This window comes from Anarrhichthys ocellatus, unplaced genomic scaffold (assembly GCF_004355925.1).
Source record: "Anarrhichthys ocellatus isolate YVR2014 unplaced genomic scaffold, GSC_Weel_1.0 scaffold20, whole genome shotgun sequence".
Lineage (NCBI taxonomy): Eukaryota > Metazoa > Chordata > Actinopteri > Perciformes > Anarhichadidae > Anarrhichthys > Anarrhichthys ocellatus.
The window spans coordinates 1,395,627-1,466,155 of record NW_022280050.1 but is presented as its reverse complement, the minus strand read 5'-3'; the positions used below and the strand labels follow the sequence as shown (position 1 = coordinate 1,466,155).

Sequence of the window (70,529 nt, the reverse complement as noted above, 5' to 3'; positions counted from 1 at the left end):
ACCAATACAAGTTTAAAGTACATTCTATGGAATAGGATATGGATGCTACACGGTATTATGAGTCGAGTGCGAGAGGATGATGGTGAAATTGTTGTTCCCAATCGTTAAGCACTGCAGATGTAGAACACTCCCAAGATGATTCTCGGTCCTTGTTCAATAATTCAGCTCATAACGAATACACGCCCATTTGTTTAGGATCATTGTTTGCTTTATATATGTTGCAGACAATTGAGCCAGCGAACCTCCTGAATTTACAGTGTTCGTTAATAGGGTTATAGGAGGGGAGCAAGCGGGGAGAAAAAGAGAGAGAGAGAGAGCGGGAAGGAGAGCGCTAATAGGAAAAACACTGAATACAGGGGGAGTTTCATCGCTTGTGTCTCCACTTGATTAGTTTAACAGCTCCTTTGATCTTTTGCCGTGATTGAAGTGTTTAAGTGGAACATGAGGGGCAATGGCACAGCCAGAGAGCAGGCGCCTAGTAATGTGCCACCAAATGCCTATGAGGCACAACACCTTAATGTCAGGGGGAAATTAAAACACTTTTCCATTACAGAGGCCCTTGAATCTTAATTCATTTGTCCACACACAATAGAAAGTAGGTGACAAGGTCAGTAAATACTCATTGAATCAGACGTAAATGTTGACCTTTGAGAGCAGGTAGAAATGAGAATAATTTCAAAATACAGTGTTTGAGAGGGAGTTCACATATTTCAGTTTTGGAAGAGAATGAAGCCTTTGCAGTGAGGGGCAGTTTCCTTTGACTAAAGCTACAATCTGCAACTTTGTACTTTCACATCTACAAATGGCAGTGAGGGGTAACTTTCAAGATATTTTAACTTTAGATTTTAGAAATCCTGGTGACGTCAGTAAACTGCCGAATAGGGATTTTTTTTTTATTAATTTGACTAGTTTTTAGATACTTAAAGAGCTCAAATTATCCAGTTGCCTATTTTGATACAGTATCTTGTACAGCATACATTTTTCCTGCTTTTGTACTGTGACCAATTGACCCCCTTACTTACTGTTACTACACTGAAGGAGACAACCCAGTCGTTTTTTTGTTGGCTGCCTTGATCACAAAACATTTGATTAAACAAACTATTTGGCTCCCCGTCACATGCAGGCTCATCAGAATACATTGACCCCATCTGAGTATCTCCACCCATGGCTTGAGAACTACCTTTGCAAAGGTGCACCATATTTTTCTTGCAAGCCAATCAGGGCAGACTTTTTCTGAAAGGCAGGCTTAAAGAGACAGGCACCAAAACTGTGTATCAGACATAGGGTGAATACATTTACATTCAGACAAACGAACAGAAATATTTTATTTTTAACATTAAAGCATGAAAACATTTTAGTAGAAGCCCAAAATACAAGTACAAACCTGAAAATGAGCATATGTCTCCTTTAAACGCTGATGAAGTATCCAAGACCAGATCAGAAATACTACACAGCTGATGTGCTAGTCATGAACAGGACTTACCCCCAAAAAATAATGTAGTAAGCTAATGAAATTATCCTTGCTGGGTTAGATTGCATTGTATTCAATTTTTGCTTTTGGAAATGCAAAGTTAAAAGACATCCCAATATCACAACTACCTCATTCAAACCACTTGCACATGGCATTAGAGAAATCCAAAGCTTGACTGAGCTGCTCTCCCTATGGCTGCGAAGCTTCAAAATTGCTGTTTGGGGGAGGGGTTTAGCAAAAAACACCTAAGACCTGTGACCTAAGATTTCTTTAGTAAGTTGGGAGTCACTAGGTAAGGAGATACTGAATAGGTGAACATGAAAATTGAATTTGTAAAAACAATTTTAAGTAGTGTCAGTCTGAGGTCACTTTTAAGCTATTGTCAACATATTGATGCCTTAAAGGCACTTTATAAAAGAACAAAAACTATACATACTCACACTAAAACACACCCACATATGCCTACATACACACAGTTATATCCATGCATATATAATATACTAAAATAGAAACAAACACGCTATTGTCTCCACATGTGCACTGTCAAATCCAGTTCTGCCATTACATTTGTCTGCCAGTCAACCATCAGCCATCAACTCTTGTAAATCCTGACTCTGGAGCCATAAGCTTGAGGTATCTTTGAGACACACTTTACAACACAAACAATTTGGTACCTGTAATGTTATGTCAATACCTCTGGACACAAGACAGATGTTGTTATTAGTTTGTCATTTCAACATTTCGCAGCAGTTGGAGAACCTCGGAGATCCTGTTGCCCTGCACCAGAATGTCAACTAATCACCGGACAGTCGGAAAAGAGCAGCAAATTTGTTACCACTGACAGAGAGCAGTGATGGATTCAAGAGCTGTTGAACATCCACAAAACAGCGGCCTGCAGTGTTAAAGGTCTAGTGACACTGTGTTACTGCACATATGACAATAACAATTATAGAAATTAATCATGAATGAGTTCAAACATTGTGAATAAGAAAACATTTTTGATTATAAATACAGTATTATACACAGCATTGCAAGACTGTTTTGGCATTTTGAATTGTAATTATCCAGTTCTACAACACACTTGTATTTTCACTTGTAATGTAATGGTCCTTAATATTAAATCCAGTAATTGTAAAATCCTTCAAAAGTTGACAATTTACAGACACCTTGACATGAAGTCAGTCTTCAATGTTCAAATTAAATTACAAATGAAGAAATAGGTCAAATAAATAAATAAATAAACGAACAAATTTGACATTTGTCTTACAAGAGCGAGTATGAATACACAAATAAATACAAAATCACTAAAGTCTGAAATAGTGTGATGGTCGTACCTCAGAGCTGCGATACAAATAAGATGTTGACTCACACGACACAATGTTTAATCAAGTCCAAATGAATTTAAAAAATAGCCACAGGTTTGTAATAAATATGTAATAGTATGTTTTATGGTGGGTATGTCTTTAAAAAGATTTGAAAAACATGTAGAATGTTTGATTTCTACTTTGCTCTCAGATGGTCCACCTTCATGTGTCCTGATGTATCATGTCACCTTTAGACAGAGTGCAATACAATGTGAAATCCTGTTGTCCCCTTGACCCTATATACAGTATGAAGCAGGGGGTGTCAGACTTTTGTGAATATCTACAATAGCCTATGCTGTGCTGCAGCTTGTTGAGCTTGTTGTCTGCATTAGCACAAGCCTAAATCAGGAGAGATTATCCACGGATTCTTGTTAGAACTCCAATCACTCCAATTACATTTACTCCAAAGTGACTTTTCCCAGTCATCCAGCCAGGGATTTCTTTAGCCATCAATTAGAAACGTCGGTTCTAATCTGAGTCGGCTTCCCAGACACTGGTCATTTCCCATTAGAGTCATTTTCCCCAGGATCCCGTGGAGCGATAGACATCTCCGCGGCTCAATAGAGGAGACGTGGAGGAGACCATAATTAAAGAGGTGGCATTTACTCTCAGTCAGGCCCTCTCAGAGATCTGAATCTGCAATTACCTTCCAGAAAATAGCATTGTCAGGACAGGACCCACGTTAATAATGGCCCCCCATCTCTGGGGCAGGGTACAGAATGCAATCATTTCCACTGAAGCCGCACTTTGATTGTTTATCGCTTTACCCAGGGTTATCAGCCACTCTACTGTAGCGAATGGACACAGAAGGAAATAATCCTGTGGGCCACTAGCTGGGCCATTCAAGTATTTTGCTGAGTGGTGAATCATAAAGGGTAACGTTAACACCATACTCATAAAGGTTGTAATATCATGGATAGGATTCACCAACCAGCCGCTATGTCTCACTATCTATTTACCAGAATCGCTCTCTCTTTCTCTCTCTCCCCCCGTATCTCTCACACACACTTTCTATCTCGCTCACATATACTGCAAGTGCACAGACTCCCCTAAGACTCTACCAACCCGTGCCTGACTTTCCAGATACTTTATCAAGTGCATAAGGACCATTTGCACAGAAGGCAATTAAAAGCTTTAGTGGTTCCTGCAGGCAGAGGGGTAGTTTGGGGGCCCCAGTCGACACATGAGCCAGCACCTTATTGGAGAGGGCTGGCTTTGTGCAGCAAAATGGCTTCGGTAATTTATACCAAATAGACTGCAGGTATGGTATGAGAGCCAAGAGGAACGCATCTGCATTAATCAATATGAAATTATCCTGGACATAATTTGTGGAGGGCAGCCATGCACCTGCCGAGTAATGTGATTGGGGGAAGACTGCAGATAAATAAGTGACTGCACACTGTTGAAAATCTGGAAGCTAGAAAAAGAAAAGAGATCCAGAACCAGATCCAATTGTCTGTCAAATCGCAAGGAAATGAGATGACAGGGGACTGAACGGAAAATCCTTTTGAAAATAATGATTTATGAAACACACTGGGTGCTTCGGACAAAAAGTTGCAAAGCTTTATATGAGCTCTGCAAACAACCCTATACGTGTATTTCAGTAAATGTGACTTTCATCGTGCATCCCAAAACAAATGCCAATATAAGGCAACTGATTATCAAGGGTTGTAGGGAAATAAATCAATTTGTATGGTAAATTCTGGTGGCAGAGATAAGCATGTCCTTAAAATGACCATATGCAAAGGTAGCGATAGTGAAGATGTCCAGCGGATTATCGTGTTTGCATATCTTCTCATCAATCCACTTGCAGCGCTCATGTGTAAAGGCCAAGATCACCGTGTCGTGTTTTTGAGTTTATGTAGATTCCGGGGTTTTTTTCGGCTAATTTATGTCAGTCTGCAAGTCTCTTTGTCCTAAACATACTTTCCACTTTCTCCTAATATGCTCCACCACCGCAGGTTCCCAATGTTGTAAGTGTCAGTAAATAGAGGAGAAGCCGAGGGCATTCTGGAGATTGTCTGGCCCTTCTTTGGCAGCTGGTGACCTTCCTGGTCTATATGCTCCATGGCTCTCTCCAGTCTCTTTTTTCAGGTTCCAGACAGCCCGGCTCTCTTTATCACTCCCCAAGATCAGCAATTGCTCACCGACAGTCTCTCAGTAATGCATCCATGCTGGGTATCTCTTAGAGCACGCCTGTGTGCTTTGCAAATGCAATATACAAGGAGTGAATACAAGAGAGTAGGAGTGGAGGGAGTTTGGAGCATTTCAAGCACCAACCCTGAAGAGGACTATTTCTGTAAAATGTTACTAAAAGCAACATTTTGTTTTAGAATGGCATTTCACCTTCATTGGATAGTTATTAGTAGAGAGTGACAGGACAATGCAATGTAAGAGAGATGGCTGAAATCAAGGACATCAGGGTTACATGCATCCTATTGAAGGCTGGTCCACCATGATATCCCTGATTTTTTTATGTAATGATACACCTGTCAGCCTAATTAACAAAGTCAGGCAAGAGAGAAATATGTCCTGGTATATAACTTTTACATTACTCCTGTTTTTAAAAATGAAATACTGGTGTTAAAATTTCAGGAGTAACCAATAACAAAACAGACTAAAACCATGAGAGCACAAAACAAGATAAACATTTAAATACGAACAACAAGTTGTGTTTAATTTTACTGTCTAATTCTTCGATGAGTCAAAAGAGGTTTGCCAATTATGCAGAGCAAAATTGTGAAAAACGTTCCTGTGGTGCGTGTTTCAGAAGCATAATAAAACAGGCTTAATTGGTTGGATTTGTCTCTCGGCAGACAAGGAACTGTACCCCCAGGCACAGATAAAAAGACTTCTAAACTCTCTTTTGTGGAGTGGGTAGATGAAAGGGCAGAGAAGACAGGAGCTTGTCAGGAAGAAGCTGGTTCCAGCAGCCAGTTAGTGTGCAAGTGTAGCAGACCAGAAGAACGACAGGTTATCATCAGCTCCCTTCTTGAGGAATGAGACGCCTCGTCATCGAGTCGTGATGTTTTATTCCTCCCTCAACTCACGTACCAAATCATCCTCACTTCAGACATGACAGACGGCATAGTTGTTTACAAATACGAGATGCTGACTGTATAGCGGTGCACACTCAGTTGTAACATCCTCATTTTGCCCCGGTTACTGTAGATGCAAATATTTTAAAAAGCAGTCAAAGACACTTTTTCAAATGATTTGACATCAACTTTGTGATCTTTTTCATATCTAGCTTTTCTTCCAAATAATTGTAATATAATGTAATGCTAAATATCATTGTTACATCTAACATATTTAATAAGCACATACACAATGGATAGCTCTTCAAGTCAGTACCTGAAGGACCAGGATACGAGCATTAAAAATTGCTCCTTACTTATATTGAAATATAACATGTAGTTAATGTTGTGAATTGAAACAAAACAACTCGGTTAGGTTTAGGAAAGGATCATGCTTTGGGTTAAAATAAGTATCTTTGTTGCTTACTCTACATTTGTATGTGAAAGCTGCTAAATTCAATATTCAAAGCATTAATATAGCAGCAAACAACCCATTTCTACCAAAAGATATAGTGGAAAAATGTCTTCTTGAACAGAGGATGAAGTTGCTCTCCCTCTGTGTTTGTTGTTATCCAAGCTTCTCCTTGCTTTATTACTTCATACATGTAATTTGACATTTTTAATCCACATAGATTTAGCTTTTTTCATTAGATTGTATTAAGTAAATTGTTAGGATGTACAGTCTTAATTGAGTTTAGAACATTTTGATTTCAAACTTTAACATATAGTTATATTTACATCTCTACTCTTATTAACATTTACCATATATATTAATTATCTTTTACGAGAAAAACAAATTTCACTGGAAAAGTAGCGCAAAAGTTAATTCAATGGTCGAACTGCTTCTCAGTGTTTTGGAGTTAAAGTGTGAAACAGAGCTGTTAATTTACACTAATTCAATCACCAGTCACCAGATGTAATTGTATTCTGCTGTTGGAGCTACACTGACACACAAACAAGCATGCAACTGGTTCAATACAAGATCAACTTGTCAAATGCACAAAGAATCATGGACAATTCATCACATTCTATTTGTTCTCTTTAATCTAGTGAAATATGCAAAATGTGGTTGAAATGTGTTCGTCTCAAAACGAATAACTATAATACATTTTTTCAAGAATGTCATAGTTTATTTGATAATCACAGCAGAATAAAAATGGCACTTTTTGGTTAAATCAGTGTCTCATTTCCATACAAAGCACTACTATTAATAACATGGAGCCGTGTGCAATTTCTCCCACTGCTAAGTGGTAAATGAGCTATGAAGGATAGAAACAATTGATAATGGACATCTTGGCAACAAAGCATCAGCTTCACGCCACATAATCAGCCCTGTCAAAATCTTGAAAAGACTCAAAGATTGTTGGGAAGGAATGTACGAAAACGTAAAAAGGAAAAAAAAGTAATTGTATCGCATTACTCCTCCTGCACACCCCTCACAGTTCATTTCCTGCCAACTCTGGTGTTAAGCTCCGGTGTTATAACCCTCGAGATATTTGTCACAAACCTTGTAAGTTTTGTATTGTCACATTTTTAAACAGGTGTAGAATAGTTAATTGGGCACACAGACAGACAGTCTTATCATAAATCCATTTTACAGAAGAGACCTTTCACTTGTTTTATTTAACCCAGTATAATATATAGCAGCATAGGAAATCATACTACCTGTATTACAGTCCGCTGAACAGCTCAGCTAGCAGAATCTAAACAACTCCCCGAATGAGGCAAAATCTCTTTTCGCCGTAAGAGGAAAAAAAGAGTTTCGAAGCTTTTTCAGTGATTACATTTTAGGAGTCCCGGTCCAGTGCCCAGGATCAATGGAGCTGCACATTTCAAGTATGGGCAGTGAGAGTGGTGTTGTGGGTTTCAGTTTTTCAATGATCTGAATAAAACACAGATCTTTGTCGATGACATGCAACAAGAATTCATTAATTTCTTATATTTACTGAATACAAGTGACCTTCTGTCAGACTCCGGAATTTTGCATTTATTTAAAAACGTAACATTTTGTGTCCTGAGGGCTGGATTATCAACGTACTTTATAAAGGTTGATGTCTAACTATTGTATCAGTGTGACATTGTTACTATCGTTAAAAGAGCTGTACGTATGATTGGTGTGTGTGTGTGTGGGGGGGGGTTATTACACTGGATCATGCTCATTATGTGTGAAGTTATTCAGAAATATCTCTATGGATTATGAGCACTTCTGCTCTTGACTGGCAGCCCAAGTGTGAAATTGACAGTACTGCAAGACATAGAAGTACTGCTTGACTTCAACGGCCACGGCTGCTGTACTTTGTTGTGCATCGAAAATACCCCAATTTCACGAAGATGATAGTAAAGACTGGGCTTCCCTGAGGCAACGTGCCGTTTGCCAAATGTTCTTTTTTCTCCCTGTAACACAAGCAATATGTAGAAGGAAAACTGATTATAGTTAGAATGAACAGCGATAAACAGCACAGCAGAACAGACAAACACCGACTGGAATTCACAGTGCATGAACACCACGGATATGAATGTTTAGCACTAAAGAGCTACAACCATGACAGAACTGGCATCTCCCAAATGACCAATGCTAAACCTTTCAGCAACGTCTAGCTCTTTGTGAAACCGAACGGCAAAGATGAATATGTCACATACATTTCAGATTGTGTCAACACAAAGTTCTGATGCACACTAAAATGTGGTAAAGGACACACTGGATGTCACAGAGATGAAAAAAAAGATTCTCTCTGTGAAAGGAAAGACTGATTTCCACTTTGCATATTTTTCATGAAATATCTCGTACACTCTCCGCACACTAGTGTGATTGGTTTGGCAAGGGGATTCAAGGTGATACAGTAGACAATGTTAATGACAGCCTACAGAACTATTGGCATCTCATGTTGGGATTAGATTAATCATGTTTCAGGGCCATATTCAAATGAAAAATCCACTGCTACATGTCAACTTGACTTGCAGTGCATGCTGTAATTCAGGGCTTATTTTGTTGTGTGATGAAACATACACAATAATACGATTCATTCTTATCTCAAAAGTCACCAGTCGATCAATCACAGAGGGATACATTTCTCTACTGACAGTAGGAAATATAGCAGAATGCAGATCATTCAAGTTGTGTTTTGCGTAAGATGTTAAATAGATTCATTTACAGACAGGTATCTCTTTAGAGGTGGGTGGAAGCAGTCTTGGTTTGGATGTTGATGTAGACAAGGCAAGTAACAATATACAACAAAAACTGTCAACACTTCGTCACAAAATACTCATTCACTGCTTTAAAACAAAACATGTCATTTGTATGGGCTTTTCATTGGAAACTATAGTGAATAATGAACTTTCTTCTATGATCAACTAAAAGCTATTTTCCACTTTCCATCTACTCAACATTTGGGTATTACCATATATGTTATTGCTTAGATTTAATCAAATTAGATGAAATTGGAATATTTGGGGCTTTTGTAGCATCTCCTTTGTTCAGTATTATGACTTTATTTCCAAGACACTGGGAAAAAAAGGGTGTGACTAACGTCAGACTCCATTTTTCTCTCAACATCTGTTCTGATAAGGTCACCGGGGCTCGTCTTGTCACTGCAGCCTTTTTCTTCCTGCTCATGAGTTCTGTCTGTATCAGTCTTCATCACTGAATATATTGAATACTTGTCAGGAATAATATCAGTAGTATTTTGAGGGCCTCCTAATTAGGATACTATTGTGGGTTGGAGGAAGGAGAATGTTGTCATTGTTTAAGTATATATTCATGCTGAGGGCTATGCTTGATGAACATATGAAACAGGACAAAGACACAAAACAGGCATCCGGTGCTATTCATTCTGAAGGCAAACACGCAACAAGAATACAATTGTGACAATCAAACCGATATGAAATGAAAACAAAAAAGCTGCGTATTAAGGTGCTCATGCTGTGCGCGATGCTAGCGCTTTTTATAGAATTGGAGATAAACGCAATTAAATGATTATTCCGGAGTTTTTCCATTTTTGAATTGTTGGATGATATTGTCTGTAGACACATTTCAGCACAGCCTGTTTCCCTGCCCTTAAATTAAACAGATTTAAATTCCTGATAAGCTTACCTGTGTATCTTCAACTGTGATCTTATCATCCATCCCTTCATGATGGATCAGAGTGTCATCACTATGATATCAAAGACATTTGATGTGGGATTCAGTATCGAAATGTGACATTTTGCTGCTGTGTTTACAAAATATTTGACCAAACCCAAACTGACTTACATAGGTGTTTTGGTGTTTGTCGTCACTAAACAACGCACAAATTCACAGACTGTATTGTACTTGAACCATAATTGGTGCAGAGGACCCATTTATCGCTCATTCTGCAGAACAGTGTCCATCCATCTGAAAGGGAATTAGTTATCACAGGCCTACAGGGAGCCATTATTGTTTCAGAGAGTGGCTTACCCCAAGCTGCTTTGTGTTTGCTAGACGAGAAACATCAGAAGCAGGAGAGACTGTGTGAAGGAAGGCTGAGTATGAGCTGCAGTTTGGGGTTTCATCTATCGTAAGAGCTACGTTATAACAAGTCTCCTTTCTATATTCATCTTTTATCTGTGTAGCCTATGAAGATGGGCTATTATAGACATGTAATAGGCAGACACACACACAAACACATTGTTTGCATTTCTTCCCATGTGACATGTGAATGACTAAATTCATTCAGACTCAAACCATGTCTATCTCAACTAAAACATTCTCATTTTGAAGCTCAAAACTAAAATACTAATAATATATTTTTGTAAGCTCAATCTTATCATCATCATTTATTTACATATATATATATATATATATATATATATATATATACACAGTATATATATAATACACTTTTTAAATTAATGTACTCCGTTGATTTCCTATTATTATTATTATTGTTGATTTTATTGTCTGGATCAGGCATCCATGATAACTTGAGATGAAGCAGGATGTTATCCAAATTCCGCGCATGCGCAATAAATATATTTTCTAGCCTGTTAAGCTACCAGGCAGCTAGACAGATGTAAGCTAGCACAGATATAAATTAGACAAAGAAACCTTGTGAAGAGACTGAGTGAAAAAGAGTTTAAAGTAACGGAGGGTGAAAGGAGCGACTGTGACACAAAGCTATATGCGTTATTCGATATATATGGAAGTATGAAATTGAAAGGTACGCCACCACTATGTCTTTTTAAACTTTTTGTGAGCAGTCAGTGCAGAGATTAGCTTTGGCTAGCTGCTAGTTAGCCGCTGTTGTTTTCCCACCAGCAGATTGTACCAAAACGTGAGGGTTTGAGTTAGCTTGGTTAGTTAGCATCCTGTCACAGGAATCAGTGGAGGCCCTTTGTTTTACACCGGGTGATGCGGGGTGTAAACAGCACATTACCAATTCAACTTAAGGTGTCCTCAGCTAGTTTGTGTTGCAACAATGAGTAACGTAAGTCAGCCTGGTAATGTGTGGACAGATTTAATGGTAACATGGTTTGTGCTAAGATAGCTGATCGGTGCTAGCTGCATTTGCGGTACAACGTTAAGGCTAAAGTGAAGTTAACATTAATCTAGCTAGTGGGGACATTCATGTTAGCTTTGGTTAGCCAAATACGTATTGCTCATAGAACTGACAGATTCGCAGAATGTAATTGTTTTCCTTTTCAAATCAACGCTACTATTCTTGGGTACCGTTAGCTAAACTAGCTAACGTTGTAAAGGACGAGTGAAGTGATATCGTTAAGCGATAATAATGATTGTTTTGGAAATGTGTGTTGACAATGTAGCTGATGTGTCGCTAACATTGAGCTGTTGCTTTCTACTGATATATCGATGGTTTGTAGTCACATCCGCGCGCATCTCAAATAGCGTATAGGCTAAAGTAAGCTGTGACGTTAAGTAAATATATGATCGTATAACTTTCAACTAAGTTGATGCGAACTAGCTAGATGCTTCTTCGGATAGCATCATATCTGTTGTTCTTTAAGGCGAGGCTGCACGACTCCAGCTAATCTGTTAGCCAAACAAAGTTGCAGGTGATTCTTGAGTTGGCTAATTTAACAGACAGGCCGACAGTCATTTCCTAGAGCATACAATATAGCATAACACATACCATCTAGCATCCCTAAAGCTTACACTACCAACGTCTGTTATCAATCAACTATCTAAACATTAACTGTTGCCTTCATTTTTAAAACAACGTTGCATTGGCTATTTTGAAAGCTCCAATTTTCTAGGAATATCACTTTATTGTCAGTTGGATAATTAATGTCCCTAGATAGATATGACAGGTCTGGTATATTGTTAGATGTTTCAGTATTGTTAGTGGATACAAGGTTGAGCAAGTACATGTGCTATGTCTAATATATGTTTGTTTATTTGTCTTCCTAGAGTGGAACATGAAGATGGGGCCATGAAGGATCCTGTGATAACTTAGAACAACTGCATCTCTGTACATTTCAACCATTCAAGAGGTGATTGGGAGGTTTCATTTCCTTGCTGAGGCTGCATGATTTAGTTGTCATAGTTAGGATTATAGCTAAAGGTGGTTCGGTTGCTGCAGTGTACTGCAAAAGAAGTTTAGCGTCAGGTCTGTTCATTCATTCCAACGACGATACTTCATGGGATTTATATGCAAAGACACTAAATGTCCTTGTTGTAGTCCCTGCTTACATGTTTATAATTGCACATTATCTAACAATTTAAATAGTTATAGTCTCTAACAGAATCGTAACTTAATACAAAGACGAGGGAAAGTTATGTTTTATGTAAACAAAGGGGAAAAAAAGCTGTAAAGTGGCAAAGTAAGTACACCCACACACACACACACAAAAACAAACGGTAATTACATGCGAGTTGATTGTTGCTCTGAGAACCAGGGATTCTGCAGTGTATATTGTAAATCACATGGCGGGACACTCGTACAGACAGTGAGTGAACTCTGGGGAAGAGAGCAGTAGTTTCATCACTTCTCTGCCTTCATATCCTCTCGGCATAGAGACACTTTTTTTGTGATTCTTGCATCATGCAAGTCATTTGTCTTTGTACAGTCTGTTAAAACTCTGTGTGAAGTATAAATCAGAAGTAAAGATACAATCGTCTGACATTTGTAGGTTTGTGCCTCTATCCTCGTTAGCCAGTTTGCCAAAAAATAATTCCCGACCAAGTTTATACCTTTTTTTTTTTTTTAAGGATCCATTGAAATACGTGACTCTGAGATGGCTCGATCAGAGGGTTTACAGGCCTTGATATGAACTTCACTTTGTGAGAAAGGTGAAATGAAATGTGCTCACAAAAGGGGGATGTGTCCCCTTAGTGTCAAGGGATGAGGGGACATGAAATACTTGCAATTGCGATTCTGCTATTATAGCACACATGTCTGAACACAGCAGATTTTGTGTTTACTTTGGCATGCTGCTGGATTAAGAGTTGGGCGGCTTAAGTTAAATGAAATTGGCACGTTTACACATGAAAAATGGCTGTTATGACTAAATCAACATTTTTAATTTCCCTGAATACACACAGGCTTATTAGCTGTAGCCTAGCCTGTAACTGACTACTCAGCCTATGCAGAGGTTGCTGAGCATCACTGTCTAGTAACTACCAAATTTACCTCAACGTGTTAACGTTGTGACATGAGAAGTTGTTTTTCTACAGTGTGTTTCCAGTTAAACTGCCACGAAAGCAATCCATGTGTGTCCTTCTTCCTCTGCTCATTATCTAAATCAAGCAGTACAAAATCTTTGCAAAATGATGTAACGTAATGTATCCTCGGGTGTCATTGTGAAAGGAGCTGTGTTTGACATTCTAAACATTAATATTGCAGCAAACAGCGATTTGTTATGTAAAGATATTTTGGAGTAATGTCTACCTGAAGAGAATGAAGCCTCTGCGTGTGTTGTTGTCCGAGCTCTTCTCTTTGCTTTGTTGACATAGCCGGGCCAGCCAAGCGTGCTTTTAGTGCATGTTTGTGCATGTGAGCGTGCTCCACTAGTTGGCTCACCGCGGCTGTACTGCACTACTGCGCTCATACGCCGGTTACAGCTGATAACTGTGGTGGAAGCGTAGCGCCCACCCCGAGGTTCCCCCTCAGGTAAACCCAGTTGGCTCTGTCGGCACTATCGTCGTAGTTTGCACTGTTAGCATCGTTAGCTATGAGCCTAAGTTAAAGTAAGCAAGCACTCTTTCAATGTTTTCATGGGCACCTGACTATTATTTTAAGACAAACCTGTCCTTTTTAACGCATTTAACTTTTTGTTCTCAAGGACATGAAAGTTGACTTAGTTTCTTGTTGTTTTTTCGACAACCCTGATTGCCAAAACACACCCTTGTATGCAATATGTCATCACTGTCGTTTGGTTGGTTGAGAATAGCTTTGCTTCAGACGTGAGGATGTTGGGCATATACATGGCCGCATAGTCTAGGACTGTGAAATGACTGACGCTGTCTTGTTTGTCCAATCAACATTGAAGTAAGCACTGTTTTTTACATAATCACAGAGCATATAATTTCCTATGTAGCATGGATACATTTGCAATACTAATCGCGGTACATCCTAGAACCTGCAGTAGAAGGGATTTGCATTGTTTCCTCCTGTCCCAGAGTTAAACATGTCTCCAAACGTTGCTCTCATGGAAGTACAAGATTTCAGGATACAGTGAGAATGCGGACTATATTTTTTCTTCACATTTGGTAATAATTAGCAGATTCAAATCATCTGAAGGATTATTTTTTCCAGTAGGTTTTTCTGCGAGGCTTATTCTGATGAATTGTGAATGTATTCCCTCTGTGTAATTTATGCTGCTAATTTATGCAGAATGAATGTAACCTTTTCGTTTCCTTGAATGATTAGTGCTTAAAGGACGAAAGTGAGTGGTACTCCGAAGCCAGTGATGTCACGGGTTCCCACCCCTCCTCCTCCTGGGGAGATGTCAAGTGGACCTGTGGCAGAGAGCTGGTGTTACACACAGGTATGTGCAGAACTAAACTCATCCAATCATGCGCTGTACATCAAAGGTGATGGAGTTGATCCTGTTTTACATGGCTTATTCAATAGTTTCAAATCATATCACGCTACTGATATTTCATTCCCAGCTTCGTATTTTTAGTTGTTAATAGGCATTTTCTGCAGCAGGCAATTTGACCTGCCAAGGCACAGGTGTTAATAATACATTTAACAATGGCTCAGTTCCAGCATGAACAATACTAGCACCCTAAAACAAAAGCAGCCAAATGGAATTCTGCCTTCATTAATTTGATTATTTACACGTGCGTAGATGCTACTGAGACATGTCAAAAAGTCTTATGCTGAATCTATTTAATTCAAATTACTGTAACCTAAAAAAAAGACCCTTTGAAAGTCATTTATTCATCTATTTTTTATTTTTACTGTACTTCAAAAGGCTGAAGTTTCTGCATATTTGTTTCTTCCAAGGTCAAAGTGGTGAAGTTTTCCTACATGTGGACCATAAACAACTTTAGTTTTTGCAGAGAAGAAATGGGGGAGGTGCTGAAGAGCTCCACCTTCTCCTCTGGCCCTAATGACAAGATGAAATGGTGAGTACATTCATGCTTCCATTAATCTATCCGTCCCATTTTAATCTCTTCCAGTGTCATGTCCTTGTATTCATACGGATGCGATTGAAACGTCTGCAAGTTTTACTTTTACTTTGGGAACTTTTGCACACAAGTGATAATTACAGTCTCTCACAGCAAGCGAGAATCACCCCCGAAGGCTCGTCATCGTCGTCTTGTGTTCTCACAAAAGTGACAAAAGCCGTTAAGTCTGTCTCCGTTCTAGTTTGCTGATGTGCCGTGTTCTCTTTTTTTTTTTTTTTTTTTTTTTTTTTTTTTTTCTTCTTGCCAGGTGTCTGCGAGTCAATCCTAAGGGACTTGATGATGAAAGCAAAGATTATCTGTCATTGTATTTACTTCTTGTTAGTTGTCCAAAAAGTGAAGTCAGAGCAAAGTTCAAGTTTTCTTTGTTGAACGCTAAAAGAGAAGAGACAAAAGCGATGGGTGAGTACGGCCAATCAGAACCTCACCACATCCGTTGAACTGAACATTTAGTATTCCTTTCATCCCTAACCTTTTTTTGGCACAATCAACTCTGCATTATTATTTTTTTTTACTCGTCACAGAAAGCCAAAGAGCATATAGATTTGTCCAAGGCAAAGACTGGGGCTTCAAAAAATTCATAAGGAGAGATTTCCTCCTTGATGAAGCCAATGGACTCTTACCAGATGACAAGCTCACCCTGTTCTGTGAGGTAATTCTACTTTTGCTTTCTATTCATTCTTTAATTAATAAAGGGTGCCGTCTTTCTCTTCACGTGTGCTGTAAATTGACCAACATGGCAAAATGATATCACAGAGCCACACGTGCACACTGTTGCTGAGGTTCTGTCGTGTTTGATGCGGCAAACAAATTACTGAATCGTTGCATTGATTTTTCGATGAAAGCATCAAAAATCACCGTTGGATTTAAATATCATACCCCGAGTGTAACCTTATTTGAATCTAGGCCGGAGTCTCTTAATTCTTGTTGTGATCAGTTCACCCCTGAGTGTAAGCCGTCGTGCCATTTAAACTACAAACGTATACCGTTGGCATTTGCTTCAAATGACATTAAGCTCTGAGGAAGTGAAATGCCTCCTCCACCTTGCTTGCTTTTCAAAATAATTGAATTCAGTTTGTCAGGAAGAATAAATGCCTCCTGAAATGTTCTTTCAATGGACAAGTGAAATGAAGTGTCAATGGATTTTGATGTAAATGCATTTGGCCCAAATACTGCCAGGACCCGGCAGCGTGCCAGACAGCACTTGCAGAGATTCAACAATTTCAGGGAAATTGCCACTTTGATAAACAAATTGCTTCCAAATTAAAGACAAAATGCCTTTCCTCAGCAATTAGGTGATTCAGCAAAGTTAATTAATTTTGGTTTTCAAGTGTTCAGAGTCCCTCCCATTGTAGGTTCCTCAATCTTGAAAATGTGCTTGAAAAGGAGCAAATTAAAAACAAAATTAGGCGGTTCTCCCGGTGCAGTAACACCATTCGCCGCTGGATTTGACCAGATGTTTAGCTTTGTTGAGACCGTCCTCTCACTGATGTTTCTCACGTACAGGTAAGCGTTGTCCAGGACTCAGTTAACATTTCGGGCCAGTCCAACATGAACATGCTGAAGGTGCCAGAGTGTCAGCTGTCTGATGACCTGGGGAACCTGTGGGAGTGTTCACGCTTCACAGACTGCAGTCTCTATGTGGGAGGGCAGGAGTTCAAAGCCCACAAATCCATCCTTGCAGGTAAGACCGTCCCCAGCTACCAAAACACTTTAGCAAGTATTAAACCAGGAGAGAAGCATTTTTAAAATGGCCCTAGCAAGACATGCCCATGCCCCTTTCTTAAGTACCTCAAAAGGCTACGGCGGGCCTGTATCCCAACTTGATTTGTAGCGGCCCAGTTCTGCAGTGGGCTCTAATCCCCCACTACCTCTGCTTGGCCCTGCTTGACCCAGATGACTGTAGAATCCAGGAGATTGAGACGCTGGCTCTCCTCTCCAGCTTCTCTCCATTAGACACGGTGGAGAAACGCTGACAAAGTGGAGCTCTATGGATTTAGCTTCTAAGACTGTCATAGTTCAATACTGAGGTTTTGTGCTTAATCCATTAAATATATATATCTAGCGCTCATTCTCAAAGCTTCCATTTGTCACACAATGTTGATTTGGTGTGCTAACGTGCTTAATAAGATGTCGACTGCTCGATATATTTATTTGATTGTGTTCTATGTATTTCTTCGACAGCGAGGTCACCAGTCTTTAATGCTATGTTTGAACATGAAATGGAGGAGAGTAAAAAGGTAAGAACAACTAATTACAACTGCTTGTTTGTTATGAGTCATGTTACGCTGCACCTCCTACATGTACATCAATTATTGCTTCTTTTCTGGAATATTTGTTAGTAGCCAAGTTGAAATGAGTCGCACAGAAACCTCTTTGTCTTCTCTTGCAGAACCGTGTTGACATCAGTGACGTAGACCCAGATGTCTTTAAGGAAATGATGGGCTTCATTTATACGGGAAAAGCCCCAAACCTGGAGAAGATGGCAGACAATTTGCTGGCAGCTGCAGATAAAGTAAGTAGTAATTGAAAACTTCTGCTAATATTTGTACAAACATCTGCCTTCCACTTGGTTTTGATGGCAGAGGAAAAGCTTCCTTTTTATTTTTTGCTTTGTTTGGCCAATCGTTTTCTTTCAACTGTACGCGTTGCTTCGGTCTGTCGGGTAAATGCAAATATTGTTACCTGATAAATCCCGTGTTGAGCTGAGCTCCAGCCAACACATCACTGGGACATGGTCATGTACCAGTGTTCCTCCAATGGTGTGTTTGGAGCCTCCAATGAGCTGAGAGGCCAGCATTGTGTGTCGGTCAATGAGGCTAAAAGGGTAATGTGGTCTGTTGTGTAATCACGCCGCTGTTAGGCTGCATCTTATCCGACATAATTCCATTATTGATAACCTATAAAAAAAATCTAGTCCGCTTCAGCCCCCCTCCCATCCCCACCCAGCATTAGAGCACTCTTGTACAGGGTGTGAGAAATGTAGAATCCAATACGCTCTTCAACACACACACCTCTGTATGTTTGTGGAGCTTGTAATTCAAAATCTGGGGAGACTGTCAAGTAATTGCTGATTCAAGTTAACAGAGATGATTGAGGACGTAATAAGTGACGTGGTTTCTACTCGATGCAGGCCATTGGTAACAAACGTGTTCCTGAAATAGGAAGACGTTCTTGGCGGTATGGAAACATACTTAATGACGAGAGAAAACTCTTCACTCGATGCAGTATTTTGAGTATTACAACATTAGATGGCACAGTACAACATAACACATGATCTCCAAGAGGCAGACTTGATTCGCTGTTCAGTCCCTGTTTGGATTGTCGTCCATGTTGCCAGTTGATGTGCACATTTTGCATTTCTGATAAGTGCAGCTTTAAATATATGCAAAGCAGTATTTCTTGGGACTGTACTATGAAGCACCCTATGATCTCCCAAATCCTTTCTAGACACGATCATTTTCCTTCATCGGTTCACAGCTGAGTTCCCCTGTTTTAGGGCAAGTTATCTGTATCATGAATATCGCACTCAACTTAAATTTGATGGACTGGTGTTTACTGAATATAGTGAACCAGAATATTGAGCAACAACCTTACTTCCCCCTCCAAAATCATCCCCATCATTGCTTCACTGATGCATCACATAGACCGTGTGGTGAAATACGGTAGTTCCTGGGTTTTTAAGATCGCAGTACAAATTAAAGGAACCTGCTTTTTCTCTCTTTCTAGTAGAGTTGAACCGATCGCAGCTGTAGCTTTAATGTGTATTCAGAAGAGTTGAGACAAAACCTCAGACCATGGGGAACCACTTTGCATCCAGGCCGTAAACACAGCTTTTTGTCCCCCATCCCCCCCATCCCAGTACGCTCTGGAGCGTTTAAAGGTCATGTGTGAAGAGGCCTTGTGCAACAGCCTTTCCGTGGAGAATGTGGCCGACACCCTCATCCTAGCAGACTTGCACAGCGCCGAGCAGCTCAAAGCACAAGCCATAGATTTTATCAACAGGCAAGTATCGCAAAAAAAAACAAACAACAAACCTCGAGTGATAAATTCCTGCTGCCATTTCTGTTTACCCGCCCTGAATGCTTACCTTTTTATCTCCTTGCCATAGGTGCAGTGTCCTGAGACAGCTGGGCTGTAAAGATGGAAAGAACTGGAATAGCAAGTATGTAATTAGCTGATATATGTGACACGAGATTAATAACACCCTCTTATCTCTTCCCCCAAACCAGATGCATTAGAATTCATTGTTTTAGCCCAGGCAGACGGAGTGCTATTTGCCTCTTCAGTTTGAAGCTCCATATCTTTGTATCCAAGTTATTAATAGACTCATACCTGGATAAACCCTGGAAATATTTGCAGAATTTAAAAAAAAAAAGAAAAAAAGGGAGGTGGTCGCTATGGGATTATTTTTTTCATCCAGATGATATAGTGTGTTGTCATGGGACACGTTGAAATGTTGAACTTATTTCCATGTTTGTTGACGTGTTTTGCACAGAAAGCACTAATGGCCCCTTCCCCCCCCCCCCAAGTTTACCGTGCAACTCGCAAATCAAGTGCCCCCTTATTTGATTCGTCATTACGATCTCATTTATGTTTATTGATTTTTAATGTGCACATTTTCATGTCTTAGCGTTAACTTCATTTCGCCTGTGCTTACAGTCATGCTACAGACATAATGGAGACTGCAGGCTGGAAGTCAATGATCCAATCCCATCCTCACTTGGTAGCCGAGGCCTTTCGTGCCCTGGCGTCAGCACAGTGCCCACCCTTTGGTCTTCCCAGGAAGCGTCTAAAACAGTCCTGACTGCCTGACTGTGCCCCGGGACTTTACTGGAGGTGTGAAGCGTGGGTTTACAAAGGACGGACTAGTGAGGATACCACTCTTTTATTTCCACCAAAACTGAACACACTTGAATAAACGAAGAGTGGAGCTTTCTGGCCAGGGATTTTGGGGGAGGCTGGCACGCGGACATCAATGGATTGGGGGAAAGAAAAAATTGGTAAAATTGGTGTCGCTTGCTTGCTTTGCTGCCCCAACTGAATTCCGTTTCAGCCCGGGTAGCAAGACAAGCTGTCTGCTACTGTTTTTTTTTTTTTTTGTTTTTTTTTCTCCTGTAATTTTAAAAATGGCCTTAATATATCTGCCATTGCTCTGGAGCTGCTCCAGAGTACTTTGTCTATTTTACTCTGTGCCTGCCTTGTCACAAAGACCAGGCCACCTCCAGGTTGCACTAGTTCCCATGAATAGTCATTTTGATATGGAGTTCTATAGGAACGTAACAAAGGTTTAACTAAATGGGAAATATTATATATTTGTAATGTTTAGCCCGTTTTGTGACTAGACATTAAAAAGCATGAACACTTTCAGTGCAAGGTCAGTTCTTTACACTTTTTAAAATGTGTATGCCCCATATTGATGGCACCATTTCTATGTAAATGACAGTTGAACCATCTTCAGAAGACCAGTGTACAAGAAAGTCTGTTCTATTGCATATTTGTGGGGAAAAAATTGTAATCTGCCATTATGAAGACCCAGCGTCAGTCCTTCCAATTCACGTAAGACAGAAAAGTGTCTCTACTTTGGCCCTGCTATATTAAAACATTGGAAGTATTTACTCCCGTCTCCCATTTGAATGACATATTCCAGATCATACGTCTGTGAACTGTTCTAGATTAAATTTTTGAGAATTTCTGTCTTTAGTACTGCCAACTTGCAAATATTATATATTCTCAATATATTGTGGTAACTAAAAGTGGAGAGACTAATGCATGGTCATGTTATTGTCAACGAAAGTGTCCAAGTACCAATTTTGTTTTTTAACAGTTTTATTTTCTGCAATTATCTGACACATTTGTGCAGAATGAAATGAATTTGAGTATGTGCAAAAAGAATATCCTCTGACATGCTTTGGACATTCGTAGGATGCTGAGCATCACTTCTACTGGCAATGTTATTCTGTGTTTGAATGGGGGGGGGGGTTGGGGGTTGTCATGTTTATTCAGTCCGTCTCGTATGTAGTGTGGTGTGACCGACACTTCAGAGGATTTTGTAAATTAAAAGAGTAGCATCGTTTTTACATGATATTGCTCATCATTCAGAGTCATGTTGAGATGTTGAAACTTCTTTTTGTTTGGAAGCAGAAAAGACGAAGTTGTGGTCTGCAAGAATGCCTGCATTAACCCATTAAACCATTTTCCAGCAGTCTGAAGAAGCCCAGGTTTTTTTTTTTTTTTGTTTTAAATCAATGTGACAAGAGATGTCAGTCGAAGGAAGGGTGATTATAATCCATACGGTTTCCTTTTAATGGTCATGTTTATGGATGAGTGTCAGGCTGAGGTGATTTAGTTTTTTTTTTTTTTTTTTTTTTTTTCTCTGTCCACTGGTTTTCTTTTAATGATGAGATTAGAAAACAGCACCGTGATAATCAAAAGAAAATGTTCTTAAACCGGAGCATAGTAACATGTTTAATGTCGAACCTTTTTACGCCACATGAACGACGTTTTTTTTTTTTCTTCTTCTATGTGTGAATGCTCGGCACAAGCTCTAATTAACGTGAACACGAGGCTGCTCTTTCCTGCTGGAACAGAGACTTCTTCATCAGCAGCTTGCTGATCCTCGTCCGCCCCTCTCAGCACAGAATCCTAGGAGGAGACCTGATACCATCGATGCTTTAGGACGCCTCTCCAACCTTTTATCTTCCTCTTTTCGCTTTCCTCCACTGGCTGTTACACTTGAAAGACAACGCCTGCCCGCAGTGGCATCGGCACAATTGAAAATTTGTTCCGTCGTAGGAAATGAGATTGTTAAACAGGCAGTGGACAATGAAACGGGGCCAGGCTTTAGACAGATTAATATGAATACGGGCTTGATAAAATTGGTCAATTTCTATGTGTCATGTGAGTCCAAATAATGTGAATCTGCAGCAGACCGGTCTGATATAGTGGACACAACCATTGCCACCATAAATAAGTGACAAAAGAAACACTATTAATCTCAATGCATCCCAGGAGGTATTTTGTGATGAACTCTTCAGCTCATTAACATCTTCAAATGCAACATGTCTTGTTTCTGTGTTCCAGGAAATGTGCGTTTTTTGCCATTCCAATAAATGTTGTCTGATGACTGTCAGTCCAGAGATGCAGGAAACCTTACAGGTACCGCTGATGAAGTACACTGTAACCCTGCTGCTCTAAAGTATATATGTGACAAAGTAGTATTGGTTTGAACAGTACTGAGACTTACAATGGACTTATTCAATGGATATTTTCCTCTTAGTAAATTGTATGAGAATATACATCTTTTTTTTTTTTTTAATTATTGGTTTGAACTGTCAACATGCAGCTAAAAAATGTAAAGTAATTTATTATTTGAGTGTGCGATAATATCACCACTGATGAAATATACGTGAACATTCCTGAGTTTTCCAAGGATCAGGATGTGTGCAGCAGGAAAACCCGGTGTGACTTGATGCCTGAGGAGTGGGTGCCTTTCACCCTGATCAGATAAGAGTAATGGAAGCGATGAAAAGACCCCTGTCACTGATGGCCACAACAAAATGGATGTGCTCCCTGAAGTGTACCTCTGGTATCATCCACGCCTGTGGACACAGATTTATTGCCCATTAAAAAGCTACACTGAAATGTACCTCTTAAAATGGTGTGTTTATCCCGTTGAGAAGTCCTTGTAGGAATGAAAGGAGACAACCGTGAGCGCCGACAGACTGGAGCTGACTCAGTGCGACAACATGCTGTGAGCCAAGTTCAAATAAGGTTTAATGCCATAGAAACCTAAATTGATCTTTACAATTTCATTTTAACAAAATGAACCCCCTATGAAATCAATTATTCCCAAATGAACATTTGTACTTACACTATGCACACAGCAATGCTCTTCTTTTTTTTCCCTTCTATTTTACAGGGGGAAACCGTTGAAACAAGATTAATAAGCAAGCAGGAAATCAAAATAGGCACAATCTGCAAGGATTACAAAAATGGAAATCAAAGCAATCTATAACTACAAGCAATAAATATGACATATAACTACATGATATTGCTTAACAAACACCAAAAGTAAGGAACAAGTATACTTATTGATACATTTCTCTGGAAAAATCAGAATAAATTGACATTGTTTACTCTGAAGTCATAAGTAAACATGTTTAGTTTTAGAGTTACACATTAATACACAGCATTTGCACAAAGGGAGTAGAACTAAAACATCAACATAGATCAACTGTGATTCAGTAATGTCCTTATCGTACATACACCTCTCGTGTAGAATGTGACAGGATCATTTACAGCTGACGGGGAAAGACATGAAATACAGCAAATAAAGTAATATGGACAGAAATAATTGCCATGTGATTAGTCAGTGGCACATGCCCTAGTCTAAGAACCCTGGATATACGCAATCAACACAATTTATGAAATTTCATGTGATGATGGTTGAAGTCAAAGCACATTTCACCATTTACAAGACTGGATGTTACCCACTTTTACACAAAAGTCAGTCAATTTAAGCCTGCTGTGCAATTGGGAAATGTATGACATTTTCAAATGTAGCTCCCACTTCTCATTAAAACTCCAGACGGATTTTGTATTTCCACCTTTTTTTTTTTTTTTTTTTTTTTTTTTTTTTTTTTTTTCGCTTTTGGTTTCTCCACTCTTGGTCTTGGGTAAATGAAATTTCCCAGGCTAATTAAAGCCTATTAAAGACAGGTAATGTCAGGGCTGGTGGCAGGACCATGACAAAGTGCTGATAATTGTCTGCCAGACTCACTAAATCCACCTGTCCTGCAATTATCGCTCCCCCCCCACCCACCCCCCCCTCCTCTCCTGACACATTAATCCACTGCGGGACCCTCTCGGCAGGCTGATGCCTCAAAGTGCATCCTGCAAACACAGATGTTGGATTTCAGACTAGTTTAGCATCCACATGCCTTATGATTGCAGCAGAAAACCAATAAGAAGTACACAAGGCAGCAGCCAGGTTATACATGGCTGGATACCTACAGTATATACGTATGTGTGATGATTTACGACTATGCCCTCTGCTTGCTTGTGGGAATAGTTGTGTTGGATCAATTAATTTTGTCATGGGTATTGGGCACATAATCAATCAATTCACTATTCCAGTCCCTATAAAGATAAGGAGATGAAATATAGGTTTTAAATCCATATTAATTATTCAGAGCTACTTGAGGGAATACCCATTGATCAAGCTAACCTGTAACAATAGACACTGTGTCTGTGTCTGTGTTCTGTTAACGGGTACAAATGGATGTTAGTTCTATTTTAAAGGCAATGAAATGAATTTTCTCACTAATCAGTCAAAATGTAGCAATGTTTCAAATGTGAAATATCTAATTCAACATTCTATTGAATAACAATTCAAATGTCTCTGTATTGTAATTATTAAAATGATTTAAAGTCTTGTCATATTTCAACTGTTTAATTAAATGAGGTGAGGAAATTGTTTGACAATGTTGGCATCAATGTAGCACTGGCACAGAAGCCAGCTCTGTACTCCCAACTGGGAGGCTCCTTGCCTATGGTCTAGCCTTGAACAAAACATCTGGACAACATGCTAATTATACCAGTGGTTTACGGAGAACATGTGCCGCTGTTTTAGGGAGGAGTCACACAGGGTTGGTAGCTAGCTCCGAATCCCAAGTCAACCCCTAAAACCAAGTCCCTGGACACCTAACTATCTCAAGTGTACTATATATACATTTTACTTTATTTTTTTTTTTAACAATGCATCAAATCCCTCCAGAGTGTGTCCCATTATAAACAGCACTTCCTGCAACGTGTCTCAGGTACTTAGGTATTGCGGGACAAGGAGCTTAGAGGTCGACATTTACATTATTTGAAGATTAGACAGTAGGTAGACGCATACTAAAAGCTAGATCATCCTGTGGAGGAGTAGGGTGTGTCACTATGATAGTTGTAGTCAGGGCATACCTTCTGCACCAGTTTATAGTCTACACTGTAAAAGGCTATATAGATGCATATGACTTTGAAGGGTTTCGAGCACAGCCAGGACACATGGCTCTGCGTCTGCTCCTGATAGCACACCTTGGTCGGCTCAAAGCTGCACATGGCAGTCTTCTTGTTGCGGTCCGTCTTCTCGTACTCGATGCGACAGTTGAACGATTTGGTGTCTTTGGTCTCCAGCGTGGACTGCTGGGCGATCTCAAACTCCACCACCTTGGAGGGCGGCACCAGGCTGACCGACACGTTCCCCATGCCCGTGGAGTTGTGGCGGAAGTAAACGCTAAAAGTGCCGTTCCCGTGGTCCACGATCTTCCCCGTGATCAGCAGGTTGAGTTTAACGGTCTTGATGTTGGAGTGGAAGTCCCCCCAGCCGAACATCTTTTTGAACTTGCCAGTCTTGACGATGGGCCTGCGTTTAGTTCTGGCCTGTGCACCCTGAGCATCTGTCTGGTTAGATAACCAGTCCCAAAAGTCCTCCATGTTCTGTAAATATGTAATTTCCCTCATGTTGCTCTTGAACCCGGGGGACCCCCTGGCAAATAAACGCAGGGGGTTGAGGATCCGTGGACTGGCCCCCTCGGGAGAAATCTTCTGTTCGTTATCACTGTCGCCCCACTCGATGAGCTCTGTGGCTCCTCCGTTTTCTTTCCTGCATGTGACCTTCAGAAAAGCACAGCAAAGGTAGACAGAAAAACAGCATTAAGTGACATAATACCTTTTTGAAAAAGTGATACATTTTACAGGCCAGACATATAACAGAAAATCCAAGTGAATTCAACACTGATTGACAACTGATCTGTGTTGATTGAGCTGTAAAAATGAAACAGCAGCAGTTCAGCACTAAGGATAAAGAAAACAGCACTTCAGCACTGAAAAGGGAAAGCCAAAAAAATCCCACAATGTGCATGGAGCCACCTGTTTGTCACACATGTTAAGATTTACTTTAGGAAGTGCTGAACTACAGCAAAGGTACCCTTGGGAAACATTTTGTTTGGTAAACTAAAGCTTAACAACAGCTTCAAACAGATGCAGGCACTTCAATAAGACAGGAGTGCTCACTCCTTGAAAAAAATGGCTTTTTGTTGAAAAGAAAATACGATTTCTTGGCACAATAATATATATTGCCGTACCTTAAACCAAAGCAAAAAAGCATAAATTCACTGTTGTAATTCACTCATTGTCAAATGTGGTTACATGGGCAGTGTCAATCCTTTAGACTCCTGCCTACCAAACACTAGATGCAGGGACAAATGGCATTACATGTGATTACTCACTTAACTCAGTAATGGCAAAAACAGAATTCAACTGCTTATCAAAATACATCTGAACATAGATATGACCAATGTTTATAACTGCTTCCAACACAAATACAATTCATTTTGTTCTACTAATACATATACAGAATATTATCAACAACGCAATCTTTACAAAGGAAAAACGCTTATTTACTTTCTTGCAGAGAGTTAGATGATCAAGAATGATAATCATGTCTACGGGGTAAATTTGAAGCTTGAGGTCTTCACAATGTACGGCACAGTAAACAACGTTTAAACAACAGATTATACACAATGAGCCTCACTTGTCAGTTTTGTAATTATCTGACATTAATCAAATACACAACTTCAACCAACAATTTTCTTTTTAAGCTAGTGGACCAACTCCAACACTTATCAAACCAAACGACCTGTTGTCTTAGATGTAAGTAAACAATCCCTTGTTTATACAATGTTAAGGATGCTTTGTGTGTGTGTGTGTGTGTGTGTGTGTGTGTGTGTGTGTGTGTGTGTATGTGTGTGTGTGTGTGTGGTGGCCGAAGATGCTGGCAGGCCTGTGTTGTGTACAGAGTGGGCATTCCTTCTCAACAACCAAGATGAAAGAGAAAGGAGTGAGGTTGGTCAAATGAGTCTGAATTTAGACAGAGATGTGTTAAATAAACAACATTGTTTCTCAAGTATTACCCACAACTATTGCAGTTCCAGTAGATAAGCACACTAAAATGGCATTAATAGTAACTGTAATGCATGAATCAAGAATCCACACTAGTAGCATCAAAAATCTCATCAAATCAAAGAAATGCACACCAGTATAAGGGAATCATTTTGGATGAAGCGATAAACTTCCGTTTGGCTCATATTTACATAAAGCTTCTAATATTTTAGGAGGACTTGTCGGATTACATGACAATGCAAATCCCCTGGACTGTGAGCGGGTTTCGCATCGGCGGTGCTATTCTTAGATGCCCCATGCATATGAACTAGAGCTTGTAATGGTTCCCAACAACAACACAGGCTATGGTAAAGTACGTGCTGAGTGCTAATCCAGATGCAGCAATGAACTGTGATCCCTTCCTTGTGCCCAAAAGCCTTTTAGCTTCAGGAGCAGTTCCTGGTCCACTTCAGATAAAGCTTAAATAATTCACGGCAATAAGCTAAGCTAGTTTTATTAGTAATTAGTAGTGCCGGCTTTCCCCAGGCCCCGTTGTAGGGATCACTGAGAGAAGCAGATGTTGAAAGCACTGAGCAGCGGCTGTTTGAATTCTCACTGTGCTGCTGCACACTACTTCCAGACTAATTATAATTTTGCTTTAAGCCTAACTGAGGCACATGTGTACAATGCCAACAAACTAGGTCTGTCTGCTACAATTTGTTTTTGTCACACTCACATTCCTATAAAGCTTTCTGTTCGACATGTAAAAAGGGCTCCATGCATCTAATGTTGTGCAACTGTGGACCTTATAATTAGAGCTTTTCTGTACTGGACTGCTTATGTCCCAGACCGGAGTAACACCTTAATGTACTAGCAATCAGGGCGTAATGGCTCGACCATCTGGATATGTAATGTGAAATCAATGTATCTCCCACGGAGAGTGAGCCTGACCCATCTATCAGCCCTCACAATGCTTAATTAAGACACTTGCTCCCCGTAAACATGGATGAATGAGGCAACACTGTAAGAATGTCCCTCAGTGTAGCTCATCACCTCCGCAGTCATTTAATCAACCAATTCCAGTGGCAATATTCCCTCACTGATACTGCCACTTAGTAAGACCTCATGTGAGCTCAGCTCTTGATTTGATTTGACTCTTACAGCATCACAATAACAGACATAAAATCTGTGGGACTGCGGGCTCCCAACATTTCTTCACTGCTGTGAACAAGCAGGTTGTAACACTCGTCTCCCCACCAACCCGAGCTGTTATATCCATTACATATTGGGTGTCATGCTGTGCAGCTTAAAGAGGTGAAACCAAATTTTGTCTTTCAGTGTAAATCTCAGGTGAGCTTTGTATGGGATGATTATAATGGAAATGAGAGAGGAGTTTAAGCATGATGAGCAACTGGGGAAATTGCTGTGACAACAAGGGGATCAGCAGAGGGATATCTAATACTTATATGCCCCGAGAGAGATGAAGCACTGGGAACTTAAAAGCTCGCACTGACACATAGGCTTTGGTTTCTGTCTCCCTGCACACACGCAGCAACGGCACACACACACACACTAGCACACCTCGTTCATTTACGCAGAAGTGGAGTCTCTTAAAAACAGACTAAAGGAATTTAGAGTTTTTGTACACCAAGACGCTGTGGGAAAAAGCAAAAAAGAGGCAAGGTCTGATGAAGGACAATCTACAAAAGCTTAATTAAGATTTCTTAATCGGTGCTGCTGCTGTGCTAGAGGCGTTACGGGGCGACTTGAAACAAGACATTATTATGATAATAACTGCAGACTTATGGAGCTGAAAACACCAGACCTCATTTCAACAGCACTCGGCAAAGTGACTGGTGGCAAACGCTGCGGATATCTGTCTGTGTGGTTTAGCTTCTTCCTCTTCCTGTACGTTCTGAGCAGAAACCCAGAGAGGTGCACAAACTTTACACCCCCAACCTGAGATATTACATCTATATACTACGGCAGTCAAAGGTATATGTGGCTCATAAAAGAGTAGGGACACAGCAGTAAACATAAAGGTGGGTGACCTATAAATGATGTCAGTCATTTTAGTAGATATCCACCTTGTATAACAAAAAAATCAGGAGATCTTGGACACACAATCCAAGATGTATTGGTATCAGCATTTATGTCTGATAAGTAACAATTGTAGTTGGGTGGTATGGGCTCTGATTCTCCTTTAAGATTAGATTGTCTGCTTCTTTTCGTGAACATGTTGTATTTCCACTTATGTATCGGTGTAAAACTGACTGACTTTAATTTGCTGCTAATTGTTCATGTTTTTATTGCTATTTTTGTGCACAAATGTCCCTAGTATAGTTCAACGATCATTTGTAAAGGCTCCGTTGTTAAGCCACATGTACTGTATATTTCATTCAATGTTGTGTCAATCAATACTATCCAGAGGTATGAGTGGAACTTATAAACTGACAGTGGTCTGGGCAGCAGCGAGCTACACATTGAGTCAAGATGAATCAGCCTCGACGTTCATCTGTAATGAGCATTATGGTGCTGGCTGCCTGCTTGTCCCGTGGGTAGACATATCTTTTAGAGGCCTGACATAAAGGTAATTGCCACAGTGACCAGAACTAGCCTCTGGAAACTTAGTGACATCTGGCTTCTGGATCATCTGAAGAGACGCTATTAAAATGCATTTGCAGTAAGCAGCCGGCGTCATTGTGCTCGGCTGTGAAGGGTTCTGGGCCGCGGGCAAGGCTGCAGCCTTGTTTTGATGCCGATGATGGTATCTCTCTATACCTGGCATAGTTGAAAATGTGGCCCCCGTTCGGGAACTGGGATCTGCTTTCTTGATGAGAGCCTCTGTGTCATCTTCATTACCAAGTTCCTTGTATCAGTCAGCTAAAATAATCTTTTCCATAGTTGATCTTTTTCCAGCTCATAAGGTTGGGATATGCGTCTGGGGGAAATTGGTTTCAGGCATCTTCCTCACAATAAACAAAATGGGCAATTAACCTGCTCATCAGTGCAAGCAGAGCTGTTCCAATGATTCACTCCACCGTTCTTCATGGATTTATCCATGCAAATTGACCTCACTTTGGTGGTGCAATTCATTTCTTTGCTAATTTTCTGTGTCTGAAGCTTCATTAACTCGATGCGCTTCTACGTAGTAAAAATCTGGACGTCCCCACAGAAATTACACCGGCTTCACCGGTGCCTTCTGTAATACTTTCCCAGCAGTGTTGCAACCAACACAACACTTGCCATACTAGATCTGCCCCGCCGCTGCTTCTATAAGACCCCGGATTGACTGCAGCCTCTTGCTTTCTAGCATCCAACATGACAAGCGGCACCACTCACATTAAAACCATTCTCAACCTGCAATCCCCTGCCCCTGCATCCTTCCCCAGCCATCTTCCTACTGATGTTGCAGGGCATATCATTTGTAATGATTCACACCCAGAGCTGGTTCCAGGAGAGAAGGCCCTGGAGGCGCTTAGGCAGTCCAGAGCCCAAAGTCTACACGCTGCTGAAGAATAGATTGGTGCTCTGATCGCTGGAACAGCCTCACGCTCCAGAGCCATCACTTTTAATCAGAGGGCTGTCCAGGGAAACACATGACAGGTGCTTCTGCACTGTGGTGGATCGCAACAGCAAATCCACACCGGGGGCACCTTACCAATCACAGCAGGCTATGGTTAGTGTGTGTGTGTGTGTGTGTGTGTGTGTGTGTGTGTGTGTGTGTGTGTGTGTGTGTGTGTGTGTGCATGTAGCATATCTAGTACCTTCCAGTATAATCCTTTCGGCCATTACCACCTGACCTTTGTGAGAATGAGACAGACCACAGCTTAACACTTAACACTCCTGCTTAAGATGTTATAGATCCAATACTGAATCTGTGGCTGAATGCATCAGATAATTTGTGGTGAATATTAAGAGCAACCAGTATTTAATATATGTATTACATTTGGAGCCTAATAAGGGTGAGATGTATTTCTTTTTTCAATACATTTTTAGATAGAATACATAATATATAACATACCATGTATTTATGTGTTAATGCAAAGGTGATGGACCTTCAAAGGCCTTAAAACTCATCCTGTCAACACCTAATATTTTGTACAAGTGTTGGTGAGAGGAGAGGGAACGGCAAGCCCAAAGGAAAGTGATGCTGATGTTCTCATTACTGTAATAACAGCAGTATCATCATTGCTGTATCGCCATAGTACATCAATTCCATCTCTTACTGTTGACAGAAAAGCCCGAAGAGCGTGCATCACATTGTTATAAAACTAATATGTAACGAATGTGCAAGCGCTATCAAGACACTCAGGTAGAGAGGTGAGGAGGAGTCCATTATCAGAGCGTGAAATGATCTAACTTTGATATGTAACCACACACTGAATAATTGTGCAACTGTGGTTTCACATTAAATGTGTAATGAGAATGTCACCAAAATGATCTAATGGCAAGAGCAAAGAAACAGAAATTACCAGCAACCAACAAACGTTTTTCTACTGCTGGCCCAGCAGACAGACAAACAATAAAACTAAACACAAAGGGCAAGACACAAGGAGAAATTTAAACAGAAACAGAAAATGCTTAGTGAGCAAATTCAGCTCAATCTACTCCAATACATTTTAAATATTCAGACCACTTGAGTTCTTAATGGAGATTCACTGTCCATACAAGTCCTGTTGTATTCTGACACAATTAAAGATCAACAAATGGAGCTCATAAAGTTATAATGCCTGTGTACCTCATATATTAAACTCAAATTAACTATGTTTTGGAGCCTGTTGTGGCAACATATTATCTGACTGCTCATGTCACTCGGAGCTGCTCACGTCCCATGATTAGCATAAATTACAGCACGTAACATAACCCTCCTGTGGCTATCATAAATCCTACGTTGTGAGTTATTAGTCATGTTTATAATGTCAGTGTTTTTCTATATTCTTGCTCAGTCTCACAATCCTCTCCTTCTAGCAGCTGACACTGACTGAAAGCATACCTCACCTAATCTTCTTTGGACACTGACGGACTTTGATTTGTTGTAGTGTTAGCACAAGTCCTCCTAGTGAATCATTTCGTGTCATCAGAGCGCATTTTGTTACAGGAAGCACAACACTAAACTGCACAAATCAGACACAATTACCTCTCCTGCAGTGTGGAAGCTGCCAAGACAGACTTGTAGAAATGTGTTTCGGTGTGCTAATAAATGGAACAAATTGCAGGAAATTATACCACATTTAGCTCCGACCTCGCTGTCATATGTTGGAGTGTCAGCATCTCCTGTTATGGCTTTAATACAGGCTTTAATACCAATTGCTACAAGCCCTTGGACGAGTTTTGTCATATTTGTGTTCAAAATAAAATGCTGCAGCCTTTTTTTTCTTTTGTTCATGTAAAATTATTTTTGAAGGCTGATACCAATGCCAGAGTTTCTGTATTGAGGCTGTCGATAGCTTTGCTAAACTGTGAATCTTATAAATGAAGTTCTACATTTAACCATTCATATGCTTATAGTGTTTTCCCCATTGTATGCTTATCAGGATTGAAAGGGTCTCTAACACAGTATTAATTAAGCCTATGGGAAGCTAAAACTGTTAACTCAAACTGAAACTCTATTTTTGAGACACAGCCAGCACGGCATGCTCTCACTCCCAACTCGTCAAATGAAGACGGTTGGTCGGGGCCCCCCTCGGCACCTGATACTGATTCACCGGGCTTTCAACTAACTCCAATGCAAACCCACTTGTGTCATTCTTAGTGCATCAGAGCAACTAATGTAGTCTAAAGAGCAAGATAGTCCACACCGGCTGGGCAGGACACAGGACTTACGTCTAGGAGACCGCTGTTCATATCTTGTGCAAAACAGAAATTAAATGTTGACATTTTGACGCGTGAGTCGTTAGTGTCGTTAGTCACGTGAGTCAGGTGAGTCGCTATCACGTGACTCTGTAATGATGTGAGTCGTTAGTCAGTCAAGTTAAACGCTCTTTTCCTAAACCTAACTAAGTGGTTTTCAAGCCTCAACTTAACTTCCTGTGACGTTTGTTTTGAAAAGACACTACCAGCAAAATGTAATGAAGTAAATAGTAAAGTAAAGTAAAGTAAACTCTCTCCCCAAACACATCCGAGACTGCACTGACCTTTCCATATTCAAATCTCAAATCAAAACCCACCTGTTCAAAACTGCTTTTATGTGTGACTATTATTGTGTATTTTATGTTTTTAGTGTATTGCTTTTATATATGATGATTTTAATGTAAAGTGTCTTTGAGTATTTTGAAAAGCGCTATATAAATAAAATGTATTATTATTATTATTATTATTATTATTATTATTATTATTATTAAAGCAAAGCATCTCAAGTAAAAGTAACAAAATGGACCCTGTGGGTATTATAGTATTATATTGTATGAGTTAATTTTACTGAAGCAGTAACATATAGGCAGGATTTTATTTGTTTGAATATTTATTGTTGTACCTGGGCAAGGGTTGGAAGTTTAATTTGTAGCTGTGCATACCAGATAAACTGACTTGTATTCAAGGCTTTAATATTTAGGAGTTATTGCTGACTAATAAATGCAGTGGGGTAAAAAGAAGATTTCCCCATAAAACTGGAAATACAGAGGCAAAGAGTAAATGTAGATTCCACGGCTGTTTGCAGCTAAAGCAAGAAACCTAAGCTAAAATAGAACTTTATTAATCTCTAAAGAAATTCTTAATATTTCCAGAAATCTTTTTTTTTTTTAAGATCAAGCTATTTGATTTTGTGAATATTTACTGTGTATCCAATGCTTTCCTTTAATTGAAGTCAATAAAAAGCTAAATGCATTTCTGGTCACAATTTACAATGACATGCCTCCTTTTTTTAATAAACTGCAGAAGACCATCGTTGTTAGATTTTTAGCGAGTGAATGTTGGTGAGAATGGCTTGGTGAGGAGGGGCTCTGGGACGAGAGCCTTCAGGTAATCTGGATACTTGTGTTATCTTTGCACCTGCCACATGTGACAGCAGCAAAGCCCTGAACACTTCACTCTTGGGCAGGCGTTACCTTTCAACGCATCATCACTTTCATAATCCCCTTACATGGTCAAAGCGCCAACTCCTGTTCTGGCTCCTGACACCTGCAGCCCACCTCCGTGTATCTGATAGCAGGGATTCAGGAGGATAATACCACAGAGTACGTTGGACTCAGTGTAATTATCATTCTCTTGACCAATTTTGAACACCTTCTACTTTGTACAACAATGCTAGCGTGCTTGTAAAACTCCTCAGCTAATACTCGATGAGGCATGGAGCGCTACTCCGACATGAACACTTCAGCGTTTTCCAGTTTTAGTCTTTTCACTCTCATCTCGGGAGGACGTAATCTAAATGTTTCTCTCGCTGAGCTTTTTTGTATTCATGTGACAACTTCAATTCTCCTCTCTTCAAATCCCTGACGCAAAATGATACAAATGTTTTATTCAGAAATGTTTTCGCTTGATTGGCTCAAACGTACGTCCACTCAATTTGACAGAGCAAATGTTTCTGTTCTCAAAGCAGATTGCGCCTCGGCTGATTTCACAGAAACGGCTCCCTTTGAAGAAGAAACAAGAGTGGGGAAGACGCCACTTCCTTTCTCTCAGAGTAGCTCTGAAGACAGGTACTTCACAAGAAACATACAAAGACAGAGGAGAGCTGACAGTGCTTTGTTAGGGCTGGAAATGACAAGCTGAAAAGAAAGGCCTCAAAGCCTGGAGGCAGAGGAGGAAATGTAAAAGTGAGAATAATCAAAAAGGAGATTTATTGTACTTATTCTAAAGCTGTCACACCTTTCCTTTTACAGGAAAGCAACACAGTTTTAATTAAATAGGTCAATCATTTTCCCGAGCTCTGACATGCAGTATGATTGCCTTCTCCAAAGTACCAAACAAGGTGGTAATTAAGAACTTTACATGTCAAAGTGTACGGGAAGTGGCAGAAACTTTGCTTCTGTGCCTATAGAGTCGTGGTTTGATGTGATGACGCAGCTGATCCTGAGTCTGGTATTTCAAACATAAATGCAGAACTCACGGCTGTAAAGCAACAATACAACTCTTAAATATTGGATATGTTAAAATAAAAAGTGACATCCCGATTCCTCAGATATCATCCATCATCCACACACGATTCAGACAAAACACCTGCTGTATCTGAACCGATCTCCACCTTTTGTCTTGTTGCAGCACAGCAGTGGGAAAGTGATGCAGACAGTAAAAGAGTTGCTAAACAGCGAGGTTGCGCTTCATAGAGTGCTGGATGTTTCCGACCCTGCAGAGCGGTAATGACAATGCTATAAGGTAGCGGAGCCTCCAGATCTAACACCGCCTCGGGCTGCACATCACCCATAAAAATTCATAGCTGTGGACCAAGATCGGAAAACTCAAAACCATATTAAACATAATGTTTCCTGCACGGCCGACACAGTGGGTGCGACTTAAGAGAGCTGCTCAGAACTTCACTTCATCCAAAACGTTCACATCATAAGAAAAGACTAGGGACGAGTAATCAAGCTGCTCATAGTTGTTTGAGCTAAATCTTTAATGGTCCATCCAAGAGCCAGATTATGGTTATTGTCAATCCAAAGGGCAATTGCTTCACACCTATCAATCATTTGGAACTTCTTTCTTTCCATTTCAGGACCTTTATCATAGATTTTTTTGCCAGTGCACACACAATTATGATTGATGATTGGAAAAGGAATAGGTTGCAAGGCTCAACGCAGTCAATACAACCTGTAGTGCCTGCAAGATACATTTGAGGGATTTAACTCACAGCAATGTCAACCTTTCCTTCAGAGGCATGAGACAACATACAGGCTGAGGACTGCAAATGCCACAGACAATATTGTTTATGAGGGATTATCTAGTCAAGCCTTCTGGCTAGGAAGATTGTGACCCCAATATGAGCACAGATACACATCAGCACCATGTAAGGCCTAAAGCGGTTCCTGGAAGGCACCGCATGCATACAAGGTCCTTTCACTCTGTCAATCCATGTTTAATCACTTCCACAGAAATTTCTACTGGCCTGCCTGCCATTTTCTCTCATATTTTTCTCCCTCCCCACCTAATTTTTTCTGGTGGGTTTTTGAAGACTTAAGTTCCACTCTTTTTTCTCTCTCACTTTCTTACAAGGCAAATCCTGGGAGAGGTTGATGTGAGGACCAGGCAGAGCAGGGATGTGAAGAATATAAACACAATTTTTTTTATTGTCCAGAGGGAAGGGTGGGGGTGGGTGGTGGTGGTGGGGAGGGTGCAGGGTGTTGGGCGGCGGGGTCTGTAAAAGAGACGAGGACCTTATCACAGCCCAGCAGCTCTGTAATTCGCCGCCATGATAAAGTGGCAGCACGGAAAACCTTACAAGGCTGGCACAATCCAAAGACGGATTAGGTTTTTCTGACATAAGCTTCCTGAAAAACTAATCAATCAGCCCATGCAGTATTATCAGAAGCGTGAGATTAAAGAGCTGCTCCTAATCCCCCCCCCCCCCCCACTGTACATTTTATTACTCTTCCCAGTGTTAGTTGCCTTTAAATATACAATAAATAAATAATAAAACCAAACCTAATTGAGCACAAGGAAGGGGAAAAGGGTTAAACAGCCCTCAGAGGGGGAATTTATGTAGAATTTGTGTTGTGTTACAAAGACGGGGATAAAACTGTTGTCCTTGCCAGAGCCCCTTCTGACTTTGAATAGAGCCTCACTGTTTCGCTCCAGCACTGCAGAGAAAAAACACAAGCGGGATAAAAGTCCTCTCGCAGATTTTTACAACAATATTAGCGGCTAAAACTGACCCAAATCGACTTCACATTCTGACGTTCTTGTTCTAATGATTTTACACTTTCATGGATGGATGAACAGATAAATAACCAAGAGATTAATAAATGAATAAGTAACTGTTGAAATTAATGCTCAATCCTTTGGGAAATGACTTGTAATCCCTTAAATCAGTGCACATCAAAGTTGCAGGGATGAACTCCAAGCATGTGGCGGATCCAGAGGACAAGACATGTTCAGCTTACGAGTAACCAGCTAAGCTTTGTCTCTTTAATGCGTCACACTCTTCTATCAGGATGCTATGCTCCAGCCCTGCTCAGCCCGACCCCGGGCGCCGTTTACTGGAACAGAGGAGGTAGATATACATTTAACACCACCGCTGATCCTCTTGGCACGGGCCCCGTAGATGCTTTGTCATGACATAACATTACCAAAGAGCTCTCACCCCGGCAATAAGACATAAAGGCATAATAGACTTTGTCAACGTCTTCTCGCACTTAATCCCGAGCAGCGTTGGAAACCCCACTTTCCCTGCATGCAATCTGTAGGGCAGGACAGAGGGAGATGGCAGAGAGCAGGGCTCTCAAGTATGTTTTTATCTCCATCTACATTGTTCTGCTGTCATTGCACACAGGATAACTGCACCAGATGTCACGGGGAAGAATGGATTCTCCCAGGATGGCTTTGACCCTCTTATTTGTCCCTAGGGTACGGCACAGATGCTAGAGCCGGGGTTACATTTTCACCGTTTGATTCATGTTCTGGGTGTCTTCATGTACGAGTGTGTACGAGAGATGCAAACGAAAAGAAAGAAGAATGTTTGTGTGTCGGTTTCTTGTTTTGGATGATGCGGCCACAAGTATGTGAGACTAAAGGCTGCTTCAGACACTGAACCTCTACTTAAAACAGTGAAAATGTATCTCTCGGTATAACAGGGTGCCCTGGTGGCTCAATTGTTTGAGATGCATCCTGTGGTGCCATGGGTTGGTCCTTACAGTCCTCAGAGTAAACTATCCTACAAAGCAGACATACTAAGAAAAAAAGTTGTTTGCAGATCAAGAAGTTTGGTGCTTATTGTATGCCTTTAGTGAGCATCAGCCTGGTATTTAAACATGTTCTATCCTTTGGAAGGTTCGGGGAATATTGATAAGCGCCAGTATGTCCCCAGTCAGACAGTGGTGGGTCTGCTGGGAGGGAAGCCACTGAGGCATATGAAGAGAGCCTCTCCAGGGATGCGGCCAGTCTCTCTCTCTCTGGAGACAGAGCTCCCAGTAGGCACAAGGCTGATTACAACAGCAGCCAGAGCAGACAGCACTTTGCAGCTGCATCTGCACAGTTAAAGGCTATCTTTAAAGAAGCCCTCTTTGAGGATAGCACAGATGTGAAGAACTTCTTCAATCACATGGCATTTTCTGTCCAGGTCTGATCACGGCAAGGGTCCGTAAAGCAAGGATGACCACGATAAAACCCGCACTTTATTCAACTGCCATCAGCAGCCGTTGGAAAAAAAGAGAGGGAAAAGACCTTTATATTTCCCTAAAGCTTTTGATCTTCCTTTGGAGAGCTTATTCCTGCAATAATAAGAGACTTAGGCTACATAAAGATTCCAATCTCTGGTAAATACTATTCATTTCACATGCATTCACAAGGTCTTGTGATTTCATCACATTGTTTAAGTCATAAAGGAGGAACAGTGCAGGCTTTTAAAACCTGTGGGGTGTGCAATTTACACCTATTGTTCTCAGTTGTCTTTTTTTTTAACATTTGTATAATACGGCAAAGACACCTCACGGGTGTCGAGGGTTCAGCACAGAGGTCAAACCTTGTTCAAGCCTGCAAGCAAAATAAATGAAAATGATTGCTAACCACAAATATCCATGTGATGTAGCTGAATAAATGAATAGGCAATTGTTTTTTCGTTATTTTGTCAAGCCATAAGTGACAGAGACAGGACACCAAGGCCATAATATAACATGTAAAAACTCACCCGAATGGTAAAAAAAAACAAAAAAAAAACTATAAACTCTGCAAACAGGCACATCAATAAATGTTACTTAATATTCAGTGAATGTTTTTTTTAACTACATGAACTCCACTCCTCAATTAATACTGCATATAATCTAATACTGAATTGGTCATTATGATATAATGAGCAGTATGCTCACATTAACTCAGAATGTAATGTAAATGGTATTATTGTACAGAGACATGCACAAAATTTTTTTTTCTATATCTAAGTGTTTCCTCATAAAATTCACAATTACATATATGAACAATAAGTTAATTCAGATGATGTTATGGAAATTAATTGCATTTTGTAATATATATTATGGCTATTGATAAGTGTTCTGCAAAATTGAATCCAATCACCTTGACTAGCTATGTTTCTGAAATATGTTTTTAGCCTATGCTGCAGAAATTATATATCACCATATTTGTAAAGGTGATGAGATATCCTTTAACTTAATAAATGTTTTTTTAAATAGAATCATTCAAATAGGATATTTTTATATTTTATTAAATATGGCCAAATAACACAAAACAAGTTCATCCCCTGTAAGACTTCATGTGTTCATGTCGACCAACACATTTACTACTGCCGATGACTGTGTCAAATAAAATCTGATGTCAGGAATTTATGGAACTGCCATTGGCATTATGTGGTGATAGATACATCTTACGTTGCTTGAGCTACATGATGCAGATCTACAATAACTGACAAATCAACAAAATACATAAATATAAACAATATATGATATGAATATACAACTTTGAGTTAAACCAATAAATGTCTTGTAGGTGGCCTACAATAATAATACTATAATAACATAATTAAAAAAAGCAGATAGCACATTAAAGCCACTTACTGTCTCTAAGTTTCTTTTTAAAACCTTCGTGGTCACAGATATATTTCTACATATTCCATTCTCATTCAATCATCTCACACCTCACCTGGTGCAGGAGGAAAATAAACAGGAATGTTGGCAGAGCTCTCATCTTCGATGACTTCTCGACTTATTCAAAATGAGCGGTGCTTAAATCCTCTCTGGAAGATTTGGAGAGGGACAGACGCACATGCTGTTGAAGCATTGCTGTGATCACCTGCGAGAAAAGTGGAAACATTTACGATGTGAAATCACTTCAAGCCCCCTTTGTTAAATGTGGGAGGACTTCAAAGATTGTCCATTAGAATCGTATATTCAGAAGAAGATGTAAACTTTTCCTTACCGTTTTTATGGAATACCTCACTTAGTTGAAATCACCCTTGTTCAATCCACTCTCGGGAAAGAGTCCTAAAATCCTCACAAACGTGTCCTCTTCAGGATGTTGAGTGAATTCTCTCAGAGCAGCTGGGACACTTGTAGTTCTCTACAAACAAGGTGGAACGGCTACATGCATTGGCTCAGCTGAAACAACACTGCTCTAAATTGCATCAAGCCAACCCGAAATAATCTGAACACTATATTCCCCCTATACTTCCCGACCAATGGTATTCATGAAATGACGATGTGCGCATTCAAGTAGCAAAGTGAACCGGGATCCGAGTGACAGGACTGCAGTAAATCGACAGCAGTCCGCTCGCTGTGCGCTCTCTTCAGCTCTACTTGAATTCAGTGCGCAAAATCCTGCACTCCGCGTCTGGAGACTCCAAGGTCGGCGCGCATCCGTGCAGAGAGTCAGACCAAAGATCTACCGTTAGAAGTCTCACTCTCTCCATCCAGGAGACAAGTAAGAGGCTTGATGTTACTGAAATCAGGTTTTGTTCAGCGACACGTTCACGTTTTTAACCCTTTAAACGCTTAGACGTGTAATCTCGCTTCACTGGTAGTTTTTCACGGTGTTTTATTTGTTAGTGATGAGTGGACAGTCACATTGGAGTACAGAACGTAGCCATGGCTGCGGTGTACTTCTGGAGATGTTCTTGACTGTCTTCAGAATCCATACAAAACTTTTTTTTTTTCATTTATTATTAGTTTCAATGTACACAATAAGAATTTCCAACTTGCAAACACAATCATATCGACAGGGCTGTTTGAATGATGCAAGGAAAAAACATAATGGTGAGTGATCTTAATTCACTTGAGAACTGGCTGATGCAGCATTCCTGATCACACAGTGCAGGCAGCAAAAGGTCAAACGTTATGCTGATGGCGGTACAAAGGCAATACCATTTTTCTACTGCGGACAAGACTGGCATTTAGGGATCCATGTCACTTTGGCACCACCACGTGGCTACAGGCAAACACCTCACTTTACAAAGACGACTTTGCAGCAGCAGTTTGCAGTGTGCAGATAAAATGGTAAATCAGTTCATACTTAAACCTTCAGGTTACGTTCTGCAGTTTAAATGATCAGATTTATATATTCTGCTCTGAGCGTTTGCAAGACTAATCATCGTACCCTTTCTCAACATGTACGCTTTAATGGCTTTGTGGCAAAAAAAACGCCAGGGGTTGTAGATGTGTGTTAGAGGCAATGAGTCAATATCGGCCAAATATAAAGGTGAGACAATAAAACACAAGAAGATCAAAATGTTGCTGATTGCAGCACTGGGGCAGTATCAGTTCAGTCTAAAGGTCCTTACTGGGTTTTTTTTTCTGATCCCCACAATAGAGGGGATTTATTGCAGTGCCACCCTTTCTGTGGGAAAAGTTGTAGGGTACAATTAAAACATCACCAACCAATTTAAAATCTTTAGTTTGAATTGCAGGTTTCAGAATAAAGTTGTCCTGATACGCAATACATACAGAGTATTGTTGTTTTTACCATGTAGAGTAGGGGTATGTTTGCATACACCATAAAGGAGTTTGAGATGAAATATTCTTTGTAATGAGACAAAAACATGCATTTTGTAAAAGCAGGAGGAGAAAGAAAGCGAGGGAGTGCACAGTGCTTATTTGTTTGTTTTCTTCTACAAAGTAAATACCGCACCATCTGCAAACTACAAATACTACTACAATCTACTCAGTTGGCATGAATATGATATTTGGAAATCACTAGGTGAGTTAGGTGCACACAGTCTCATAAATGACATAATGGAATAATCACAACTGTCCTGAACTTTGACCACTGATACCAGACTCCCATTAATTTTCATGAACTGGATCACACCGCAGTAAAGATTGATATGATGCAGTGACTGGATATGCTTGAAACCAATTGTCCTCTGGGGACATAGGTAAAGATGAAAGTTGAAGTTTGGTTGTCTACACTTTGGCTGTTTTGGTTGTTGAAACCTTTACACAAATGTGTCAGAGTTAGGACTGGTCAACTAAGCTTTAAGTGATGAGAACATACAGTAGAGCTGGCTAGTTAGTAGCTAGCTATAGCTGGTGCAGAGTTTGGTGATTTAATGTTTCGTGGAATTAAATGACACAGGAAGATTTCCCCTGGATTGATGATGATTGAAACGGTAAACCAACAGAAAACATCCAGTTAGAGGCACTTTGATGGCTTTGGCACCACCATCTGGTTGAATAGTACAATCACTTAATAGTTTGCAGTAGCTTCAAAACTAAATCAGCGCGAGAGTTTCTCATGAAAGGCTCTTTCTTTTCTTTTTGTATGTCTTCAAAGCACTTTGGAAGTCAGATGTTTCTGTTGTTTGAACCTATTTATTAAAATTGTACTGTAAATGAAAATACATAAAATGCTCAACATATGAACGCAACCCATACAAATTGTGCAAGTAAAAAAGACAAAATCCCGAAAAGCAGTTTGTATTGATCTGAAATTAATTATGTTTTTTATTTAGTTGTGCTGCCAGATATAATTGACAGGCAGCAGCTTGGCTGCTAACTAATTAACAACGTCTTTTTTATTTTCCAAAGTGACACATTTCATCAGGTTGTCAGCATGTTCTCATACTTATATTTTACAACTGATTCTTAGGTTTTATGAGCATGTTAGAATTTGATTTGTATGAAGCTTTGATCCACTTTTATCACATCCTGTCTGAGCTATACATGATAGTAAGTCGTTTGAAGCTGAAAATGTTAATTACATGAGAACTGTCATGTCAGTGATGACATGACAAGTTGAAAAAGTGCATCTTTTAAAATACACACAGCCCATCTCAACACAATGGGTAGCAGGACAAAGGCCTTCTGATTAAATCAGGGCGACCAATCTGATATATCTATACTACCAGTGATAGAGGACTGCAGCCTCTGCTGTTGAGCTACTATGCTATCACTTTCACTACATGTAAGTCATAGGCTTTAAAGAGTGATGCCCAATGGTGGTATGATGGTATAATGATGCTCTGCCATGACACCAATACAACATGACAATGGAAATGAACCTGGACATATAAAAAGCCTTTTTCCAAGACTAGCAAACTGACCCCACACACAGTACTAAAGCATCAAGAACACTCCGCGGCACATCAGCTGCAGTGTCAGCAGAATAAAGTGCAGAATGGCTCAATCTTGGTCAAAATGATGAGGTCAAATTGCATATTGCTGTATTACAACATGTGTTATAAAGTTCCTGTCTGCGGTTGTCAGCATTGCAACATGACACTAGCATCTTTCATGTTGTATAGCAAACTACATATCAACCCAAATGCAGCCCTTTTTTTATGTCACAACTGTTACTCCTGGGGTGGGGGGGGAGACACAAAAAACTGGAGTCTAGCTATATTGGCCGCATGTGCCATTTGTGAAAATACTCTCTACAAAACATTTTGCCGTAATTGTATCTAATCAAAGTTTTGCATCCCAGACAAAATGAGGCATACATTCCACTTGTAAAACCAACATATTTCTTGTGGGTATGCGTGTATGCAAGACACGTGCACCGGGCTCCCAAGTAACGACAATGGAGTGCCGACTTTCAACCAGGTGACCAAAGTTTGAGACCAGTGTTCACGTCTCAGTGTGTTGTCGAGTTATTTTGAAGCTATGTTAGTGATGTTTGGGACGTGTTTTCAGTACTTGTGTTATGTTGTTTATGTATTTTACTTAGTTAACGTACTTATCTTAAGCCCAACCATGATTTTTGTTTCTAAACCTTACTAATTGGTTGTGGCGCTTAAACCTAAGCAAGTGTTTTTCTTGAAATTGACAACGTTAACCACGTGTTTACTGTGACCGTCCCAGTGCGTTAAAAAGTTACGCCAAGAGGTCAAAGTCAGTAGGTGACAGGTTGGGAGCATCAGAATGTGATGATTTGCAACTTATAATTATCAGACGACAGTCACTTAGCCAAAATTGTAAACTTAAATTCATGTTTATATGGAGCCAGCTGCAGGGAATTTACAGGTTCTGAATATAATCAAGGCCAGTCCCCTATCAGCTCTCATGTTGATCTTTAATTAAACCAGAGATGAAAACCGAAATGTCACAGATTCCATGTCTGTATAGAAGAAAGGTAGGTGCCAATACCTGAGAGACGGACGAGAATAAAGGTTCTACAGCTACCACAGACTCATTCACTTCACTCACACAATTTTGATTATGGAAGAGCTTAATTTTTCCTGCATTCAGAACGTCCATCTCCGTTGTGGTCTTGCTTTTTAATAAAAAACTGAGCACTGGGTCCAACAGCAGCCAGGGTGAGGCTTATGATTAATGAGCGTGCAAGTTCATGTAAGTTTTACAAGCCTCTGGAACCCTTTTGAAGTACTCATTTAGCAATATGATTAAAACTATCTCGCTTCTACCAGTTTGTACAGTCCAAGCACATCAGGCAAAAGTGTTGTAGTGATATACTTTCTCTGAACAGCCAGACTTGAAGGCGGGTGAAATAGTCATAGACTGTGCATTAAATGCATATTTTGTATTAGACTCTAAAACATTCATGTTTCACTTAAGCTTAAGGCTTAAGAGAGAAGTTACCACCTTGCCTATTTTTCACCTCCGCATTCCAATACGCTGCTTGAAGTGGACTTGCTTGTTGGATTGTTGGTTTCGGAGAGTCACAGAAATTGTTGGACACAACCCCACCGATTCTGTCTTCAAAAAGTTTTGTTGGGGAGGACTTTTAGACACTTGTCTTACAATTTCTTTCAGTTAAAGCAAACTCAAACTTTCAATTAAATCTACACCAAACAAGTTAAATCTTAACAGCTAAACAATAAGAAGGTTACATTTCTTATACCCTACTTCTGTTGGCAAACATCAAAATTGTCAGAAGCGGGATAGACACAGGCTGGCTACTCTGTCTATTTCTCTACTGCCACCGTCCATGTAGCTTATATCATTATTTTCCAAAAGGTGCATCAAGTGTTAGACTAGCTTTTCCAGATTTAACCATCCTGGAGAGCATTTTCAAAAAGCTACATTGTTAAGTATGAGTGTCAAAACAATGAAAATCAGAACTGGCTTTCACCCAAGAATTACATTGTCGCTTATGTGTCATCACCCCCCCTCCAAAGAGGAGGGTTTTGGTTTCCTATTACAACTGGCTTCGCACGCCATCTGTCTTTTAACTTTGGTTGAAGATATACATGTGCGTGTGAAGGGAGTATGTGAAAAAAAGAGTTGAATAGAGTTCATGGCACGCACGTCTATGTTTTCCAGGGAAAGGACAGAAGGAGCAGCCAAAGTAAACAGAGGACTTTGCACCTCTCAACAGGCAGTAAGACCTGCAAACTTGCACAGCCACCATGACTTGCAAGTCTTAATGAACGTTAAAGTCCACTGCTGGTGAAATTACAGAATAAAAAGAGAAATTGCAGTTAAGGTAAATAGAATGAAGGTAATCAATTTTACTACTGATATCCCAAAAGACGCTCAACTTATTTCTGTGAACATATTTCATTTTTGGGATAAATTGTTTCTAGAATGCTTAGACTGCACTACTTCACATGCTATAACAGCAAAACTCAATCACAACTTACAATATAAAAGTTAAAAGTTGCACTATGTCACTTGTAAATATGTTGAATGATGAACACACAAAGACATGACAGGAAGAACAGGAGGTGAAAAGAAAATAAGCAAAGTCCCACAAGAGAATGATTATCCGGAGTCAAACTCTGACCAGGCAAATACCACTGGGAATATCACTTCCTCTGTCTTCCTGTGGTTATATAAAAGTCCGCCTGCAAATGCAACTTCCTGTGGAACTTGAACACACACAGACACACACACATAAAGCTATACCTCTTAACAACAGCTGCCACTAGCTCTTACAACAAGCAGGCTTGCACAACAGAAAGGAGGCAATGAGCAGCGGGGAGTGGTTTCCTGCACTGGGGCTGGTGGCCTGGCTGTGCTGCCTCAGTCTGGGTCCCGTTCAAGGGGGGAAGGTGCTGGTTATGCCTGTGGATGGGAGTCACTGGCTTAGCATGAAGATACTGGTGAAGGAGCTTAGCCAAAGGGGCCATGAGGCTGTTGTGCTGGTGCCTGAAACCAGCCTGTTGATCCAAGGCTCAGAGAGCTACAAGACTGAGATCTACCAAGTGTCCTACACCAAAGCTGAACTGGCTGCAATATTGGACCAGCTGCAGGAGGGAGTTTTCCTCAAGCCACCAGAAATCACAGATATGTTTATCGACATAGAGCGTTTGATTAACTTTACATCGATGCAGGTGAAAGGCTGCGAGAGTTTGCTGAACAACCAGCCTCTAATGAGTCAACTGAAGGGAGGGGGCTTCGATCTTGTGCTTACAGACCCCTTCCTTCCCTGCGGCTCCATCCTGGCTCACATCTTTTCCATTCCAGCGGTTTATTTCCTGAGTGGACTTCCATGTGAGCTGGATACAAAGGCTAACCAGTGCCCCTCTCCTCCTTCCTACGTTCCTGTGCCTTTCACTGGTAATACAGACATCATGACCTTCCCACAGAGAGTCAAAAACATGATGATGTCCATTTTGGAGTCCTACTTGTGCAAAATAATGTATTACGACTTTGATGAACTGGTCAGCAGGTACCTCGGAGACAACCTGACCTACAAGGACATTATTAGTAATGGCGCGATCTGGCTTCTTAGATATGACTTTACTTTTCAATGGCCCAAACCTGTCTTGCCAAACATGGTTTTTATTGGAGGGATCAATTGTGGACAGAAAGCTCCTCTGCCAGCGGTGAGTATTCAAATAATGTATGACAGATCACATCTGGATTCACTTAAGGCAAATTGTATATGTGATCTGTGTTGAGTCGGGCAAAAGCAAAACCCTTAGACGGTTATGTAATGAAAATGACAGTGAAAACCAGAAAAAAAAACAAAAAACATAAGTTCGTACTACCAGGTGCTGAAAATATAATAAAGATTTGGGCTGTTTATTATAATTGCCCAAAAATTGGCTCACTACATTGTGAAAGAACGGGTTTGTCTGCTCTTATGGAAGATTCAGTGTGTGGAATGTGAGCAAGGGAAAGCTGATTTATAGATTATGGCTAAGAAAAGAAGTGAGGGGCCCTGTTATGTTAACAGGAATCAAATACTCAAGCAAAAACAAAGGGTCGGTTGAAATAAGCACAGTCAAGATTATGCTTCTAATATTATTTAATTGGTGCTGCATACAATGTTGAATGAGTTAATTCCTTTCAATATACTTTAAAGTAATACATCACAGCAGCTTTTGGTCACTAGATCTCACTTAACATGTTTAAAAATATATTTTTTGTGTCTTTTCTAACCCCCCCTGCAGGACTTGGAGGAGTTTGTGAATGGTTCAGGAGACGACGGCTTTATCGTCTTTACCCTGGGCTCTATGGTGTCCAACATGCCCAAGCCGAAGGCTAAACAGTTCATTGATGCCTTTCGGCAAATTCCTCAAAGGGTAACAACAACCATTACAGATGAAATCGCTTTACTGAGATTCAATCCAATGACCTGCATTAGTCAATGAATGAAAAGTGCTGCAGTGGTTGGCACCATCAAAACATGTATTATTTCTGTTTCAGGTTGTTTGGAGATACACCGGAGTCTTATCAGAAGATGTACCCAAGAACGTGAGACTTATGAAGTGGTTACCTCAGAATGATCTCCTAGGTGTGTTTACTTTTAACACAGACAGTGTTATGTATTAAAACAGGCCATCGTGTATGTAAACTAATCAATGTACGTTAAACATTACCTGCATTTTGGACTGGACCTAAAATTGTTTCTGTGCTCCTCAGCCCATCCCAAAGCCAAAGTCTTCATCACTCACGGAGGTACCCATGGTATCTATGAGAGTATCTGCAATGCTGTACCCATGTTGATGTTTCCACTGTTCGGGGACCAGGGGGACAACGTAAATCAGATGGTGTCCCGAGGTGTTGCAGAGAAACTCACAATGTATGATATGACCACTGAAACCCTATTGGCTGCACTTAATAGAATCATCCATGACAAAAGGTAAGACAAGTACATGTCAATTAAAGACAATAGTCACTCATTTTGTATATGTAAATCATGAAACTCACTATGAAAGAAAAATAATTCAGTGTAACTCAACAAAACACATCCGTGAGCTCTAAGAAATGTGTTAAGTGCATTTACTTCCTCATAAAAGCCAAAAGTAAATGCAGCATTGTTTTTCATCAACGTTTACTAGCTTTAAGTTTTCTTCTTCTTTGACGTTGCTAGCGCATTTCTGCGTACCTTGGCGCATTAACACAACCCATATTACAGTGTACAGTGTGAAACCATTGGCAGGACTTTGTATCACATCACATGTGCACGTGTGTCCTTCTGTGCATGCACCAGATAAACCAAACAGGGACCTGCTCACAGAAATAACAACTCCATACGGCCACTAGAGGTCTAAAACGCCACAGAAAAAAAAATTACTCAGATGAAATTTTGAAAACCCAATAACAGACGAAAATAGACAAATTTGACACTATATACTTTACACTGTGGTATGTAAAAGAATATGTTTTATTTTCATACTTTGTCTGTCAAGTCCCTGCACAGCCACGGTCCACCCACACAGGTGTTATCACATACTTGGCCTTAGACTTCTTATCTGGACTGTGTAGGCATGTACAGGGAGTGCTTCTCCCTCACTCCTCTGTTTGTTATATGCACTCTTAACCTGTGAAGTGTTCTTGTTAATGAAAAAACGTTATGTGTGTAGTACGCATTGTCTGTACTCTGTAGATTTAACAAATGTGCTCCTTCCTCATGACACATTTGCAAAGCCTATTTTTCAAAAATGTTATTACGAAGTTACATTTTTACACCCATGTTTGCTTTCTATGTTTGTTGATGCCTTGCATGAAACCATGCTTGTACATCCACACTCATGCTACAAACAAAACAAAGACAACAAATGTGCACCATGTGACCTGCAGGCATGTGTGCATACAGTATCTTTGTGCGCATGCACAAGATAATCAAAATGGGAGCCCACCCAAAAAAGTTGCTCCATAATGCTTCTAGTAGTTAAAAGGGTTACCAATTTGCTTCTTCTGTTGTTGTTAGAAGGTGTCCTATCTTTAGACTGACATAAAGGTTTTGCATCTTATTTTAAGTTTCAGTAGTGTTTTAGGAAATAGTTGTACTTTCGTCTGTGAGGATATATACGGTAGACCGTTTGATGAACAGACCTGGAGATCATCCCATTAACTCAAAATATTACTTTTCCCCAGTTACAAAGAGAAGATAGAGACCCTGTCTCAGATACACCTGGACCGTCCTGTTGAGCCTTTGGACCTGGCTGTCTTCTGGACCGAGTTCGTCATAAGACACAAAGGAGCTGCACATTTAAGGATAGCTGCACATGACTTACACTGGATTCAGTACCACAGCCTGGATGTCTTCGGCTTGTTTTTCATAATTCTGGTCACTGTTCTGTGGGTGACAGTCAAATGCTGCATGCTCTGCACCCGCATGTGTTTCAGAAAGGGGACGCCAAAGAGAAAGCGAGACTAACATTTGTTCTATAAGTTCTGTAATGAAATAAAAAGAGGTTGAAAAAGCATGGTGCAGGGTGTGTGTGTGTGTGTGTGTGTGTGTGTGTGTGTGTGTGTGTGTGGGCGGTGTAATTGTTTTGATGATTTTATCTGTAATACTTTTTTATAACAGGCTACACAAAAAAAATCTATTTTGGAAAAACTACACTTTAGACTATTGTGATTTTGGGAAATTTGAATAAAGTTGAGTTAAATAGACACTACTTTACTTTGGAGTTTCTCCACCAGTTGGACTGTCCAGCACTGTGGTTGTGGGGTAAATGGTTTTACAGGCTGCAGGAGTTAACTTTGGTTATTGAGTGGGTGGAATAATTTACTGACATATCGCTAACAACAGCAGCTAATAGCTTAATTCGTACATTGCTTTGCTGAATTAGCCTGCTAGCAAGCTAACAACGCGCAGAATATGGGGCTTGACAATTATTCACATAAAGAGGTTTGTTAAAACTACACTGGCTGGCCAAGTGTGCTTACGTATGTGACGTATGTGCATCATACGTCATCTAAAAGCCAATTATCTTACCGTATAAAAATTGTTTATTTCATTAACATGAATGTAAATGTCTTATCTCCACACTCACTCCACCTTTTTGACGCAGGTGTGGATGTATTGTAGCTTCTGCCTAGAGAAGCAAAAAGTAACTTTCAAAGTGAGCAGAATCTGCAGTCTGTGAGCCAGGGAGAAATTATGTGTCATCTTGTATTCTAACCGAGTTTTATTTCATTTACCTGTTCTCCATCAGAGAGTGGTGTTTGTTGTCCGAAACAAGAAGAATCTCCCCATTAAACCTACTTTCAGAATGCATTCAGAGGCAAAAATAAGTGTTTCCCGGAGATTGTCATCACACATCATGAAACAAAACTGTTTAAAGTCAGCTTTGATATTCATGGCTCTATTGGAGCAAAATATGTAAGATAAAGATACCATACATAAATTGTGAAATTTGGCCTGAGGGTGTCATTTTAGGTGAATCTCCTTTTGCTGGAAAATATAATAAAATCTGTGACTTCTACTTGTTACACGGTACAGGTACACCAGACACTTCACTATTGCCACTTTCAATTTTAACATCTTAATTCTTTATTATTTTTGCTAAAATATCTAAGCACTAAAAATAGGCAACCCAAATGGTTGCTGAAGGTCTGTGCATGAAGTACAATTAATTTGGCATTGTTCATGATGCATAATGAACAATGTCAGTTTAGGGGTATTGCCTAATATTATTTTACTTGTGTTAATGCAAATATATTCTGCTACGTGAACAGAGAATCTTGCCTGAAAATAAATCAATTTATCATGAGAGCTAAATTGAATGAACAATCAAATTTATTAATAATGAACATACTATATAAATGTTATTAGGTCATATTTCTGAAACTTTCCCTCAACTGATCGTGAAGATATTCACCAATGGGCTCAAACACTGAGATTATCTGTATGTAATTATTCATTTTATTATCAATTTATTTATTTCATTAAATAAAGGCTTCTCAAACTATTTGGGTGAATGTTTCAGGCTATATTGTTGAGACTTGTGATGAGTCTGACTGATTTTTGACTTTATTGCTGGCTCTGTTGTCATGACAAGCAATCCCATGTAAAATCCTTCAAGTGTATTTACTGTTTGCACTTTTAACTACTCTACATAAAATAAAATACATGAATAAATGAAAATATTTTTGCAGGATAATCCGCTGGCCTCTATAAAATAAACGATACTGACATATTAAGTGTCATTTACGTGACATAAAAAGCTGAGTTTGTAGCTGTTGAAATGAAGAACGACTACCTGATGTCCTCCATGGTTCAATTGCTGGTCTGACATCAGATTAATACTGGAAACATCAAAGCCTGTTTCAGCTCCACCTATTCAAACGACATGCGAGAGTACCTTGTATGTGCACTTCTGTGGGGTAAACAAAAAGGTGAGGATTGCCATCGGCCCTGTTCAACTACTAGACAACCATCTGTTCCAGTATCACGTTAGCATTGGTCCATTCAGGCCAGAATTTAGATAACCTTAAAAAAAAGTGCACAATCCAGAAATAGTTGCTCATCTCTTCATTGTAGGGTTAGGGCACAATGTCCTCAGCTGCAATCTGTGTCATGCTGCTGTGCCGTGCCACATGTATTGTTAATGTCACCTCCATCTTTAAGGTATTGCGTATTGCTCTGCTTGACTGCATGTAAGGGTGAGGGTGAAACAAACCACCCTGATGGTGCAAACACATCAGAAATACTCGCATTAAATGACTGTTCCTGAAAAGACAATGAAGCAGCACCACAATGGAAACTTTGAATGACCTAAAATGTTTTCTACATGCTGCTGACTATAATTCAAAAAACGTTTTTTTAAAAGTCAGGTGAGATGCTGGTAGACAAAAGTTGTTCTCCAGAAGACTTAGCGATAAGCAATAACAATGGCAAATCTCTTCAACTTCACAATAAAAGTGTATTCACTGACCTGCCATCGTACCTGATAGTATCGCTTTACACAGAATACTGGGAGTTGTGATGGTTGTGATAGGAAGGGAATGCCATTCCTCATAAGCAATAACATGTTACAGTGCCAGAAGGAAGGTACGTGTGCTATATGAGCACTGGGCCTCTGATTTTCTCTCATGTGTATTTTCTGCAGACAAAATGCCTACAGCTCCATCCAGTGGTCAGTAGACAATAAATCATACCAACCAACATTTTGGTTTCATGTGTTTAATAATCCTCAAGTCATGATAACTTATCAAAAAGGCACGTGTGAAGGGTTAATCAGACATTTATCAACATCCCCAGAACAAGAGTGTGACCAAGTATACCACAACATTCTCTGGTATTTTCTGCAGTAAAAACAAAAATAAATTGAGGACTAATATTAGCTGCTTAAATGGACTTCTAATGTACCCCCAGATATCACATGCAGGTTCAGAAATCCACAAAGTATCTGAGGACAACGTAGTCCTGCGAAAACACCTCCAGCAGACAAGTGCTTGGCTTATCAGGATCAGTAAAGTGCTCCAAAACATTATTATTATTGTTTATAGCCTCTCTTAACACGGAATTTAAAATCAGTGAGCTTTACTCACACATTTTGACATGTATGTCTGTTTTTAAAACATGATTAAAATTAATTTTGGCCGAGAAAATACATAAGCGATAGAAATATAGATCATTATGTCTGTGTGAAGTTCAGTGTGTGAGGTGTGACTACCTTTGTGCACATTGTGGTTTACTGTAGCCTTAATACACAGTTTCCACTCGGCCATTTAGCATCTACCTTAACTCTCTTCCTTTAGAGGAAATGTAGCCTATGATGAAATAAGAAGGGAGCACATTTGTGATAGCGCACAGTAAATATGGACCTTTCAGATTTTTGGGGCAGGAAATATAGACGGTACCAGCACACAGGACCTAAACTCCTGGTCATAACTTTGTTTATTAAAACTTTCTATGTCTTTTTTTTTGTTATTCATTATTCTTTTGTCAAGGCACAAGGACACATACAGAGTTGAATTCAGTAAAGCGCTTCACATTTAAATTGTTGATGAATTAACAACAATGTATGAGCGACAAGTTGGCAGTTTTATCTAGTTTTATTAAGTGGTCTCATGCTGCAGTCAAAAGAAAAAAAGGTGTGATCTCATTTCTTCTGTGCAACAGTGACACCTGCCCACGTTTCCGTAGTGGGAGTTAGAACATTGACTACAAATGATGGCAAGGGGAGCACTTCAGCCACACTGTTCATCTTCTACTTCTGCACAACAACCATGATGCACATGTACTGCATTATCATTGTCTTGCAGCTGCTCTCCCTCACGGGTAAGATGAGACTAAATTTCTTTATTGCCGGTGGAGACATGACTATATAATAACAGCCGTTTTTAGGGATCATAGATGATCTTTAAGAAGCCTTTCTATTGTTTGTAAAGTTAAAACAAAGTCTTTAATTTAGCTTCTTTCTTTGTGTAATAATAAAAAACAATGATTTGTTTGTTTGTGTTTTGTAATCTGTGTATTAATTTACCTTCTCTCTCCATGTAAGGGGCCTCTGAGAGTGGCATAGTGGGTGGGAAGGTCGCAAAGCCTCATTCCAGGCCCTACATGGCATCACTCCAGTTTGAGGGCCAACATTCATGCGGTGGAATGCTCATTCGGGAGGACTTTGTTTTAACGGCAGCACACTGCAAACAGTGAGTTTCATATGAAAAAAATGTCACAATCAATTAACAAGTTCATGGGTACTAATTATTAGCATTTAAAGTGTTTTATTCCCATCGCTGCATACTTGTTATTTACAAAGATATGTTGGTTATTACTTTTAATGGTTTTTATTTGAAAAAGTTTAATGTTGTATGAATGCATCATTGTTAAGTATAACTAAATATTTTGACATTAATTGTGCACTTGTTTGTCAGACCTCGCATAATGACGGTGGTACTTGGAGCACATGACATAAGCAAGAAAGAGAAAAGTCAGCAATGGATCAAAGTGGCCGAGTACCATAAACATCCGAAATTCACTGGACAATACGATAATGATATCATGTTGCTTAAGGTAAACTAAAACTGTAAAAGATCATATCAAAACTTGTGTGTGTAAAAGAAAGCCTCTACAATGTATTTTGTGCACTGTAGTTGACCTCATCATCTCAGTTTCATTTTTTTGCCACGTCTTGTACGGCGTTTATGCTGCACATGGGGGTTTCACACATTTGCACTGAAGGATGTGGGTGGTGAACTGCTCAACATGCTTCATGACATGAACACACATCAGAATGTCTGACAGATGGATAAATGGTTTTCATGAAATGTTCTCTTTCACAGCTAAAAAACAATGCCAGTCTGACGAGGTATGTGAAGGCCATCGGACTGCCTAAGAAAGACGGGAAAATCCCAGCCAACATCAACTGCGCCGTTGCCGGCTGGGGCAGAACCGGTGCCAATGAGCCGTCCTCAAATGTACTGAGGGAGGCCAAGGAGAAAATACAATTCAGCTCTGAGTGCAAAAGTATATGGCAACAATTCTTCAATTCTGAGCAAATGATCTGCACCAAATTGGACAAAAAGATGGGAGGGGTTTGCCAGGTAATCTAACAGTATTTAAAGCAGGGCAGCAAATAAGTAACCGACCATTATACACATCAAAATACATCAATAATGCTGAAAACATGGAGAAAAATGTTTTATTTTATTAATCAAAAAGAAGTGCAATCGTTTTTTTCAATCAACTCTGTCTGTTGTCTTTTTCTTAGGGGGATTCCGGGGGACCACTTATCTGCAACAGTAAGCCTCAGGGTATAACGGCTTTTACCCTGAAAGATGATTGCAATAATCCCAAATATCCCCACGTCTTCACTAAAGTCAATTTCTTTCTCCCGTGGATTAAGAAAGTGATGAAGTGATTGGGGAATGTTGCATGAGCCACGGCTCTGAGGCCACGGTTATTGTCCTTTCCTCACTTGCTTATTGAACAACATGGCAAACATTTAGTGAATCAATGGTCTTGGTTTTGAAAAAGAATTCATGAAGCAAATGTTTTGCATGTGAAAAAAATGACAAATGACAAATGAATTGGAATTAAAAACTTGGTGATTTAACACAAATTTTCACTGTTCATATATATAGCATGTGCCTCTTACCTTTTAAAATAAATCATCTTACTATAAAGCTTGTTTCTTCATTTTTGTGCTTAGCTCCCTTTTGCAAAGTTGTCAACTATGTACATATGTATCTTCATCATTCTATTAGTTACTCATTATATTTAATCTAATCAAATTATTATAATTCATTAACAAACATCCCAACAGATGACAAAGGTGAGATTAGCGGGGGTGGAGGGAAGTACATCAGTGTGATGGTTTACTTGTGATGTTAGAGCCCAGAGGCATTGCCTCCAAACCACACCACAGCTATTGTCAGTCATAGTGCAAACTTTTGAAGTTGAACCGTTTTCTGTCTGTGAAACCCGCCATCTGCAGAGAAAGTGAAAGAGACGTGCGGTTTTAAAAAGGAACAGTCACAAACTGAATTCCTATCACCGACACAGAAATAAAGACTAGAAATGTAAAACTCACCTGAGTCGGGTCTCTTGTGAAATATCTCTTCTCTATTACCTGTTAAGGAGATAGAGATTGAGAGGCTGAGAGGCTTTTTAAATACAAAACTCACATATGCACATTGAAACAGGCAACTTTGCACTAAAAAGACTAATGTTAGAAGTTACCCACTGGGTACAAAACAAGAATAAAGGAAATGACATCATTTTCTTACTGCTGTCTGTCAAGTATCTTTACATCATACATAATGCCACACAATTAGGATTACTGTTTAAGTATGTTAATCTACTAAAGAAATAATACCCTTTAGAGTAACTATGCCTACTTGACAAAGTCAAAGTTGTTTGAAATGCTGTAATATTCATGTTGAAATTCAATTTACCAACAAAAAGGCATTGTATACATATACACATATATACCCAGAACTGTGGGTTCCTCACCTTGTCAAAGAACCTGCTAAGCTTCACTGCATTGGATGTGCCTGCAGCGAGGTATCTCGGGTTGGTGCAGTCCTGAGAAAACAAAACAGCACTTCAGCCACAAACCTGAGAGAAATTGAGTCTTTTCTTTCTCAGGGGAAATCTTAAAACTGCGTGTGTACAGTGCGTTTGTGATTGTAGCTTCTTTCAAATTGGTCTGATGCCGTATGTTTTTCTTTACATAAAAAATAAATAAATAAACAATCCTGATAAAGATTGAATGAGTGAATAATGTCCGACTCAGCTCTATTATCCAGCAGTGCTGCCACTGTGGTGAGAACGAGAAGCAGCTTTGTGCTCTCGTTTTGTGTATCAGACGCCAAAATACCACCGAAGCATTGCAGCTTTATTTATAATGGTCTTGTTATAGTCAAACAATGGTTTTGTGGAACATTTCTGTAACAGAGACCAATGTTTGAATGATATTGTAACACATAGATGAAGCCAGTAATGCCACAGATTACATTTAAAATGGGCTTAAGATCAGAGCCTGTAGGAATTAAAAAGATGACCTACGAGATTGATCTCCTCTGCATTGAAGTCTTCAGACAGGAAGGCCGTCCGTGTGAGAACTTCATTGCGTTTGGTCTCTGCGATCTGGTCAAACTTGGTGCCAATCAGCAGCAAAGGCACCGAGTTCTCAGCAAACTGCTCTCTGTCGTAGTCACTGCAGGGAGGAAACAACGTGACCTCAGGATCCAACATTTAAACTCACAATGTAATATATATATATATATAACACCCCATGAAATCAAACAATACCATCACACGTCTACTCACCCATTTGAGACGATAACTCCTGTTGGAGAAGAATCCTTGTTTAAAGCTTCTAGTGACCAGCGGTAGAGATTCTGAGACGATTTCTTATTTGTTAAATCGTGTACCAACATAATTCCTGGGAAAAGAGAAGAAAAGACAATGACACAATTAAATATCAGCAGCCTTAACGATTCCAGATTTCCTTAAATAATCATATAAAATCGTCTTTACCATTAACTGAATTGTAAAAGACAGCTCTGGTGCTTTTGATACTGCTGGCACTGCCAAGAGATCCTCCGACATCCCAGAGTTCAATGTAGTAGGTTTTCTCTTCCGGGGTTCCCTCCTTATAGTCCTGGACCTGGAGTTGAATAGTTATTTTAAACCTTTGATTATTTTGTCCTCTGAGCATCTGTAACATGTGACTGCTCTGCTAATTTCTATCTGACATGAGTGTTTTGAATCATCGGTGGAGGAAAGTAACGAAATGCATTTACTCAAATACTGTAGTTAAATACAATGTTCAGGTACTTGTACTAAGTATTTTTTGCTACTTCATTCTTCTACTCCACAACAATTCAGAAGCAAATATTGTACGTCAGAAAAAAATACACATTTTAGACCTTATCTCAATCAAGCTTTGTAAATCAGGTGTTCAACCTGCTTACCCGAACATCCACAGAGCAACCAACAGTCCATGATGGATTTCCTAACACCTGATTCTGGCACAGCAGATGGACCAAGGAAGACTTGCCCACCCCTGCAAAAGATAATGTGGGTGAATGGATCAGTATAAACTCATGCAATGACGTTTTTTTCCCTGTAGATCATATTCTTTGGCTTTCAGTCTTGATGTAATAGTTACTACTGCTGATTGCAAGACAGGCGTGGTTTGCTTGTATATGACACACGCCTCCATTGTAAAAACAGTTCAGTGTAACATATCCTCAGTTCCTATCAAAGCACGATCAGTAAATATCTTTAACGAGCTGTTGGATGCATTTGCCGGTCCACTTTTATTCCTAATTCAACAGTAGACTCGACCATGAAGCTGCGTATGCAGGTTTACAGAGTAACTACTACACTACTACATAATTTTAAAGATGACAAGGGTTGTAACCCGGTTGATATTTACCCAGAACAAACGTATATATATTTACAAATATGCATTCAAGTTCACGTTAGAGTCTGAATGGTATGAAACTTACCGGAATCTCCTAAGACTAGTACTTTTACCCTGTCAAGAGAAGCCATTCTTGTTTTTGTGACAGCGGCGTCCCGGAAGACAATAGTGGAAACTCCGCCCACAAATATTATTTGTCTAATCTGATTGGTTCCCAAGAAAATAAGGAAGACGCAGAGCCATTCGTCAAAATGTATGTCGATCAACAATCCTTTGCTCCTATTGGCTATTGAGTGCAACTGGTACGCCTTTGTTATGGTTCTGGTATTATTTCCGGGGTTGACTTCTCAAGTAAATCATGAAGCATGCTAGCTAACCTGAAGCGGTTTAAACATTCAGAAGTACAAATGTTTCAAGTGAGCTTAAGCTGTGTTTGTTAGAGACAAAGTCGGCGATGACCTAAGGAAGCGGTGGCTTTGTCGTATTGGTAGAACACACCGTTAAAGAGTAAGTTATCGGCCAGGGTTGGTGTTAACTAGCTACATGTTGGCTGCAACGTTGAGTTTAGCGAAAGTTAGCATACGGCATCATCTGCGAGCTAGTCCGCTAAATGAAAAGATAGCCGTAAAGTGCTTAAACGTTAACAGCTAAATATAATACCCTTACTATTAGTTATGGTCGCTGCTAACTTGCTGCATTAGTCATGGTGATATATCTTTGTTTGAGTTGTCTAATGGTAAGATAATGCGGATTTAGGCTCAATTCTTCCACTTTCTGATGTCCTTTAATGTTTCTCGTCCCTTCAGAATCGCTCAACAGTTCTCATCTCTCTCTCTCTCTCTCTCTCTCTCTCCCCCCCCACAGCACAAGATGATAGAACCAGAGGTACTGACTGAGGTTCCTGCAGCACTGAAGCGGCTAGCCAAGCAGGTCGTACGGGGTTTCTATGGAGTGGAACACGCCTTGGCCCTGGATGTGCTCATTCGCAACCCGTGTGTACGAGAGGAGGACATGCTGGAGCTGCTCAAGTTTGATCGTAAACAACTGCGATCAGTACTCAACACCCTGAAGGCAGACAAGTTTGTGAAGTGTCGCATGAGAGTGGAAACGGCCCCCGATGGCAAGACAACAAGGCACAACTACTACTTCATCAACTACAGGTGGTTATTATCTGTTTTGTTTATAGAGTAAACATTGTCTTTTAACGCCTGGGGAGAGTTGTGTGTGAGACTGTGTGCTTTTCTTTTATCAGCCCATGCCAACATCTTGAATACTACAAAGCTTTACCGACCTGCTTCTTTTTTTTTTTAGGGTCTTGGTCAACGTGGTGAAGTATAAATTGGATCATATGCGACGGCGCATCGAGACGGATGAGCGAGACTCCACCAACCGAGCCTCCTTCCGGTGCCCCTGCTGCTTCTCCACCTTCACGGATCTCGAGGCCAATCAGCTGTTTGAACCAATGACAGGTAAACAGTCAAATTATCTACCACAGTGATTTTCAACCACACCAGTGCACACCAGGACTAAGTAATCCAATACTCTTCCATGCCAGTGGGTGGCAGCAGGTAGAGCAATAATGACCGTGTTAATTTAAGACGGTTGCGGTGACGAACAGCGATGGAGAAATATTTGAAAAGGAAAAATGCAGACTCTGAACTGGGCCCCGGACAACATTCTAACGGGGATGAAAAGCCTTGTGAGATGAGCTTTTCAAGCATGACTGCTATAAAAAAAACTAAAAACAGAGAGCGACTGAGAGCTGTTGAGGAAGAGCTTTGTGTTGCCTTTCTTCAGTTTCTGCCAGGATATCAGCTTTGTGTTCATCTAAACATTGAGGGACTTGTCATTAAATTGTCAGCATATATGCTGTATTATGCTACAATGTGTCATTTTGTGGCAAAAATGTACCGCGGCTCAAAAAAGGTTGAAAAACGCTGATCCTTCAGGCTATTAGTTGTTGGTTTTTTTGTGACCAACGCCGTTCAATTTCAGTGCTGCCTGATAATGAGCCCGTGTCTGTAGAAGACATTTACTGCTCTCTCATGACCACACTACCACTGTGCAGTTGTATGTGCTTCGAAAGAAAAATCAATCGTAGACGATTAAAAGAACACTGAGATGTGCTCTCAAAGACCCGTCGACACCAACATCACTTGCACAAGACGAGGTTTATGACAGGGGAGGAGAATGAGCATCTAAAGCCATCTGTGTTCCTGGGGATGAAGCCCATTGCAGGTTGTGGCTTCTTGCTACCAGCAAAAATAAAAGATTTAGAAAAAGGAAGAGTATTATAATAAAGAAGAACATGAGATTCAGTGTAGCTATGTCACCCGATCAGTACGTGATAAGTAATCTAGTCCATATATTTGCTAGTGTGGCTATTTACCCCAAATTAAACTGAGGAATTGAATACCTGGCAAATCTTTTGATTAGATGAGTTTTGGTTACATTTAAATGTTTTCTAGGTTAGGTTGTCTTCGGTAAAATTAAATGTTTCCAAATTGTCTTTTAAGCATATTTGAAATGACTTCCTATCACAGCAAAAGGCCTGAAGCACAATCGTACTTTGATTCTCGCCCTGCCTCAATACGGGCTGGCAGCAGTCCAGAACCGTGCTACTAAGTGGACATCACATCACTCACTTATCACCATTATGCTGTGTTTGACGAGTGAGTAAGAGAAGCAACCAGCAAGTCATCTTAGGCAGAGTGTGGGTGTGGACATGCAGAATTCAAAGGAAAGATGAAGCTGAATAACCATTAACAGTAGACGTAGACTCACACATGCTTCTGAATTCATAAGTCGATTGACATAACTAAGACTTGACCAACTTACTTAAGTCGCCAGTGCTTTCTCTGTTGAATTTGAATTTAAGTTATCCAGTTTCCTCTTGATTCAAATAACACATCTCCTGATTATGTCAGAGGGTCAGGTTGTAAGACTGGTTATTTTAGAATAAAAACAGAAGCATGTGGGCATATTTGCATTTTCAGGGATGAGTTGTAAACACTTTAGCCCCAAAATGCAACACAAAACTAGTTTAAGGAAATAAATTGCCCAATAACGCCACACTGGATGATACATGCATAGCTTCTCATTCCCAGCTTCATGCTACTGTTTTGGAGCCGTCAGCATCTTCCCGGCGTCTTGCCAAATTCCTTTGCACTTGTCTCTTGTTTCAACATATCTCAACTGGTATCAAATGTGGCTGCGGAGGCAGTAACCCTGCACCCTGACAGAGGCTGACAAAAAGATTACCTGGAGCTCACACAGTGGTAGTCTGAGAGACCGGTGGCTTCTTCTTTACTAATTCCACCTGACATGTAGACTCACTCACTCACTGACTCACATATTCATTTCCCATTTATTGAAACTGAAATCAGCCAGAGAAGCAGATGGCCGAACATGGCCTTCTCTTACTGGTGGAAAGGAGGTCCCGAAGAGAAAGATCATTAACAGCAAGGCATTGTTGTTTTGGGTAGAAGTACACCTATTACCTGAATGTTTAATGGAAAGTGGAAGTGAGGTATCGCAGGATTGCTTCATCAATCATAATAGTGGACGTGCAGTAGTCCGCATAAAACCCTCAAATCACAGCAAATAGAGTGGTGGTATATTGTTGCACACCTTTAACCTCAATAACAGACATATACAGTACATCTAAAGATCAAAGGGCAACCACTCAGTGAGGAAGTGCTCATGATTATCCGTTTATCTGTATCTAGAGTCATGCAAGTGTGTTCATTTTTACTGAAGGAAACCGCATCACATTCCCAACTATGCTAAATTTCTGCAAGTAGTTTTTTTTTGCAAAGTTGGTTTACAGCCTGCGGCTTTGGGCTGAAATGAAAAGCAGTGCCCTACAGGCATACCCCAAGGTTGTGGGTAACGCAGTGTGTGCTTCGGTCAGGTAAGTAACCAGAACATCCCCCGTTGTTGTAAACGTATATCTGTCTTCACCCATAGGTACATTTCGCTGCACCTTCTGCCAGACGGAGGTAGAGGAGGACGCGTCTATCTGTACTGATGGCAGGACGATGGTGGCACGCTTCAATGAGCAGATCGAACCCATCTATGCGCTGCTGCGCGAGACCGAAGATGTTAACTTGTCTCAGGATCTGCTGGAGCCGGAGCCCGCTGAGATCCCTGCCCTCAAACAGAGGTCAGCGTCTCATAAACCTCACGCTCTGCTTACTAAATACTTATTCTCCTCAGTCAGCCAGTCTTCACGAGTCAGCATTTTCACTGACAACAAATGGGATGTTCACCTCTGTCAACTGCATTAATGGCCTCACTGATATTGGTTCAACTTAATAACTGTTTGTGCAATGAGGGAATTCAATTCTATTACACAGGAATGTAACATATTTAGCTTGAGAACACATGTGCACACTCAATGTTTCATGTTTAAACATGATAGTTTGTCAGTTTAAAGGATGTTTACTGAATCTTTCCTCTAGCCGTGAACGTGCTGCTGCAGCAGCCGGAGCGCACTTGGGCCCACACCGTGAAGCCTGGTCGAACAAAAGCTCGTCTTACGCTGACATGTACACCCAGAATGTGGTTATCAGCATGGAGGAGCAGGAAGACCAGCTGAAGAAGGCCAAGGAAGGCAAGGCACCGAAGGAGAGGCCCGTCTGGTTGACCCAGAGCACCGTGCAGGGTGCTTACAGCGAGCCCGACATCATCAAGAACAGTAAGTGAGAGGTTCTTACGAAAACACCCGTCAAGCACTAACCAGTCAATATGTAGATTTCACACTAATCTGATGGCAGAAGGCTTTTGCTTGTAGATAAATCACTTTCAATTTTGTGAGTTGAAGTATGAAGAATTGCTCTCCTGAATGCTGTTTTCACACGTCGTCATCTATAAATTCTATTGCCTGCTGAATGCACTGGGTTTTCCAGTAGTAAGATGATCGGATGGACAAAGACGAGCCTAATCAAGACCCACACCTTTCACTGCTCTTCTGTGACCTTAAGTTCCAATCCCTGTTCTGTTTGCAGTCAAAACGGGGCGACTACAGGTCAACCCAGGTTATCTCCCTCGGTCAGACGCTTCACCGTGCTATCTTATTCTGACATTGTTTCTCCACCCAAGGGCATGCAGCAATCAGGCCTGGCCAGACTCCCATTGAACCGTAATTGCTTAATTGAGATAATCAGGGGCCTGATTAGTGCATGGCTGAGCAAGAATTTCTCATTAATAAAATGTATTCTGTGGAAATTGCAAAAATTATGCCTTCTGAATATCCTGTGTGGTCTCTGTGGATCTGTCTGTAATGATGATGATGGAAACAGACATGACATCCGGAGATGACGTGGTGTACGTAAAGTACGCTAAAGCTGCTATAAGGACTAGCTTGATGAGGCTGGAGCCGAGACAGGCCGACCGTGTCTTGTTGTCTGGTTCCAGGCACAAATTTAGAAGTACTTAGCAATGTTTCGTAATGTTCTAAAAGTTCCAGAAGAATTAACAAGAACGAGTGATTTCAGAAGTGAATATATTTCTAATTTGAATGAGCAATTGTTTTTGTTTTCCCAGGTGGAGACGTTGCACCCGTAGCCCAGGACGGAGCAGCAGGTCACGGAATAGGTCAGGCAGATGAAAATGAGGAAGTGATGCGTGCCCTGCTCATCCACGAGAAGAGAGGTGCGGCAGCAACAGGTGGAGGCGGAGCAAGCGCTGCTACCAAGGGGTCCTCCTCCTCCAAAGCCAAAGCCAAAGCCAACGCCAGCGACTCGGAGAGCGACACCAGCGAATCGGAGGACGACTCTCCCGCAGTTCCCCCCGCCGCCGCAGCTGCTCAGCATCAGGTCGAGGAGGAAGAGGACGACGACGAGTTTGAGGAGGTGGGGGATGAGCCAATGGTGATGGTCGGAGGCAGGCAGTTCTCCTACCGAGAGGTCGGCCAGAGGCCGGAGCTAGTGGAGCAAATGTCTGCGCAGGAGAAGGAGGCCTACATTGAAATGGGACAAAACCTCTTCCAGGACATGTACTTCTGAACACACACTTGTGTATATACACACACGTACATTCACACACTCATTATCAACAGTTTGATGGATTGGCTATGAGTTCCCCAAAGTTTACTTCTGCTGTCTCTCACTGTCAGTGACGTCTGAGAGTTTGTGGACACAACTTCTCAAGAACAAAACAAGATGCCGCTCAAGAAGTATTTACAGTCGGCTTTATGCTCTTGCGTTATAAGAACCAATGACATGCTCTGACTGTGTTGCCCAGGTGATCACGCCTTTAGTATTCTGTCCTCCAGTATTTTTTTTTTATTCTCGGTCATCAGCCCAGAAGGGAGCTGGCCAGCAGTTTGTGCACCGAGTGCCAATTTGTTTTTGTTTTTGTTAATCTGAAATGAAAATAAAACGGACTAACAGGCTGTCTACTCCAGTTATGTTTTAAACGTGTTGCCCAGTCATGCTTCTCTCATGCATCTGACTGGCCAGATGTGCTTCAAATGTAATCAATGCAGCTGTCAGTATAACACTGAAGGATTGAAGCTGCTGCTGTGCTGCTTTCACGGGTAGAAAAGGCGCTGGGTTTAGTATTTTCTGTTTTTCAGATCAGACCGGATGTATAAGCTACAAGAGGATAGGGATGAACTGTAGAGGTTTACAGTAAAACATTTGTTACTCTGAACAATGTGTAATCATAAAACTACTGCAGTACAGCAATATGCATGGACAGGCATACATAGACACAAGCAGTTCAGAATGTAAAAGTAAGGGGGCACTGTGACATCTGTCTTCTCACATAGTGAACAAGACAGACTCTATTTAGTGTTTGGAATTATACTAGCACTCAACTATACCCCAAAGCTGTTTACAGGAGGGCCTCAATGTTCCTCACCATGCTCATGTGTCTGGATATGACTCCATGCTGCAACATGGACCGATGTTAGATCTGATCTGTTATCAGCCGTTTGCTACGAAGCAAGCATGAGCGTTCCTATCAAACCATCTTAGCAGCAAAAGATATGAGATGTAAACCATGATGAAACGAGGGGAGTGCATCATTTTGAATTCAGTTTTTTTTTTTATTCTTGATTATATTATCCTCATGATAATACATTTTACATTTCTCCCTCTGACGCACACGTTAGACGCATAGTTAAACTAATGTGATGCTCTCATTGCAGTCAACTAATGTGCTTATGTTCCCTACTGTAAAAAATAGTTTTCACTATTTGTGTGTTACAAATCCTTTCTTATACAGCAGCAGTTAGGGAAAGTAATGTTTCACTTATCATAAAATAAGCTGTGCAGGAATATTACTGCCATCACTGATACTCAGATGGTGGTGCTACAGGGTTTGATTTACCATTAAAAAATGAGCTGCTCAACCTGATAACAGATTTCATATAGTAAAAATAAAGAAATTGTGAGTTTAAAAAATTGCATCTAATGCGTATCCAAATCTAGTCAGACTCGTCAGCGTGTTATTCTGTAATCAAGGATGGTGCAGCTATTATAGAGGCCGATGGCATAATCGAGATGATAGACGTTCATATGTGGAAGCTTGATTTCAGGAGAAATTGAAGGAAAGAATCCAGGGCAAGATTGACAGGCTCTGGGGAAAAATAACATGCAATAACATTCCACTCCGTTGTGGTATCCTCCCAGCGAGACCATTCCTGTCTTGTCTGGTCACATCCGGATGACAGTTATTCACTGAGGCAGTCCCTACGGGGCAAACACACTCTTAGTTTTCCTCTAGATGTGCTCCAGCTGGATTTAGGCTATTTTGTTATGTGGCTTTCCAAATACGGACTGCCTTGATGTAACCTCAGTAACCCACGGCACTGGGTCACCTTCTCATAATGGGGGGGCAATTTCCCCTCAAATCTAGAGTCCGAAAACAGACGTGAACCTGGCATTTACAGAAAACCGGCCTTTTCAAATACAATGTTAAATGTTACACCTGTGATGTCATGGGGCCTGCTGAAGCAACATCACCCCTCTCTCTTCTTTTTGAGCAATATATATTAAAAAAAATATCCAATTATTGGCTGTAATCATTTCACATGAATCATCACAACTCTGGTGTGTGATTTGATTGTGCTCTAGTCTCACCTTTACACCCTTTACACTCGCATAATGTAAGCTGGATTTTCATATGAATTGCAGTGTGATTCAATGAACAATACATATATAGCTGACTTAAAAAAAAAAGGTAAGTCCATAAACACTAAAAGGGTTTACTTCCTTGAGAGCATGTATGACAGCAATGTTAATAAACACCTGCTCATACACAGTATTACATGTGTAAAGTTAAACTTTTAGTTGCAGCTGAAGAAAGCTAATTAAGTGTGCATAAAATGGCTTTTCCTGAACCTGAATATCAGCCCTCCAGACTTCCGGACATCAGTCAAAGGAACTGTAACATGTCTGAAGTGCTATCCATTATCACGTCAAGTCTGCACCAGTGCTGGGCTGTGAAAGATGAAATCATACGGTATATCACACCTTAGTCATAGTCATATACAATCAAGCTGGGGTATGAAAGGTGTTTCTAAAAATCCAAAATCATTGAGAATGAACACCTGATGGCTCCACTGAGGTTTTAGCCTCTTTTAGCTCTTGTTTTGGTTTTAAATGTACCGTGTGCTCTAACACCAACCCCCCTGTAGGCAACCTTTTCTAGCAAAAATGCTCTGATGAGCGTGTATGCTACCTGCCCATTTCCAAAGGCAGACAGGCAAAGTTATTAAGTGGGAGGTGATTGGCGAACATAGTCCATTAGCTTAATACTCAGACATTTATCTCAGGAGATGGTTAGAGTAACAAACCAGTGGATAATGCATTTGTCAGGTGGCCTGATGATTGCAAATGAATGCTAATGGTTCTCCACGTCTAAAGTGTAAGTAGGTAACGACTCCAAAGGCCAAAGATGAATTCAAAGCAGCTTCAAGGAGATCAAGCTACGAGATAATTGCCTGAAAAACAGCAGATAAGGTTGCACTGGTGAGCAGTGCTTGGTGTTGATAATGTAGTTCAGATACTATTATATTATATATCATTTATATGTGACCACAGGACATCCTGTTCATCATGCTGGAGGGTAGCACTGGTGATAGGTACACCAAATCCTGTGTATTAGCTCGGAAAAAATAAAATAATCTATGGGCGCATTAGATGGTGAAAATGTCAAGCTCTGCAGAGAAGCTTGGTGAGGCCTGACACCTCTGGCGCCCTACAAGTCCATATATTCCTTTTAAGTTAGAGGATGGACACCTGTAGGGCAGAGCCTCAAAGGTCAGGATGAAAACAGGACCTGGCCTCATTAAAGCATATCCCACCCTTCCAGACAGCTCAATTAAAACCTAACCTCATGCTGTGCTATTGATCTGCCAAGGCAAGCCTGAGTGTGAGGAGATAGGCTGGGTTAGAAGGGCGAACAGAACTCAGTCGGGAATCTAAAAGCTGTATAAAATCATGGGACCTTGAGGATCTGATATGGCGTTAGTGAGAGGTGCTAATAGGTTAATGTGAGTTAATGAATTTAAACAAATAAATATCAGATTTAATGTCAGCTCTCTCCTGTGGACGCTTTTATTGTTGTGTTTTTCCTCTCTGCATTAATGTTTACTAATCGGGACACAAATATTCATAAATGCATGTGAGCTCATTTGTCTGCGAAAGAAAGAGAATAATTAAACAGAGGCGGAGTCAAGGTTGAGATCGAGGGAGTGAGCGGAATTTCACTGGGACAGGATTTGGAAGGGTGTGGTGTATAACAGTTTTGTGTGTGTGTCTGTGTGTGTGTGTGTGGGCGGAGACTCTCAAAAGGCAGTCGTATGACTGCTGCTTCACGAGGTTTGCCTGAGAAGATTACATAAGTATCGATTGCTTAGAGGTGTCTCTGTCACTCTTCATCCAATGAAGCCTGAAGATTAACCACTCAGTGATCAACCCTGTTTTGTCGGTCTGTCATTCAGCCTGCAATTCTCTTTCATCATTTTCTTTGAAATCTGAGATCTCATAAGAAGTTGAGACAATCTAATCTATCCATTTATCTTTATGGGCGTTGTGGGACGTGCAGGTGAAGACATTTTAAGATTAAAGAGGTTTTCACATGCAAGCTCAAATTTCTCTTTAACACTATTGAATTCTACATACCACTTTATTAGAACATTTACGGCACTGTTACAGGTGGAAAGCAATGCAGCTGACAAAATTCAACATGGCTGAACAACTAAACTATTACAAAACCTACTACATCTTGAACTGTGGTAGCGCTGCACACTTTACACCATCGTGGTGAAGCTCCTAACTGCCAGGTAAAAAACAATACAAACAACGGCAACAGTCCTGACAGAGCCAACAGTACCTGTTTTTTATATCTTACCATAGAAGAAAGAGAAGATGGTCAGTAAAGAAACATTTGCAAGAATAAGAAAAACAAGTTTAGCAATAAAAACAGGCAGCATATTGTTGTGCATGCAAGGCTGGACTTTAGAGGGGGTTCTGCTGCTGAAGACCATGTTGAGCACCTGTCACAGCAACCATTGCAAACATCAGTCCTTATTTAGAAGCTGTTAACCTTTTGTGCAGACATTTCACATCCATTTTGAAAAGAACAACCATTATTCACCTTATTTATTCATGAGAGTCCCCGCACTCATCCTCACAAGCCAAGGACAGTAATGCATCTGAGGAGGTGCGTCTATTTTGGTCTGACAAACAGTACAGGCCTCCTTACCTAGACTTGGTGTTAACATTCATCGTGTTTCTTATGTAAATTAAAGCAGCATTGTACCTAGTATTATAGCACAGCTCAGTGTTTGAGGATTTTCTCTTTTACACAGTGTCAGAATGGCTGTAACTGATGAAACTGCTGCATTTCTATTCCTCCACGTGCTTTTGTTCGTCACGACGCGTCACTGTTCCTGTACCTTAAGCCAAGTGACTATCTTCTGAGTAAATTTCAGCTCAGCGCTACCACAACAGCTTATTATTCATTTTTTTCCTGCTCATTTGTCTTTAGCCATGAAATGCAAAAGAAATAGGAGCTTTAATATATATTTTACTGTGAATAAGTGTCTCTGTGATTTAATTTTCTTGTTTCTTTTCCATTGTCTGGGCTTCACACCTCCTCCTCTTCCACCCACCTCCAGGCCCTACGGGAGAAGTCCCACGAGTCTGCGTTGCTGACGTCGCCTCCTAAATATGCCAACTGCTGTCCAACAGAGGGACTTGCTTCTGTGCCACCAAACAAAAGCCTCGTCTCTGTCTCCTGGCAAAATGAAACTTCCAGGCCCCTCAGGAGAGAAAGTATTTATTAGTGTGTGACTCATTCATCTCTAAAGTGTGTTCACATTAAGCTAGGGCTCCAATCCGTTTGTCTCAATCCATTTAAGGAAAAAAAAATGTAATACTGTCTTTACTTGACTTAATGGCAGTGATTCACCCATCGAGTCAAAACATCAAGTCATTCATACGTGCTCAGCCAATGGATGAATCATGATATGAATAGAATTAAGAGATTGTTTTTGTTCTCAGTAAGTAAAACATTTGATCTTAATCTCCAATAAATTTCTGCTTTTATCTGAATCAAAGCTGTGTACTTTAAGAGTATATTATCTTATCATAATCTTATTTGAGCTTCTTTATTGTAGGCATGTTGGAATGACACTTATAAAGTTCCACAGAGGAAGAGCAAAGGGTCATAAAAGAAATTGAAGTGGGTAAAAAACAGAGCCCACCTGCTGTCTGGAGTTCAGTCTCTTGGCTAAACTGATGTACTCCAGGTTTTTGTAGTCTGTACGGCTGCTCTGCCCCCTCCAACCAATGCCGCCTCTCCTCCCTATATCTTGACTGTCAACAGCCTGCAGTTCCCAACGTCGTAGCTGCATTCGGCCGGGGAGAGCTTATAGGAGAAGGAGGCAAAAGGATGGAGGTTGTGGTCTGCAGTGGAGGTCTGGGAGAGGATGACTGTGTCACAACTTTAGATTTATGATCCGTTATCTGATTTATAAGGTATGTTTGAGGGGTGACAAGGA

At 40.4% G+C, this 70,529-nt stretch overlaps 6 protein-coding genes across 11 annotated transcripts; 4 read left to right on the top strand and 2 right to left on the bottom strand.

The window, feature by feature from the left end:
* The first annotated feature begins 10,927 nt into the window (after positions 1-10,927).
* On the top strand, positions 10,928-21,727 carry spopla (speckle type BTB/POZ protein like a). Of its 6 annotated transcripts, none has more exons than XM_031858435.1 (12): positions 10,928-11,089; positions 12,298-12,380; positions 14,759-14,876; positions 15,341-15,462; positions 15,848-15,924; positions 16,047-16,174; positions 17,029-17,206; positions 17,707-17,762; positions 17,915-18,037; positions 19,385-19,527; positions 19,634-19,687; positions 20,185-21,727. In XM_031858435.1, exons 3-12 carry the CDS (start codon positions 14,799-14,801, stop codon positions 20,327-20,329), a joined length of 1,104 nt encoding a protein of 367 aa, XP_031714295.1. In that variant the 5' UTR covers positions 10,928-11,089; positions 12,298-12,380; positions 14,759-14,798; the 3' UTR covers positions 20,330-21,727. The 6 variants fall into 6 exon arrangements, with proteins under 6 accessions (XP_031714295.1, XP_031714290.1, XP_031714293.1 ...); XM_031858430.1 differs by having other exon boundaries at positions 15,773-15,924; XM_031858433.1 differs by having other exon boundaries at positions 10,928-11,356; positions 15,773-15,924.
* A 2,617-nt stretch (positions 21,728-24,344) lies between these two features.
* nxph2a (neurexophilin 2a) lies at positions 24,345-40,953 on the bottom strand. Its single transcript, XM_031858436.1, has 3 exons — positions 40,471-40,953; positions 40,195-40,344; positions 24,345-26,181 (listed from the first exon to the last, which is right to left on the bottom strand). Exons 2-3 carry the CDS (start codon positions 40,237-40,239, stop codon positions 25,435-25,437), a joined length of 792 nt encoding a protein of 263 aa, XP_031714296.1. The 5' UTR covers positions 40,240-40,344; positions 40,471-40,953; the 3' UTR covers positions 24,345-25,434.
* A 5,354-nt stretch (positions 40,954-46,307) lies between these two features.
* LOC116389654 (UDP-glucuronosyltransferase) lies at positions 46,308-51,774 on the top strand. Its single transcript, XM_031858529.1, has 5 exons — positions 46,308-47,275; positions 47,846-47,977; positions 48,102-48,189; positions 48,318-48,537; positions 49,776-51,774. The coding sequence occupies exons 1-5, from the start codon at positions 46,415-46,417 to the stop codon at positions 50,056-50,058; spliced, it is 1,584 nt and encodes a 527-aa protein (XP_031714389.1). The 5' UTR covers positions 46,308-46,414; the 3' UTR covers positions 50,059-51,774.
* A 1,031-nt stretch (positions 51,775-52,805) lies between these two features.
* Positions 52,806-58,655, bottom strand: rabl3 (RAB, member of RAS oncogene family-like 3). Its single transcript, XM_031858531.1, has 8 exons — positions 58,596-58,655; positions 58,056-58,147; positions 57,619-57,748; positions 57,409-57,523; positions 57,145-57,295; positions 56,590-56,661; positions 56,168-56,206; positions 52,806-56,065 (listed from the first exon to the last, which is right to left on the bottom strand). The coding sequence occupies exons 1-8, from the start codon at positions 58,639-58,641 to the stop codon at positions 56,009-56,011; spliced, it is 702 nt and encodes a 233-aa protein (XP_031714391.1). The 5' UTR covers positions 58,642-58,655; the 3' UTR covers positions 52,806-56,008.
* LOC116389656 (granzyme B(G,H)-like) lies at positions 53,827-55,755 on the top strand. The gene is made up of 5 exons (XM_031858530.1): positions 53,827-53,913; positions 54,137-54,284; positions 54,510-54,648; positions 54,918-55,178; positions 55,346-55,755. The coding sequence occupies exons 1-5, from the start codon at positions 53,862-53,864 to the stop codon at positions 55,493-55,495; spliced, it is 750 nt and encodes a 249-aa protein (XP_031714390.1). The 5' UTR covers positions 53,827-53,861; the 3' UTR covers positions 55,496-55,755.
* Positions 58,656-58,857: 202 nt separating the features above from the next.
* Positions 58,858-66,118, top strand: gtf2e1 (general transcription factor IIE, polypeptide 1, alpha). The gene is made up of 6 exons (XM_031858237.1): positions 58,858-59,017; positions 59,375-59,670; positions 59,822-59,979; positions 62,480-62,675; positions 62,974-63,209; positions 64,058-66,118. The coding sequence occupies exons 2-6, from the start codon at positions 59,381-59,383 to the stop codon at positions 64,516-64,518; spliced, it is 1,341 nt and encodes a 446-aa protein (XP_031714097.1). The 5' UTR covers positions 58,858-59,017; positions 59,375-59,380; the 3' UTR covers positions 64,519-66,118.
* Positions 66,119-70,529: the final 4,411 nt, after the last annotated feature.

Excerpts from the sequence above, each read along its gene's own strand:
- spopla (XM_031858430.1), top strand. The coding sequence starts at position 14,799 with ATGTCACGGGTTCCCACCCCTCCTCCTCCTGGGGAGATGTCAAGTGGA. Across the intron at positions 16,175-17,028 it reads AGCTCACCCTGTTCTGTGAG|GTAAGCGTTGTCCAGGACTC; the intron begins GTAATTCTACTT and ends TCTCACGTACAG. Across the intron at positions 19,688-20,184 it reads GGAAAGAACTGGAATAGCAA|TCATGCTACAGACATAATGG; the intron begins GTATGTAATTAG and ends CTGTGCTTACAG.
- LOC116389656 (XM_031858530.1), top strand. The coding sequence starts at position 53,862 with ATGATGCACATGTACTGCATTATCATTGTCTTGCAGCTGCTCTCCCTC. Across the intron at positions 54,285-54,509 it reads ACGGCAGCACACTGCAAACA|ACCTCGCATAATGACGGTGG; the intron begins GTGAGTTTCATA and ends CTTGTTTGTCAG. Across the intron at positions 55,179-55,345 it reads AGATGGGAGGGGTTTGCCAG|GGGGATTCCGGGGGACCACT; the intron begins GTAATCTAACAG and ends TCTTTTTCTTAG.
- gtf2e1 (XM_031858237.1), top strand. The coding sequence starts at position 59,381 with ATGATAGAACCAGAGGTACTGACTGAGGTTCCTGCAGCACTGAAGCGG. Across the intron at positions 62,676-62,973 it reads ATCCCTGCCCTCAAACAGAG|CCGTGAACGTGCTGCTGCAG; the intron begins GTCAGCGTCTCA and ends TCTTTCCTCTAG. Across the intron at positions 63,210-64,057 it reads GCCCGACATCATCAAGAACA|GTGGAGACGTTGCACCCGTA; the intron begins GTAAGTGAGAGG and ends TTGTTTTCCCAG.
- rabl3 (XM_031858531.1), bottom strand. The coding sequence starts at position 58,641 with ATGGCTTCTCTTGACAGGGTAAAAGTACTAGTCTTAGGAGATTCCG. Across the intron at positions 58,148-58,595 it reads ACTAGTCTTAGGAGATTCCG|GGGTGGGCAAGTCTTCCTTG; the intron begins GTAAGTTTCATA and ends TATCTTTTGCAG. Across the intron at positions 57,749-58,055 it reads GTTGCTCTGTGGATGTTCGG|GTCCAGGACTATAAGGAGGG; the intron begins GTAAGCAGGTTG and ends ATTCAACTCCAG.
- nxph2a (XM_031858436.1), bottom strand. The coding sequence starts at position 40,239 with ATGAGAGCTCTGCCAACATTCCTGTTTATTTTCCTCCTGCACCAG. Across the intron at positions 26,182-40,194 it reads TTATTTTCCTCCTGCACCAG|GTCACATGCAGGAAAGAAAA; the intron begins GTGAGGTGTGAG and ends GCTTTTCTGAAG.
- LOC116389654 (XM_031858529.1), top strand. The coding sequence starts at position 46,415 with ATGAGCAGCGGGGAGTGGTTTCCTGCACTGGGGCTGGTGGCCTGGCTG. Across the intron at positions 47,276-47,845 it reads AGAAAGCTCCTCTGCCAGCG|GACTTGGAGGAGTTTGTGAA; the intron begins GTGAGTATTCAA and ends CCCCCCCTGCAG. Across the intron at positions 48,190-48,317 it reads ACCTCAGAATGATCTCCTAG|CCCATCCCAAAGCCAAAGTC; the intron begins GTGTGTTTACTT and ends TGTGCTCCTCAG.